Here is a 72,089-nt window from a genome sequence, read left to right on the forward strand (position 1 = left end):
TGTAATTCTTGCATAGAAAATTAGAATGCTTCCACAACTCAGTCACGAGAAAGCGTTCATTTTTTGGAGTTTCGTCGGGCAGAACATGAACATCTTCCTTAATGAACTTCTGCACACTTAAAGTCGTCAAGTAGAAGAACATCTTCTGCTGCCAGCGCTTGAAGTCAATCCCGGAAAATTTTACAGGTTTTTCTGCCGGTGCCAATGCCGGTGTTATTCGGCTTGTCGATGCATTGGCAGTTACCATAGGAACAGTCTGGTTCCCATTGTCATTCGTCATTTCTGTAAAAGATTGACACAAACAAACGTTAAAATCACGTAGATTTTAATCTTTACTGGAGTAGAAAACCACACAGGTTTTAGTCTCCAGAAACAGTGAATAGAACACAAATACAGAAAATATTAAATTCTTTAAGCTTGCTGTTTAGCTGTATTTGTAAAATAATTATGGAGAAGATAAAATAATATAAATATAAAAGAAACAAAATTTAATCCGAGCCCACTGAATTCACAGTGTTTCCTTAAGGAATTTAATCCCCTCCTAGTACCCAAGGTTGTGGATTATTTTTTCCCAGGATAAAACGAATAACATATTGGTGTAGCGATACTTCAAACACCAATGTTCTAGCGAACACAAAGATCGGTAGCAAATCACACTTACTGATGCTTTGTTTGTAGTTAAAACAATGCAGAAGAAAAAATGAGAAGTCAGAAATTCGTATGGAAAATCTGAGAGAATGGACTGGTATTTATAGCCAATGTTGAGCTCAAACTGAAGAGGTGCAACTCTTAAAATCCGAAGAGGTGCCAACTGTTTCTTCAAATCTGAAGAGGTGCAAACTGTTCTCTTCAGATTTAAAAACTGTTCTTCAAATCTGAAAAGGTGCAAACTGTTTTGTAAATATCTTTTACAAAAAGCGAAGGGCATATACTATTACGTTTGGATTTAATATTAATCTTTTGTTTACAAAAAATCGGATATTTAATAACAATTCTGTTAATATTTACTATTAACAAATAAATTTGGTCCAAAAAATTAATCAATCAATCATTTGACCAAATCCGAATCCGAAGCCGAAGCCGTAGCCGTAGCCGGAACCGAAGCCGAGCCGAGTGAGCGAGCGACGACGACGGCGCGAGGCTTGCCTTCTTCTTAACTCTTTAAGAGCTAGAAGAAGTTCAATTGTATATATACCCATCAAAATCTTTTTCTCTTCCAATATGGGACAATATCCCTTTGTCAAGGAGGGAAACTCAAATATTTTCAATTTCTCTCTATTTCCCATTCACCCTCTTTTAAGCTACATTTAAGCTTAAAAAACCCAACAATCCCCCACATGAATGGGGAATGGCTAAATCACGGAAATATGCATGAAAAACTGTGTGTTTCGCAAGCAAGGATTAATTGTATCAGGATAAGTAGGTTTCCCTTTGAACTTTCCGTAGTGAACTTATGTCGGATTCGGTCAATCGGTAGATTTGATATCTTTGAACCGTCGAACTTTGGTGTATACCTAGACAACCATAAGTCACACAACCAACCCTTAACCGTATTTGGCTCTCATTGTTGTGTTCGTTTCAGCCATGAACACCGCCTGGTTTAATAAGTGCGTAGAGAATTGGCCTTACAAAATTCTCCTTGAAGCGGCTAACACTTCACACTTACATAGGTAATTCCTAAACGTGTCATCCCGTAGATACACTATTTGATATACCCCGTATCAAATTTAGAAATCATTAAAAAGCCTTAATGCTTTATCCTTGGTACTGAACATTATCTTATCACGAGAATGGACCAAACTTTTAGTTGATAATGTTGAACCGTCATTAATGACTTTGTTTGATCTCCTTGAACCTAGATCTTGGGATCTCCAGTCTTCTAGGTAGAGTTACCGCCACAATGGCTTGTTCTCGGCCATAGTCCCATTCCCCTCGATGATTTCTCAACTACCTCTCTAGTTAGGCCTTTTGTAAGTGGATCCGATACATTATCGCTTGACTTTACATAGTCAATCATGATAATTCCTCTAGAGAGTAATTGCCTAACCGTTTTATGTCTTCGTCGTATATGACGAGATTTACCGTTATACATCACGCTCCCAGCCCTTCCAATTGCAGCTTGACTATCGCAATGTATGCATATTGGTGCCAACGGTTTGGGCCAAAATGGAATGTCTTCCAAGAAATTCCGGAGCCATTCAGCTTCTTCACCGGCTTTATCTAAGGCTATGAATTCAGTCTCCATTGTAGAGCGGGCAATACAAGTTTGTTTGGACGACTTCCAAGATACCGCTCCTCCACCAATAGTGAATATATATCCACTTGTGGACTTAGAATCAGTTGAACCGGTGATCCAATTTGCATCACAATATCCCTCAATCATCGCAGGATATTTACTGTAGTGCAAAGCAAAGTCCTGGGTATGTTCTAAATATCTCAAAACTCGTTTCATTGCCATCCAATGAGATTGACCTGGATTGCTCGTGTATCGACTTAATTTGTTTATAGCACAAGCTATATCTAGTCGTGTACAATTCATGATATACATTAAACATCCCAACACACGAGCATAATCCAATTGTGATATGCTTTGGCCTTTGTTCTTTGCTAATGCAAGATTCACGTCAATTGGAGTCTTTACAACTTTAAACCCTAAGTGCATGAATTTTTCAAGTACTGTCTTAATATAATGAGATTGTGACAATGCTAGACCTTGAGGAATCTTACTGATCTTAATCCGAAGTGGGGTTAGTAACTGAGGTTTTGAGAAGTGGGGTTGGCGTTGGTTCAATGCAATGGCAAACAACACCTTGTGAAGGAGTGAAAAGAGAAGCAATAGCTAAAGCAATAAAGAGAGTAATGGTGAGTGAAGAAGCAGAGGGATTCAGAAACAGAGCTAAAGCATATAAGGAAATGGCAAGACAAGCAGTTGAAGAATGAAGAAGGTGGTTCGTCTTACTCTGGTTTGAGTAATTTACCGCATGATATAAGTACGTATAGTTCTACATGTGATTAGATGTTTAATCTATTCCTAAGTAGTCCACTCAGAAGTCTACATCAGAAATATTTGTAGTTTTTCTCCCCATATGCTTATTTAAACATTACTTTATGTCTTTTCAATTAATCATGACATCGTACGTGGATGAACGTAATTAAAAGCAATTGTCTTGATTAGTGAACGTGATACAGAATCATCAAAATAAAGAGTCCCTAACAAAAATGTGATTATTTTTGACTCAAAATTCGAAAGAAAATAAAAATTCTACCCATAACATTTATGTCAGCTTTTGGTCTGAATACATATCAAACGAATAGCTTTGTAGATGATCCTTCTAGAAGAGGGGGATTCTAACAACCTTTCTAGTTATTTCGTTCTCTATTTCTATTTAATAGGATCCTAAGAAAAATGATTTTGTTTCCACCGAGCTAAAATAATATGTTGATATCTCTAAAGGATAGGTGCAGAGACTCAATGGAAGCTATTCTAACAAATGGAGTTAAATGCGTTGGTAGAGGAATCTTTACATCGAAGCTTCAGAAAGAAAAAGAATGAAGTGAAGGATAAATGTATATACATACGTATTGAATACTATATCAAATGATTAATGATGACCTGAATCCGTATGAATCAAAATATGTGGAAAAAATATTGGTGACCAAAATATATATAATGCCATTTTAAAAGGCGTTATACCTTAACAGCTATTTGCCCAGTTAAGTATAACGCCCTTATTTAAGGCGCTATATATATAACGCCCTAACATACCGCGCTATATATATTATGCGGCCCACCAATAATTCTTCTGGGCTTAACTGACATAACAATAATTCAACTGGGTATAACGCCCATATTTAAGGTGCTATACCTCAAATAATTGTACCCCGGACTGGTTTTTGCCTTATTTAAAGAGATTAAGGATTTTGTAAAAATTTATCATAAATATTCTCAAGTCTTCTGAAATATTTCTTCGTTAAGTTACTTTGCATTTTGTCATAATGTCTAAAGAGCGAAGAATTAAGGTTTCATTATATTTGGGGGGGGGTGAGGGAGGTGAGGTTATGGTGGCGAATAACTTAGTAAGCTATAGTTTATCTCCACAACGTCATTTTAAGTTATCACTTACAATGGAGTACGATACATTGGTATTGTTGTTATGTAAAAAAATGAGTGTGAGCAAACGTTCGGTGAATATTAAAGTAACCGGAAGATATCTGTATTCTGTCACTCCGCAAGGGGTTGCTTGTTACGCTGAGTTTAACATCGAAGACGATGAAATATTGAGAGATTTTTTGAGGACTCCGGATGAATACCGGGAATTTTTGTGATAAAAATGTTGGAAATGTACGTCAAGGCTGAAGACGTTCGCAATAAATGAGGTTGCGCAAAGTAGGGATATCCCTCAGTCATCGGGTGGTTATTTTGGAACAGTTTTAGCCAAACAGGTTCCGGGTGAAAGAGTTTGGCCTGATCTAAACTTATCTCCACAGACGAATGAGGAGCGAGTAAATAATTTCTCCCATAGTTTACATAATCCATAAGCCGAGTGGTAAACTTCAATTTTCCTTTGTGTTATGATGTTTATTTTTGATGTATTGAATTTATATTAACACTCATATATTCCACAGGGGGGTACCGACCAGATATGAATTTTACAAGTTATGAACCAACGCCCAGTTGGAATATGCCTAGTTTTGGTGTGTTGGATCATAGTGGTCCATCCGGGAGTCATCACCAACAGGATAATGTTCATCATGGGATATCAACACATTATGATTTGTAAGTGAAGTGATAAAGCTATATGTAAAGTTTGGATCAATTTGAGTAACTCATTATTTTGTTGGTTGTATAGTGAAAACGAGCAACTTGAAGGTTCTGTCCTTACTCAATTTCCCGAAGATGACATATATAATCGGGATGTGGCAGATGCGCAGAGTGAGGAAGAGAATAGTGATTATGACAACAATGCCAATGAGTTTGGAGATGACACACCTTTCCCTGATGAGGGTGATGAGGAGGAGGAAGAGAATGCTGAACCTGATTTGACGAGGGAGCATGCTCCACCTCCCGTTAGACCAAGAGTGTACGAGTCCCACGTGGCGTTTCATTCAAGAGAAATTCCCTTCCTTGATCATTTGCCAAGTATGCCGGATGTGGATGCCCTCACAAGGGATATTGACGAAATTCGGACAGGAATGTGGGGTGAATCTAGAGCAACGGTGCTGTCAAAGGGCATGCTTTTTTCTTATAAAACGCGCCTAAGCAGGGCAGTGCGAATATACATCGTAAAAGAGTGTTGTGAGATCTCGGTAGTAGAGTCTTCTCCGGATGTATACAAGGTTATTTACTGTAGATGGTTTACGGGTTATAATTGGATGCTGCGTGCGAGGAAGAAGAAAATAAATATGTGGGTTGTGGGTAAATACATTAGCACCCACAATTATGAAATGGACACATTTAGTGGAAATTATTTTAACTTAAATATTGACTTGATCTCTCTTGTCTTGATTCCACATATTGAAGCGTCCATAAGGTACAAGATCAAAGAGTGTATAACACATGTCCACCAGGAATATGGGTGTTCTATTACTAAAAGAAAGGCATTTCACGGGCGCAAACGTGCATTTGAAATTATTTATGGTAGCTGGGATAAGTCCTATGCATCTCTACTCAGGTACATTGTCGCATTGCAACACTTTAACCCCGGAACTGTTATTGAATGGAAGCTTGAGCAGAGTCCGAAAATACCAGAATATATATTTAGATATGTATTCTAGGCATTTAAACCAGCAATTGATGATTTTGTGCATTGCCGGCCGATAATATCCATAGACGACACTCATGTTTATGGAAAGTATGATATTAAGTTGTTGATCGTCGTTGCAATAGATGCTAATGGAAGTATATTTCCCCTAGCTTTTGCTATTTGTGCCAATGAAAGCCAAGAGACGTGGACACTATTTTTGAACCACTTGAAGGAGCACGTTGTTAGACAACGTTTTGGTATTTGTCTAATATCTGATCGGCATTATGGCATTTTAAGTTTTGTACAGAATTTGCCTGCATGGCAGGAACCGTATGCCTACCACAGTTACTGTGTGAGGCACCTGAAGGCCAATTTCCAGAAGGAACATCCCAACAAGGATTTGCATGATTTAATGTGGATGGCTGCAACATATTACCAAGAGTGTAAATTCAGGAGGCGCATGGAATCGATCAGGCAGGAAGACCAAGGAGCCTATCGTTGGTTGATGCGACATGATCTTGACAAGTGGATTTCGCATGCGGATGGTGGCAGAAGATGGGTAATTCTGACTACAAATGTGTCAGAATCTTTCAACGGGTTATTGAAGTCTGCACGTGGATTGCCTGTAACTGCCATGGTGCGGATGTCATTCAAGCAGATGGCGGAGAGATTTGTTGAAAGGTCTAGAGGTGCATCGTCATTGATGAAAAGGGGTGTTGAATATATGCCAATACCAATGAAAAGATTTGAGAAATACATGAGGCGAGTACATTGGCATTCATATTTACAGTATTGCAACGAGCGAAATATTTTTGAAGTTCGCACCGCTATCCATCAAAACAGGGGGAATAATACATACACCGTAAATGAAGCCAGAAGGTTATTCTCTTGTGTGAAATGGTCGATCTACCACATGCCGTGCTCATATGTCATGAAGTGCTTTCAACATACAGGTTTCGCGGCAACGAGCTACGTTGATAAAGAATATAGTGTTGCTGCATACTTAAACACCTATAGTGGACAGTTGCATCCAGTGGGCGCTGAGCATTATTGGCCGCCGGAACTATTTAAAATGGTGTATAACAAGGAGTATTTGCATCAACTACAAGTGGAAAAAAGAACGCGTATACAAAACCAAATGGATATTGGTGATACCGTTTATGCGCACAAATGTGGCATATGCTCGCAAACAGGACACAACCGTCGTAAATGTTCTTCAACTGATTTGGGTAGTGGTAGTAATTCAGCTCCAGTGGAAGTTCATGCAATGTGCCCAATTGTCAAGGATACTCGTAGTGTTGTATTTTAATAATTTGTTGTAATAAGTGTATGTAAATGTTCATCTTGCAGAATGTATGAAATAAAATTATATTTCCATTGGTGTTAAGTCTTATTGATATTTAGCATTAATACTTCGTACAATAATTTAACATACACCCCAAGAAAAAAAACAATTCTCATTCGCCATTATTGTCGATATCTGGCACTATTTCATTGTCACTGTCTTCATCTTCTCTGTCAACATCGTGTACGTACCCATCGGGATCGAGGGCATCGTAATCTAGGCCCCAGTTGACACACATTTCTCGCATTTCATCGCTATCATCAAGAAGACCACTTGCTTGATTTCTACAACAATATAAAACTCCTACGTCCTGGTAGAAAATAGAATAATCATTGTCTCTATGCATTTTATCATTTTCTAATAAATTCTAGTACTCAGCCTTCGTTCCTCCCAGGAAGTTAAGATCATTCATTGCATGATGAACAGCTAGTGCATTTTCCATCTCTAGAATCTCCTTCATCAAATGTCGAATCACTTCTGGTTCACCTTCGTGTGTGTTTGTTTGGAAGGTTGCAGACAGTGCTTGTGGCACAACAAGCCCATGCCAGCGACATAGTACTTCGTAATCACACCGTTTTGAGTAATGGGGAACCCATTGTAGATTTTCGCCCCAAATTTGCATAACTTCAGGCTTTGTAGAATGCGCTTCGCCCTCAATAATGTGCCCTGCAATTTTGAGATAAGTGTGTATATTGATAGGCTTATTTTTCAAGGTACGCAGAACACCATACCACTTGTCATCAACCAAGTCAGTGTTGCAACATAGCATATTTTTTCCAAGATAGGAATCGATAGTGTTAAGACGTGTTCCATGGGGATCTATTGAATTACCTCCACCCTTTTGTCTCTTTTTGAAGCACTTGTTAAATGTTAGTGGCATTTTTTTAAATGGATGTTGTAATGTTTATTCAAAAGGTCTTTGAAATACATATGACTTGGTTCAGTTTAAGAAGTCGTTTTATAATCGAAAGAATCATTATCACGCGAAACATAACGCGGTAAAATACCATGTTATGTGTATTGTCTTGTCGACCTGAAAAAGTTGAAGGGGAAGGGGCGATTATTTATGTAAGTATAGCGCCTTAGGTAAGGGCGTTATACTATACCGTCTTAACTTAGCACGCTATACCTTCCCGCCCGTTTGCGTTCAAATATAGCGCCTTAAATAAGGGCGCTATACTTAACTGGGCAAACGGCCGTTAAGGTATAACGCCTTTTAAAAGGGCGTTATATATATATTATGGTCACCAGTTTTTTTTCCCCACACATTTTGGTTCTTTGAGTCTAAAAGAACCACATTTTGGTTCCGGACTCCAAAATAAATGGCAAATAAACTTATACTCCCTCCGTTTCAATTTAGATGAGGTAGTTTGACTAGGCACGTAGTTTAAGAAAAAAAAGACTTTTGAAACATGTGGTCTTAAAAGCTTAAGAGATAAGTAAAAGTTTTGTGGGGCCATGATATTTTTGTGGTTATAAAAGCTTCTTATTAAGGGGAAAATATGTAAAATGAATAGTTTAAAGTTTAATTATTTCTGAATTTATAAGTGTCATTTATTTTGGAACAGATTGAAAAGGAAAGTACCCCATCTAATTTGAAACGGAAGGAGTATTAAAATACAAGCTAGTATTAAAATACAGAGGTAATATTCCTACATAGTTTAAAAAGACGAGCTTCAAAGCTATCGGTAAAGCATTCTCAAAATATGAGACAAGCACAATACATGTATTTTAGGGTCAAAATATTTTAGGGTCTGACGTACATCCGGAATTCAATAAGATTTATACACATTTCTAAGTACGAAAAATGCAAGTATCTTATGAAAATTTTATAGAATTTGGATAGAAACAATCCTATTAGGAGTATATGTTAAATGTATTGTTATATGACTAAACTATTGGCAGACAACCTGACCATAATGTCATATAGTGGACAAATTTATACAGTAGAGAATATTTTACATATTTATGTCAATACGAGAAATGTATGATTTCAGTCTTAGTTCTTTGTTTCTACCATGAAAAAATATATCTGCAAAAACTTGTAACATTTTACTAGCATTTAATTTATGTCCATATACGTGCTGTTTATTTTCATGGTGGGTATATGGATCGATACAATCTATGGGCTACTTTGAATTTTGTTAATGGATTAAAATGATAAAAAGAGATTTTTACATTTTTACATTGTAAGTCACTAATAAAAAAGTATTTGTATTAATATTAGTACTATTTTTGGCTTATTTCAATAACAGCAGATTTTATAACAAATATAGCATATTTAAATAAAATACAATTTTCCTTTAATAGTATGTAACTCACGTAACTCTTCCACAAGATTAGAGATTACATGTATTATCTTATTCCTCTTTCTCTCCCATTTATCATGAACTATATCACATTTCTTTCCCGTGGCTAAAAAGGCTTGAAGCACGTTAAAGAGAAACTAATATGATAAAATATAGAATTAACATACTAGAATATCACTGTAATTTATATATTATTAAATATTATTATTATATTGTGTATATAGTATACTAGAATATTGTTGTAATTTATACACTATTAAATATCCTCATTATATCGTGTATATATATTTATACATAATTATATACTACTACCGTGTATATATGTATTCCATGTATGTATATAATTATTCACTAACATTAACATTAATATACAATCAATATATACAATGGCCGAAGAATTTGTGAATGATTATAATATACTATACTATATTATATTGTGTATATCATAAATACGTCGTACCATTAAGATACTATGAATATAAACTATTCATCATGTATTCAAAAATTATATAACACAATGGATTATTAAATTTGATATATTACAAGTATAATAAATAGAGTTAAAAGCAGTTACGTAAACGAGAAATGAGAGCGTCTTGTGGTAATGCATTAAATGGGGGAAAGAAAGTTGTGGGGTGGATTCCGAAGATTTGAGAAGTGCTATTAATTAGTAATCCCTATTTTAATGGGATTGTGTTAGAAATGTAGTTAATTAGCTGTCATGTTTGTTATCTACTTATTACCGTTAGAATTTTGCAAAATGTTCTTAATTATTGTCTAATTGTTTGTCTTTCCCCCACCCTCCCCCCTCCCCCCACCCTCCCCACAAAAAAAAAAAAGAAGGGCCCGACAAGAACTAGGAAATGGCATTTCTAAGCTTCTATGCTATTCTTACCCATTTGTGGTTTAGCCCCAAACTTTGACCCCCTTTCATACCTAACCAATCCATTTACAAGCTCTTAAAAGCCCAGAGCATTCTTTCCCCCTTGAGCCCAAACGATGTTAGTTCCTAACTCTATTGGGCCTAATTTCATACATCTGTAGTCCACAAACCTCATAGTTTTAGCGTCAAAATGGCACGGCGTAGTTATTTTTACGGATGGCTATTCAAAATTAGCCACCATCACTAACGTCATTGATTTCTAGCTATTTTAACTTAAAATATATAGGTAATTAACATTTTTGCCCTTCTTCTTTTAAACGTCCTTTTTTTTACATTGCTTTTTCGCTTTCTTCCTGATTTTCTCTTGAGAACACTATGGATTTTTGCAACTCTTGTAGGTCAAATTTTCATCCAACTTCGTCTGGGTAAGTGTGGTTTTTACAGTACTATTGTTGAATTTCATTCTAATTGTTACTTCATTTGTTTTAATTTTGATATCGTTAATGTGAGCGTTTAAATTTTTGTGGCATTTTTAACATCGAAAGATTTTTTTTTTCTTTTTCCTGTTAAGTTGTTCAACTTATTTTTGATAAGTTTGTCACTATGTTCTTAGTTTTACTGGAAGTCTGATCTGTGAAGGCTTGTTATCCAGTATTTTATATTGGATGAGTATATTATACTGGAGTTCTTATTTCTGATAACTTGTTTTTAATGATAATTTGCAAATATTTTTTTTATATGCTGTATTTGATTATGATTTTTTATTCGACTCCAGTATTTTTTTTGGAGTTTTATTGTTTCTAATAAATTTGATTCCAGTATATTATACTGAAAGTCTGATCGTTGAAGGCTTGTTGTCCAGTATTTTATACTAGATGAGTATTATAATATTCTGGAGTTCTGTTTTATTTTTGATAACTGTTTTAATAATAGTTTGCATTTTTTTTATATACGATATTTGATTATGTTTTTTCATTCTACTCCAGTATTTGTTTCTGGAGTTTTATTGTTTCTAATACCTTTGGTTCCAGTATATATATTATACTGAAAGTCTGACCTTTGAAGGTTTGTTGTCCAATATTTTATACTGGATGAGTATTATAATATACTGACGTTCTTTTTATTTATAATAACTTATTTTTAATGATAATTTGCATCGATTTTTTTATATGCTGTATGTGATTATTTTTTTTCATTCTACTCCAATATTGTTTGCTGGAATTTTATTGTTTCTAATAAATTTGGTTCCAGTATATTATACTGCAAGTCTAGTCTTATAAGTTTTGTTGTCCAGTATTTTATACTGGATGAGTATTATAATATACTGGAGTTTTTTTTATATATTAAATTTTGATCATGTTTATTAATCTAATTTACAATATGCTTGTTTTCATGATTTTGCAGAAATGAAATCTTAAAGTAGGATATTGAAGGTGCGTATTCCTAAAACGTTCAAATTTTTATCTTTAAATTATATGTAATGTTGCTTATATTTTGTGTATTTTAATTTTCGGAAGGAGATAGATTATATGAGTTTAAGATTGGTTTTCCTGCTGATTGTTACTGGAAAGGTGATAAAAACTTTAAGCTAACGGTTTCATCCTTTTTGTCTGGAACTCATGTGGATATATTGAAGAAAGGTGTATTTGGGATTTTTTTTGAGTTGGATGAAGTTGGTCATTTTTGGGAAGTTGACTCATTGTATGTTGCAGTCTCAACTGTTCTATAAGAATAAAAGTAAAATAATTTTTAAAAGTTTTTGGTCACGGGGTAGTATTTACATATGAAGATTACAATACTATTACTGGACTTAAGGTTAAGGCAACTGATTATAGCTTTATTGATGTTAGATAGAACCGTTTGAAGGAACGATATTTTTCTGAAGTGAAAAGGGGTTTGAAGGTAGAGAATTTATTTTATTTTATACAAAAGCGGTCTCGATTACGTGATGGTACATCAGTTGAAGTTTCTGTTGATGTTGAGGTCTGTGATGAAGATGCGGTGAAGCTTGCTCACATTTACCTATTGGAAGCCGTTTTGTTGGGTAAATTTGAAGGTCGGAATATGAGCGACCGTTCTGTGAAAATCATTGACGACGAAGAGCTTTGTGTTTCTTATCCATGGAATAGTTTGTGTTTCGATGAGCTTATTGAAAATTTGTCGCACAGTCTGACAATTGATTCGGTTAAAAAAAAAATAGGCAGGCTCTCATCTTATAAAATGCTTGGATTCCCATTTTGTTCAATGTATGGATGATAGAAGTATTTAATGATTTTCATCAATTTTCAAGATATGATGATCGTGGGCTAATATTTAGGATTTGAAGTTTTGGTTTTCAAAATCTCCCAAAAACTAGATTAATTCTATAAACAAACACATTAGAATTTTTTTTTAAAAAAACACTTCCACAACTTATGGAGAAACGCCTACTTAATCTCTTAGTTAGTTTGACTTAAATATGAAGTTGAACAAGCAAAGACGTCTCAATAACACTAGCGGTCTAAAGTCAAATTTTAATAATGGGTCTTTAATAATTGTATTAGTAAGAAAATTGAAGTTAATAAGATGTTAGTCATGTTTTATAATGGTTACCTTAGATCTTATTGAAAAAAATATTTTTTACCAATATAAAAATTTGAGTAACTTAATTTTAAATTTTAAAATAATTTTATTGTTAAAAAATAGACAGTCTTCTTTCTACTTTTATAAGAAGTTTGTACTTCTTTTTCTTATAAACTTTTTTCTAAGCAAAAATAAGATAGGAAATGTAAAACTAAAAATATTTTGGGTCCTAAAATCTAGGGAACCTAAAGCAAAGACTTTAATAGTCTCCTCCTCCACTCCTTGAGTCACCTCTATGAACCAGTGTAGTTGCAAATCAACCTTTAATACCTTAATTGGGGGACTATGCAGAAATAAGGCCTTATACGTGTTCTGTAACAAATAAAGTATGGAGTACAAAGAATAAACTTCTCATCACTTGTGTTTCCCAGGGAAAGTGATTAACAATAAAATTGGAAAGGCAATGTGGAGGTCATGAATCAAATATATTCTTCCTTCCGTCTAATTTTATGTGAATCGATTTGATATACGAGATTCAAACTATCTAATTTTTATGTGAATTTGGAAATAAAATTTTAAATTTTTGGATAAAATGTACATATTTAAAAATTATATAAAAATTATTTTAAATCACAATATTATCAGTTTAAAACATTAAAACGGTATATAAAAAGGAACAATAAAAAAAATTATTTGAGTTTTTCAAATAGTAATTATGTCACATAAAATGGGACAGATTGAGTAACACTAAAATAAGCTAATGAATATCTCAATTATTTAGTACTTTAGTTGGACATAAAATGTTTACCTTCGATAATGGATGGCTGATAAGGCCATAGGGAGGCAGTGTGTTTAATGTGTGGTGATGACAACACACTATATGATTTGGAGTGTTGTAATTTTTTGACGGAAAATTTGTTCATATATTCCCAAAAGATGAATTAATCATCTTTATTATCATTTCACCAATTTCCTATTTTATTTATGAATCTGAGTTATCACCAAATGTTATTGTTAGCGCTTAATTGCATGTATAAGCTTACCAAATTCTAAAATCGTTTCAAATACTTGAATATGATCAAATTTAAATGTTTCTTTCTTAATACTCTGTACATCGTTTTGAGAAAGGACTGCGATTAATGTTATATTCAACATACCTAACAATAATCAGAAAATTCCCGAAATATTTTATAAAACATATATTTCGTACCCTCCTTCACAATTTAGGATAGCTCGTTTTATGCCCGGATTAGACACAAAGCACAGTGGAGTAGCTTTAAACAACGGCGATTAACATAGTGCTTGGGAAAAGCAAGTTTTAAAAAAAGTGATTAATTAACATAAGCAAATTTGAAGTAATTAAAAAAGAAGAATCGAATGGTTGGAAAACTTTAATTTTCTTAAAGATGTTTGCTTATGAGAAGACACTTCTTATTGTTTCCCACTATTTGATTTTTAGGTTTGGTACTTGGCCATATAAAAGCAAGATTCGTCATCAATATTTGTTAGAAAGTAGTATCCTAAAGCCACGTATGCTAGTCATGTTTACAATGATATAAATACGCTCAAGCAAGCTCTGGAAAAAGCTATCAATAATAGGAACTTAGGAAGCATGCATTCTGATGAGTATAATATTTTATTCTCATTTCGTTAAAATAATTATACCAATAGAAGCCGTGAATAGGACCAAACTACTACCATTGATAAGGTTGTGGCATTAAACATCCTTCAGCTGTATATTATAATATTTCTAGCTAGTAACTTAGTGTTATTATTAGTTATTTTGGATATAGTTATTCTATCTTCTACCAAATAAAAAATACATAAATTGACTCATAGCTTATGCTTATTTTATTTATGTGGGATTATAAAATGATAGCCAAGCACCATACTTAACTACTTGGTTTGCTGAATTTTAAATAAAGTAACTAAAAACTATCAAATATTGTATTAGCTATGTTAGTTTTAATACATAAATAACTCAATTACCAAACGACTCCTAATAGCCTCAAAACAAATTTGCCTCCATTTCTTTTCCGTCATTTGAGGAGAATTCTCATAGACCAAGGGTGTGTTTGGTAGGAAGGAAATATTTTTTAATTTTTTCATGTTTGGTTGACTTAAATATTTTGGAAAATATTTTCTCCATCAATTCATTCATTTTCCTCCAATTAGAGGAAAATATTTTTCATATTAATAGAAAAAAAAAATATTTTTCAAAACTCTTTTCCAATCTTCCTCCCATTCCAATCCCCACCAACCCTCACCACCCCACCCCACACCCTCACCCAATCCCAACCCACCCTACCCTAAATAGAAATATTATTAGTAGTACTTTCTTTTCATGTTACAGATAGAATATTTTTTTTTATTTCAACAAATGAGTATTTTCTTTTCACGTTATAAAAAAGTTTTTTTTATTTTAACAAAAAAAATACTTTCTTGTCATGATGTAGAAAAAAATATTTTCTTTCATTTAAACAAAATGATGTAGTAAAAAAATTTTTCTTTTTAATTTCAACAAAATGAGTACTTTATTTTAATGTTGTAAAAATAGTACTATTTTTTCAACCAAAAAAAGAGTATTTTTTTTTTAGTTATGGAACACAAATTTCAACGTTGTTTTTGAATTAAAAAGTAAAACAACACATTAGTTCCTTTGGTTTTATATGAATTTTTAAAAGAAAGTACAAGAAACATAGGGACTGAGGAAGGGGGTGAGGAGAGTGACATAAAAAAATATATTTTCCCAACAAAAAAATTAAATACTCTCTAACTAAATACTAGAAAATATTTTTGAGTGACATAAAAATTATTTTTCAAAAAAGAAAATTATACTCTCTAACCAAATACTAAAAAAAAATTCCGAAAAAAAGCTTTTACTCATCAACCAAACAAAAAAATGTAAGTGATAAAACCACTCATTTTTCATTAAAACATTTTACTTTGTATCAAACACACCCCAATTAAACAGTCCTTTTCCACAAAAAGAGGCATGATATTTGTTTGTTATCTAGTCTATGGCAAAAGATTTGATTTTTCAAGTTGGAGTCAAGCACATAATTATAGCAACAAGGCATGGAAATTGAAAATTGGTAAAGCTTATCCACTCGTCACAAAACCACATGCTAATGGATTGAGAATATTACGCAAAAGCTGCAATTTGAAGTTAATTGATGAGTAAACATGCTAATTAACGACCAGAGCTGCAAATAGGCGTTAAGTGCGGAGCGGTATGTTGTCATTTCACGAACAACCTTTCACTTTCTTCCTCCTTTCCTTTTTGACTATGAAATGAAATTATAATAAGCATGGATTATCGCGCTTTAAGTCTTTAATTTCATTATTACTTTAGCTTCAATTCTTTATCTCTTTCATTCCCTTTTTGTGCTTCAATACATTCTAATTTTTAAAACGGGTAAGAAATATTCTAACTGAAGAATAGTACTAAGCAGATTATTCGAATTTGTGATACAACAGTTAGAGAATAAGGAGGGAAGGATTGATATAAATATAGGTGAGAAACTATGAATAACAATAAAATTTCTTAAATTAAGGCTTCATGTTTCACATGTTCCTAGCTAGCGACTCATACATAAACATAATTTGCTAATTTCTAGCTCGTATCCTCTAGAGTCTGTTTTCATTCATAACACGGTTCGAGTTATGAATTATTAATCATCGGATTCTTCCATCAGGTATATGTACAATCTCTTTTTTGCTAATATATATATATATATATATATATATATATATATATATGTGTGTGTGTGTATACACGTATTCTATTTTTAATTGCATGAGAAAAAACTAACTTACTAGCTTAAATGTAGAAGAAAAAATATATTAACTTCCTTTGTTTCTTTTGCCTTAAAACTACAATATGAAGAAATCTTCAAACAAAGGTAGATCTAAAATCATTTCCCAAATACTTTTGAAAATGCTATCATTATTATGGGTAAAATTATAAAATACGTACTTTATTTATTTTTTCTTAATGGAGTGCAAAGTTAAAAATGGATAACTAAAATTCAACGGAGAGAGTATAAATCAATGATTGCAGAATATTAGCCTGTTTGGCCAAGAAGCAGAAAAAAATAGCTTTTCTCAAAAAATATTTTTTTGATGAGCACTTTTGAGAAAAATATACTTAGAAATAATTTTTAAAAGTTTGGCCAAATACTAATTGATGCTCAGAAGTATTTTTTAAATTAATTAGCCAAACACAAATTATTTCTTGCCAAAAATATTTTTGAAAAAAATATTTCTCAAAATAAACAGATTTTTACTGTTTGACCAAACATTGCTATATATATATATATCTGCACTCGTTACTATTATATATAGCAATGGTGCAACCTTGATAATATGAAAAAAAAATCTGAAGTTACTCAACTACACCCACCCCTATCTCTAAATATGTGGAGACACACTTCCCAGTCATAAATTTGCACCTCACTGGTTAGGAGAGTAGTAGTCGAACTTCTGAAGTTTGTTCTGACCATATTTATGGTTATGGAGATTCACTATTCACTACATATATGAACAAGGAAAATGATGTAATTCTAACCAACAAAGCAGAAATCATGTTCAATTTCGAACAAGTACATTATCTAGCCCCACATTGAATTATTGTTGTGGTAATTACTATTGACTTTCACCTGCAGAGAAAATTTATGTTTCAGCTGAGGTGCTTGTGCATTTTGGGTACTATAATAAAAATGAATTTATGTTAGAATATTTGAAGTTCTAACAGAACAGAGACAGTAACTATGTATCAATATCATGTAAGGGAAATTTTTAACTATGTGTCAACATCAAACTTTGTTGGTATTCCTATGTGAAAAATTGTTAAATTATCATGCATTATTGTCGCAATAGATAGAGGAGATGTAATGTTATAAGGTTTTATTGTATATACAGTGAATTTTATAAGGGCATCAAAAGGATGTAAATTATACTACAACAATTATTAATTACCAAACTAACAAAACACATCTTAAATTATGATGGAGAGATAAAATTCACTTAATCTATCATTGCACGAACGTGATTTTTAGCTTAATGACATTAGTGAATGTAGCGATTAGTGTACCTTGATTTAAAATAGTTCCCTTGTTTAAATTATGCTCTTTCAATAATAAAATTGTTGTCTTTTTCTCTTTCCCAGAGTTTAAAGAAAAGGTGACATTTGACCAAAACATTTATTGTACGATTGTGAAATGAGAAAAATTACAAGTTGCGGTACTTCAGATGTAAATATACACACGTTTTATGGAAAGGTGAATTAGTTTTTGTTAAGAAACAGTCAGATTTACCAAAATGAAAAATGATGAGAATATTATACGGTAAATGAAGTAGAGATTTTCATTTCCCCCCAGCCTATTTTAATATATTTGAAAATCTAACAAAAGGATTAGCATTTCATGAGGATTATTACCGTTAAAGAAATAAATTATGGTCCATGTTTTGCTTATTTAATATCCTTACATCCTTTTGTTATTGTGACCAGACTTTTAATTACAGGATGACCCAATACAGGTTACGTATTTAATACCTTATTTAAACCCAACGGTAATTATAATTTAGGCGCCCAACAACAAGGTTATTATGGATTTCCAAACACACTTAACAAATTCTAATTCTTCTCCTACTCTGTTAATTCTCGAAAAAAGAATTATCTAATGAATTTCCAAATTAGACCTAGAATTACCATCAATGTATTACTACTAGTCATTTCCAGCAAAAATGTGAATCGATTTTTGTTATCTTTTTCCCCTCACTTCTCCGATACTTCCTCCGTATTAAATTATTTATCGTGTTTCTCTTTTTTACACGCCCTTAATAAAATATTAATTAGATGAAAATTTTGACTATTTCATCTTTATTTATGTTTTATTGGTATTTGAACAATCATAATATCCTTTCTTAATTGAGGTATTTGTAGTTTTTGAGAACAATTACTATTAAAAATAAAATAATAAAATTAATGAATAAAAATATTGTCTTAAAATTTTAAAATAGTAAATAATTTGAGTTAGAATCATGATAAATAATTTGAGACGGACGGAGAGCACTTAATTACAGAATTAAAAGGAAAGAAAAGCTAACCTTCCAAGTCCCTCCTTATTTAAGCGCCATAATATTCTGGTATATCTTGCCGGCTCGCCAAACAACAACGAAATCCCCTCCCCCTATCCCCCTACTTACTACTACTTCCCAATAACTCCATTTTCAATTTTATATAGCTTTCCAAATTCCAACACTCAATCTCACATCATTCTCTTATTATTTCAAATTCAATTTTTTAAAAAAGAAAAAGGAAGAAAGGAAAAGCTCCAAAAAAAGTAGAGAAATCTCAGTCATAGAAAAGACTCATAGTACAGAAACCTAGTTACTCGTGTCGTCGTGGTCTTTTTCTCAAATCGCTCCGCAATTTCTCTGTCTCCTTCTCTCTTTCCATGTGAAGAAATCACCGAAACAGAAATCTGAAAAAACAGAGACTCGATAATGAAGGCAAATAGTGCTAAGCTTATAGTTTTTCACCCTTCTCTTCACAAACAAGGATCAGGAACAGGAATCACTGCTTCTCCTCGCATTTGGTTTCTCGTTTTCCTTTCCTTTTTCACTTTCGCTTTTGCACTTACTTTCTTCACCGCTAAGGAAACATTACCCAGTTCCAAAACCAGCTCCGTTACATCCGCCGTTAACTCTCCGTTACCGGCAGCTGTATTCGACGCGCTCCTTCATTATGCTTCTGTCAACTCTTCTACCGTCTCTTCTCGCATGTCACCGGTGGAGCTGAACACAATTGCAGATGTTCTCCGCCGATGCAAAAAACCTTGTAATTTCCTCGTTTTTGGACTCACACACGAAACCCTTCTCTGGCATTCACTCAACCACAACGGGCGCACTGTTTTTGTCGACGAAAGTGCTTATTTGGTCTCTAAATTAGAAGAAAAACACCCGGGGATCGAAGCTTACGATGTTCAGTTCACGACAAAAGTGAGTGAATTGCACGATTTGTTGGATTACACAAAAGATCAGCTCAAAGGCGAGTGTAGGCCCGTACAGAATCTTTTATTTTCTGATTGCAAATTGGGCATAAATGACTTGCCAAATCACATATACGATGTGGCGTGGGACGTGATTTTAATAGATGGGCCACGTGGGTTTTCCTCGTCGGCGCCGGGAAGGATGACGGCGATATACACCGCCGGTGTATTAGCTCGGAGCAAGAAAGGTAGTGTAAGTAAAACGCACGTGTTTGTTCACGAAATTGATAGAGAAGTTGAGAGAATTTGCAGTGAAGAGTTTTTATGCGGTGAGAATTTGGTTGAAACGAAGGAATTGTTGGGGCATTTTATTGTGGACAAAATGGAGGCTAATAGGTTTGAATTTTGTTCAAATTTTGATCCTTCTTCATCTCCTTCAAAATCATCATCTTCTTCAAGTGTTTGAGAGAACAAAAATCTCAAAGAAGATATTATTTTCTTTTTTTATTATATCACGTTTATAGATATGACTTATAAGTAATGTGTAATATTTCATAGGTTCCAAGTGTGAAATATTTTAGAACCTAAAGCATTGGTGAACCCAAGTATTGCTTTGCAAATTTTAGCTGTCTTCTTCTTAATATTTGTAATACTATGAATTTAACGAACTTTGTGGAATTTTTGCTGGAAATGACACTAGCTATTTTCTTGTTGAACGAAATTTTTATGGAAATTTTGGCTATTAGCTAGTAATCCCAATTTCTCTAATGAGTGACACAACTCAAAATTATTTTCTTGTTTTAGCCAAAAGATTGCTTCAACTTGTTCATAACGTAATTTCTTGTTATTTACCCTTTTGTAGCTCATGTGTAAGATTTTGTTACCTTTTATTTTAGAATTTTTTTACCAAGTCTTATATGTTTGATGTTTGGATTACGCATCGTAATGTCAGTTGTTTAGGGTTTTTATTGTTAATCCCAAAAAGGGATTTGGGATTGTTCCCCAATATTCAGATAAATTTTATCTACATTTCGGAACGGATTTCATTTAAAGTTTTTAATATTAATTATTAATGGTGTCCAAATCAAATGAAACACATAATTAGGACATGAACAGTGTTGTTAGTGCCTTTTTTACGAAGTTGATTCAGTCATAAACACCTCTCCTTTCAAAGTTGACCAAATATTTTAAAGAGATAACATATGCAAAATTATGAGATTTTTAGATTAAAAATTTAAAACAGTGTAATCCAAAAATCTAATTTTGAATTTAGGTATGGCTTGAAATGAAACCAGGAGTGGACACTTGTGTTTGAACTTTGGATGACGCGTCGGTGATTGAATTTCGAATATTTGAACTGAGTTTTAATTGCTCTAAATTCTTAAAAGATGACCACGCGCATGGAGCAAACGTTATTCTAACCCAAATCAGATTGTGCGATGCGTGTGGATAATGAAGTCTAAGAGTGCGTGAGATAATAAAAGTGTCAGCGGAATTCACGTGGGCGTCAGTCCAGAATAACAGTGGGCCTACAGCAGGCCCACGGGCTAATTCTTCTTTTATAGCGGATCACGTGCGTCACGTGACAAAAGTCTTAAACGCTAAACGGGCTTTACTGCCGTAAACGTGTCGGTGAGGTAAAGCACTGCAGTCTGACCCTTAAAATGGATTACCACGTCATTTCATCAACAACAAAGAATCTGCACGGAGAAGATTCGGCCCCTTCTTCATTTGTATTGGGCCTGTGATAATCCATAATTTGTTCTATTTCCTAACTTGTTGGCCCACCTAATAATTAACCCAACGGTCCACATATCACATTTGCTATTACTACAATTATGGAAGTTACACAATTGTCCGGTCAGCCAAAATCATTATATTTGATAGCCAATGTACAAATATTATATACTGATTATGTATCAAAGATATTTATTTTTTATATATTATATGTTAATATAAAAAAATATTTATTTTTCTAGCTATTTTTTTTAGAACGGTTGTACAATGCAGTTTTTCCTACAATTTTGCAGATACAATAAACAGGGGAGCAAGGAAGACCACTTAGAGAGTAGTGAAGAAGAAGTTATTTATGCTTCCATTATTGATACTGTAGTTCGAAATATGACTTTCTTTGTTAATGTGTTGTCCCCCTCTGGTATAGTACATTACAATTATGGACCAAAAGAATTGGAACCAATTGTTTTAGAATTTAGGCTTGGAATGCGACGGTGGGAAGCAGGGGTTCGAAAACCGACTAAACTAACCGAATCGTATCGAACTGAATCGATTTTTAGATTTCTTTTTAAGAAACTGTAAATTTTATATAAATCTATAACCGCACCGATAATTAGAGTAGGTATATTATTTTATAAAAATAAATCGAACCGTACCGAATAAATTTTACATGTGAAAAATATATTTATCTAGTAAGTTTAAAAATAATAACGCATTAAATTTTTCTTTGGGCCTTGGAATTATGAAAACTATTACAAGCCAACAAGTAACAGCTTGTTTGGATGATTGTTACGTATCGTTTCATAATATATCGTATCGTACTGTATTGTATTGTACTATATCGTTTGATAAATACAATGTTTGGATAAATTGTGTTGTTTGCCATCGTTTCATGATATCACGCCAGCAATATGAAGAATAAACTTGCAATATTATAAAGAAAAAATATGATACATGGTAAAATTATTATATAAAAAGGTAGGGTAAATGATAAAATAAAATTATTTAATAATAATGAAGGGTGAGATTGATAGAAAAAGACAAGGTAATGACGCGACCACACCAAATCGGTCGATACATAAAGTAGCACATTTCGTCGTTATGTAACGACGAATTTAACTATACGATACAATAAAATTTAAGTAACAATCAAAACAAACATCGTATTTAAAGTAATAATATGATACAATACAATGGGTAACAACCATCCAAACAAGATATAATTAAACTCAAAATACTAATTCCTAAAACCTATTATGCTACATCTACTTAAACTAAGTTATTTCAAATATCTTTATTAGCAAGACACAAAGTATTCTAGCGATAATGGTAGCAAACTACAATGTATTGAATATATTTCATTTCATATAATTTAGATTTATCTTTTTGAATATTTAATCTTCTATAGACTTTATTCTTGAGTCCCAGCTTGGTTAATATCTTTTCACTCGTGTGATTTATATTTTCTTTGCCTTTACTTGGTTTCTTTTACGTTGTTGTAGAATAGTTGATGGATCTATAATCTAGCCATCCTTCATTTTTTTTAATTCATCACCCTTTAAACAGTAAAAATATCTAGAGAGTTTTTCTAAGTCCTATAAAAGAACGTATGTTATTGCATTCTACTTCTACTGGTGAATTTTACATGATATTTTAAAAAATACCGAAAATTAACCGAACCGTACCGATACCGAAGAGAAACTGACATGATTGGGACGGTTTTAAAAAGTCTTATTTTGGTTATATATAATAGAATAACTGAAAAATTAATATGGTACAAATTTTATAAAATAACCGGCAGAACCGAACTGTTGACACCCCTGGCCGAACCCCAAAGAGTCCACAATGACAAAGGAGTGATGTTTTATAAGGTAGAAAATTAATCAAGCAAGGCTGTGACATCAAACCCCAAGAACGATGGGTGGCGATTCCACATATGCCCATAAATTCATTAATATTCATACACCTTGCTTATTTAACTACTTGCTGAAACATAATTGTTTAATAGGTGTAACCACTTGAAATATTGAATAACTCCAGATAGGATATTGATAATCATTACTCTACCATGTTTTTGTTAGTAATATGTATTCGAAATTATATATTAAAAAACATTAGCAACGTAAAACAAGAAATGTAGAAGAAACAGAAAATTAATTCGAGCCCACTGAATTCATAGTATTTTCTTAAGAAACTTAATCCCATCCTAGTATCCGAGGTTTAAGATTATTTTCTCCCCAAGAACTATGTTAGTAGTTGTTAATCTTAAGATTAACAAATAAATTTGGTCCAAAAAATTAATCTATCAATCATTTGACTGAATCCGAATCTGAGCTGAGAAACAACGACGACGCGAGACTTACCTTCTTCTCTAACTCTTTAGAAGCTAGAAGAAGTGCAATTGTATATATACCCATCAAAACTCTTTTCCTCCTCCAATATGGGACAATGTCCCTTTGTCAAAGATAGAAAATAAAATATTTTATTTTCCCCTCAATTTTTCATTCACTCTATTTTAAGCTATTACAAGCTTAAACCCAACAATTTATTTTTCCTCTACCATGGTTATTGTGCACATTTTACACTAATGAGAAGGTCAGGTCTAATCGAAGTCTTATTGTGCACATTTTACACTAATGAGATTGTCAGATCTAATCGAAGTCACATTCACATGGAATGCGAGGTTAGTTTTCACTGAGCTGGTCCCTGAGTTTTTTCATCCACATTTAGACCGTCAAGCCTTTGAGTTGCTTAAGCAGGTTTTCATTAAGATTGCAATAGTGTGAGGCATCCGAAGTTGTTGCCCCGTGGCTAAAACGGTTCAAAACTGGTGCCCCATTCTATGTTGTTCCAAATGACACTTGCCACAAATGAGACTTGCTCAGTTGTTGGTAAATTATCTCTACCCACGATCGTTAGTGTTAGAATATAGTAGATATATCATATATCTAATATCATATTTGACGATTTGAACATATTTTTATGAACGCTATTTCATATAAAATATATATGCCATTTAATATTCTTTTATCATTATTATTAATTGCTTGATTAATTTGATAAGGTCATTGATTAAATTTTGAGACTTGATATTGTGATGGAGATCATGATAATGAGAGTGAAATTTCTTCTTATAATTTAATCTACATTTGTTCTTGATCATATGATTATTAATTTGGATATTAGTAATCCGGTTAGATCAATATTTATGTGACCGTCTTTATTGGATAAAGATTAGCTGATCTCATTAACTATATCAGACAGATAGATGATGCATATAGAAATATGATCATTGAACCGACTCGTTGGACGATTCCTAATGGTTAGAATTACCATAAACTATCAATAGGATATTCTCTTGAAAAATATGATGTAAGAGTTTCTTTTGACCTGAGATCGTCATAATAATTGACAAGTTATTTATTGTACTTTGATACTAGACACCTATGGCCCTAGGGAGATAGTTGAAAGGATATTGGGTATGATTAAATACTTGTAGAATTAGTGATTGATCGAGATGGAATCTGTCAACTCTTGGTAATAAGTTTAAGCTCCATGTTGTCATGAATTATAAACGACCAAATTAAGACCTTGGCCAGAGCGATTGAATGAAAGAAGAAAAGAGTTTCTTAGGTCATTCAACGGTCGATTATATTTGAGATGAACACATAATTGGTCGCCTATTAGGATTTGACAGTTAAACCATATCCTAGGATGACTCACAACTATAAGGACAAAAGAAAATACTACATTATTCTTCTACGGTTTTTTGAGATAAATTTTATACTTCATGCTATCCGGTCGTTAAGGAGTATTGCTAGACGCCACCCTTGATTAGTATATTGATCTGATTAATTTACTTTCGGCTTAATATTGAACCTATGAGGTCGCACACTACCGACTTAATTTACTTTATTATTTGATAATTAAATTAAAGAATTTAATTAGTCAAATAAATTTAGTTATTAATCCGGATGAAATATTATTATATTTTTTTTAGCACAGAAAATTTAATTAATATTATAAGCAAATTGGATTTTACTATTTAGAATAATATATTGAATTATATGATTATATCTCTTGGTGAATTATTATCTAAGATAAGTATATATGTTGGACGTGGCTTTCATCTAATTCCCATTAGGAATGGGGTTTGCATTTTTATAAGAAAATTGTACAAGTCCAATTTTAAGAACTTTGGGCTCAACTCACCGTCATTGGCCTTTTCCTTAACCGAAAAGTAACGGCGTACATAAGTCGGGTTGATTCGAATTTTTCAATTATCAAATCAAACCAATTATTTCGGATTTTTAAATCTATAAACCAAACCAAACCAACAAAAATCGAATTTTTTAATCTCGGTTTTTCGGATTTTTTCCGGCAAAATCTTCATAGCATAAAATTTATAATTTATGCTCTAATATTTCTTAGGTCCTAGTAGGATAAAACTATATAAGATGTTACCCAATAAAATAATACAAAATAATGTGAGAAGAGTCATGATTATACTAAAATACCCAACAAATTGCATAAAATAAATATTGCTAATTAATAAGCCATAATAAAAATAAACATATTCTAAAAGTACTAAATCATGTTAAAATAAGTATGACTAATAAGAACTGAGTATTAATTACGTGACTAAATGATATTCAAAGTAAGTAATGCATTTTTCACTACCTAAAGTAATGAAAACTAAGAAAATAAATATCCAATACTATTATCATTCCTAGTGTTGAATTGAATTTTTTTTTTTAGTATTTTTATTGATTTGATTTTGCTTTGGACTTCATTTGAGTCACTAACTTTTATGGGCTATAAAACATATTTGATCATTCAAAAGTTCTAAGTCCAAACTTGAAATAATACATTAAAAGAGAGTACTATGAAAAAGTTTAAAACTTATTTATAGATTACATTACAATAATTATTTTTATGTATAAAATATTTTTAAAACTTGTATATATGTAATGCCGGATTGGTTTGGTGTCGGTTTGAATTTTTTAGGTAAAACTTAACCAAACCAATTATGGTCGGATTTTTTTTCCTAATACCAAACCAAGTCAAAGCAAACCATAGTCGGATTTTTTTTTCTCGATTTGACTCGAATTATCGATTTGGTGTGATTTGTCGATTTTATTTGTTCAACCCTGCCTAAAAGGAAAGAAGGCTATGGTTAATGATATATATGGATATCATTCAACCAAAAGCAGTAAAGATTGTCTTCAAAAAAAGCCAAAAGCCGAGAAACGGTTTTGAAAAGAAAATAGTTTCTTGTCGATTACTACTACACTGAAGGTTTTTGAGAAAAAATTTTAGCACGGTATTTTATTTAATTTGTTCGTGTGTTTCATTGATCAAAGGGTTGATAGTAAGGATCGGTCTCGGTGTGAATATGCATAGAGTCTTCGCACTATCGAAGAAAATTCTAAAACGTGGCTCTCTTCACCAGGTACGTCTTAGATCCGATCTTTGACATGTAAATAAATTTTAAACACGAAAAGATCTGCCTAGGATTGTTATTGTCTTCCGCTGCGTGTTATGAACATCTATATGCAATCCTTCAGTTAGATTTTAGGTTCGAGTCACGCTGGAGGAGAAGTGTGAAAACACTATAGATCCTCCAAATAAATCGGCGAGGGAAAACAAAAATGAAACTGGCTAGTAGAGGTATGGTTTAAAATGACATTGACTTGTAGTTGGCGAAAATTAAAAAGATTGAGTTTGAAAACTCAATTTTTACAAACTTGGTATAAATACCAGCTTAAAGAATCAGTCACACAGCTCTTGAAACCTACATAATTGGAGTCATATTCCTTTGTATTTTGGAGCATTACACCAAATATCACTTGTTTTTCACTTTCTAAACAGCTTTTTTAAAGAATCTGCTCCACATAATACGACTTTTCGTATGTAGTGAAGGAGCTTTACACAATAATGCCGCCTACTTCGTGTGGCTTGCAATGAAGTCCAACTACCTTGAGTACAAATAATTGTCACTTGCCATGTAACAATCACAAACTAGATATATAAACGATCATTTGGGAGTGCGCTGTGCTTTGAAAAATAAGCAAAGTGATTAAGCAAGAAATAATTAATACTTCTCTAAATAGTTGGTGAAAATGTTCTCAGTTTGTGGAGATTTGAGAAAGATTCTTTATATTTTTGCATAAGCTCAAAGCATTTAGAACTAGTTAATTTTATTTAGATTCCATTTCAAAAGACAAATTGTTAATAAGAAAAAATGTAGTGTTTATTGTTTGAGGTTAACTCAGAAGTTTACACAAAAATACGTCTACTAATTTACCAAATGGAACAATGAATGAAGTGCTTGGTTAAGAGGAGTGAGGACGGATTAGTGGTAAACACCTCTACCACCGTCTAACTGGTTGATGGTTCAAAGAAAATTATGAGAAAGAAAGTATTGTGAAAATTCTTAGAAGTGCACTTTCTTGCAAATACTATTGAAAAAAAGTATACCTAATTAGGGTACATAAACAATATATTTAGTGTCCACCAACAAGCACTTACCATAGCACGCCAAAATCATGTGGTTGTATCTCTTCTAACCGAAAAACGCACAAGGTCCCCTGATTATTTTTTTAAATGGGTTTTCATTAAGTTTCTAGTACCCGCTTGAGACCCTAATTAATGCGCAGTCGAGTTCAGGGGCGGACCCACGTAGGGACAAGAGGGTTTAAATGAATCCGCTTCGTTAAAAAATAACACTGTATATATAAGTATATTTTATATTTCTAAGAACGTTTTATGTATAAAAATTATTTTGACCCCGCTTAAAACATTGATGACGAATAGCCTGTTGGCAAAGTGGGTTCAAATTTTCCTCAAGGTATTGAGTTCGAAACCAGTCAGAATTATCCCATTCCCAAACTAACAACCCCAATTTCGAAACCCTTCTCTATTTCTCATATTTCATAAAAAATGCTTGTTGTCTCTCTCTCTCTCTCTCTCTCTTGAATCTTTTAGTTCAATTTCAAGGTCATATTGCTTCCTTCCATAACTGTCTCCTGCCATTAGCCTCTCACCATCAGGTTTCTCTCTGATTTCTAATTTTTTTTCTTGTACATATAAATTAGGTCTATCTTTCAATTATCATTAAGTGATTTAGGGATGACTAATTGACTATAACACATTGGATTCAGATTAATTTTATTTTCTAAGTGCATGAGTGTATTATGTATATGTGTTTGGCTAACTGCATTATATAGGTGTTCCTTTCAATTAACTCAATTATTCCATGATATAAATAATCTGCTTTAAAATACTTGCCCATCACTAAAATTTATATTGCTGATTTTTTTATTTGTTCTCTTTGTTGCTTCAAGAAAAATTATGATGAAAACAATAACTCTTGTAAAGACATTTTGAACTTTCAAAGTTGTGGTCCAAAACTATTTAATGATGATTAAAATCTCATCTAACTGTTTTATAATATAATGATATGTAAAATAAAATAAAATTAAATTATTGGTGAAGAATGAATAAATATTAGTTTAAATTTAAGTTTAATTAAATTATTCTTTTAATTCGAATTCTAATTTGGTAATCCAGTTTATGTTACAATGAAGAGATTTTATCCTCCGGTATCTTTCAAGTTGCCACAATCAAGTTCATCCTCTCTAATTGTTACTCCCGTAGAAGAAAATTTGAACCAATTAGTAGAACAACCTTAATCCTCTAAAAAATAAAGACAAAGAATAGATCTTGATTCTTTAAAGACTAATCCAAAGGAGAGATTGCCCATTAGAGACTTTCATCCAAATGAGCATGATGGGATTAGAAGAGAATACCTCCGAAGAGGTCCTTGCCAACCCCGATATCATAAGTTTCCTCAAAGAGATTTTTCGGGCTTAAAGCGTCGTTTCAATCCTAAATGGTTTAAAGGATATCATAATTGGTTGGAGTATAGTGTGATTGACGATGCAACTTACTGTTTGTATTGTTACTTATTTCAAGATGAAGGCATTCATCAAGGTGGAGGTGATGTATTTTCAAGTTTAAGATTTAAGAGCTGGCACAAAAAGAACATATTAGATATGCATGGGTCGAGCAGTATTCATAATCAGGCAAAAAGAAAATGTGAAGATCTATTAAAACAAAAACAGTCAATTCAAACTTCATTTGATAGGCAATCCACTCAAACCAAGCTCGAATACAAAATTCGCTTGAAGGCTTCAATTGAGGTGGTGAGACTCCTATTGAATCAAGGATTGGCATTCCGTAGACATCGTGAAGATGAATCATCATTAAACAAGGGTAACTTTCTTGAGATTCTTTCATGGTATGCAGAGAGGTGCGATAAAATTCGTGATCTTGTGTTGAAAAAGGCTCCAAAGAATGATCAGTTGACTTCTCATAAAATTCAGAAAGACATTATCATTGCATGTAAAATTGAAACAGTTAAAGCAATTATGGACGATCTAAATGGATACTTTTTTGCATTGCTAGTTGATGAATCATGTGATGTATCACGCAAAGAGTAATTAGCTATTGTCATGCGATATGTTAATAGATGCGGATCTGTGGTGGAGCATTTTAGTGGGATCGTTCATGTTCGTAATACTACTGCTTTGTGTTTAAAGAAAGCAATTATTGATTACCTTGCTCAACATTCTTTGAGTTTATCTTATGTGCGTGGACAGTGCTATGATGGATCAAGCAACATGCAAGGAGATTTACATGGCCTCAAAACTTTGATTTAACAAGAAAGTAAATCTGCTTATTCCATTCATTGTTTTGTACACCAACTTCAATTGACTCTTGTTGCGGTATTCAAAAAGTGTCTTGAAGTGGGAGAACTTGTATTGTTGGTTTCTAATGTATTGAATATAGTGGGAGGTTCTTTTAAACGTATGGATGATCTTCAAAAATCTCAAGCAGAAAAAGTTCAAGAGGCATTAGACATGGGTGAACTTGAAACTGGTAGGGGTTTGAATCAAGAACTTGGTCTTGCTAGAGCTGCAGATACTCGTTGGGGTTCGCACTACAAATCTTTTAAGAACTTTATTTCTATATTTGGCTCAATTATTGATGTTCTTGATACTATCGTTGTTGATGACCGGACTTTAGAAGAAAGAGCTAAGGCAAAGGGATATCTTAGCACTTGTCAAATATTTGAGGTTGCTTTCATGTTGCACCTAATGAGAGATGTTTTGGGGATCACAAATGAGCTTAATACATCCTTATAAAAAAGGAGCAAGATATTGCAAATGCTATTCTACTTGTTGAAGTGGCAAATAGACGGTTGCAAAAGTTAAGAGAAGAAGAATGGGATTCACTTATTGATAAGGTATCTGCCTTTTGTGTCAAGTATAATATTTTGATACCAAACTTTGATGACTTCTATGTTAACTCTGGAAGATCTCGACGTAAAGTTGCTGATTATACTATTTTACATCACTATCGTGTTGATATATTTTTTAAGATTATTGATTGGCAAGTTCAAGAACTCAATGCTCGTTTTAATGAGGTGACAACGAACTTGCTTGTTGGAGTAGCTTGCTTAAATCCAGTTGACTCATTTTCCAGTTTTGACATAAATAAGATATTGAGGATGGCTGAATTATATCCTGATGATTTTGATGAGAATATAATGGTTACACTCAAGAATCAGCTTGAAACTTATATTGTTGATATTCGTGATGTTGATGAAAGGTTCTCAAATCTACAAGGACTTGCCGATCTTTCTGAAACACAAGTTAAGACAAAGAAGCATTTGAATTATCCATTTGTGTTTCGCCTTGTGAAATTTGCTTTGCTTCTACCGATTGCCACTGCTACCGTTGAAAGAACTTTTTCGGCGATGAAGTTGATCAAGAGTGAATTGCGAAACCGAATGAATGACGAATTCATGAGCGGTTGTTTGGTACCTTATGTAGAAAGAAAAATATTTAACACCATTTCTGATGAGACTATTATGAATACGTTTCAGGAAATGAAAACTCGTAGAGGACAGTTGTAATAATATATTTTATTAATATATTTTTTTGTTGACCTCTTTATATATTTGCTTCTTCGTATTTTGAACCCACTTGATAAAAATCCTGGGTCCGCCACTGGTCGAGTTCCCTATCAGAATGATTTTTATTCTCTTGGCTCGAACTCTAGACTTCTAGTTAAGGGTGGAGTACCATATACATTTTATTACCACCTGTGGTTGTAAGGTCCATTCCCTTAGCATTAAGGTACAACTGCTACGTTAATAACATATTATTTTCCTTATTCAGTTTTCAAAAGAGATTTACATATTGAGTTTTCAGAAAAAGAAAAAGACACTAAAACAAAGGCTTCAATACAACTTGGTATGTTTTGACAAAGCAGAGTACGAAATCAAATGTCTTTCTGTTCTAGCTGGTCTATTGGGACGAAATTTCGGAATTTTACAAGGTATCACACTGTAAGTCTTCTGTAATGGACACAATTTAATTTGCCCCCGAAATATTAGACACTCCACTATTGATCTCTGATTAGGAAGACCAAAAATGCAATTTTTCTCAACATTAAGTATTCCCTTCTTGATCAACTCCCTACATAATGGCCCAACTTTTGTAAAATAGTTATTTGACAAAGTAAAATTTACCAAATTTGTTAGTGAACAGACCACCTCAGGAACTTGTCCATAAAGTAAATTTCCAGCAAAATTCAATTGCTCCACACTTTCCAAACACCCTAAAGAACATGGCAATGGACCAGTTAACATGTTATATCCAACGTCAATCACAGTTGCTTTTTTTAGAAGTCCTAGTTCATAGGGAATACAACCAGTGAGCAAGTTGTTCAAGAACAAAATTTCCAACAAATTTGTAGCCTGTCCAATGCTACGTGGAATTGGACCAATGAATTTGTTGTTGGCTAAGGTTAAATAAAGAGCAGAGGTAGATCCAAGGTTGTCAGGAAGTTTTTGTACGAAGTTATTGTTGTTAAGAAAAAATGCATCAAGATTCTGTGTGAAAATCTGAGGTGGGATTATTCCAGTGAAGAGATTATAACGAATATCTAAGAAAGTTAGAGTCTTGATATTGAGAATTGACAAAGGGAATGTACCGATGAATTTGTTGTTACTAAGATCGAGCTCGTAGAGATATGGAAGTTGAGTAATTTTCGAAGAAATTATGCCCGAGAAATTGTTGCTATTGGCATGGAATATTGCTAAATCAGGGAGTTGATCGATAAATCCATCTAAAGTGGGAGCAGTGAGTTGAAATCCATTGAAATCTATAGAAGCAAGAGAAATTGCTGAGGTATTATAAGGTGGATTATCACAGTAAAATCCTTTGTAGTTGCAGATATCAGGGCCTGTCCAAGATTGAGTGACACCTAAAGGATCAAGAGTGATTGTGCTTTTGAAATTTTGAATTATTGGGAATATTAAAGCAAGTCTTTGGTCTAAGAAGGTTAAATTTGGTGCTGGTAAAGGTGGTAGTAATTGGCTACTGCAATTTCTCAAAATTGAAAAAATTATGAAGAAATAAAGGATCATCATGAAACTGAAAAAATGTTTTTGGTCTAAGAATGTGATGAGAAGAAATTGTTGATGATCATTTTCTTTTATAGCATAAAGATTCATGATATCCTTTTGGTAGGTGAAGTCTTGAAAAGATAGAGGCTCATAATTTCACATTGTAGTGGGAAATTGGAAGCTTTGAATTGAGAGTTCCATTTATTCTTCAATTCTCCGAGACTTAAAATGGTTTTCCTTGAGAGCTTTTGGAATTAATAAAAATAAAAATAAAAATAAAACGAGAATATTCAATTGAGCAGAGATTGGATTGTGTATATTTCATTCGATATATAAAAAAGTAGTTAGAACTTTATTGGAAAATGGAAAGTAAAGAAGAGATTCAGAAAATTATTGTGAATGGTGGCTAAATGGGGTTTAAAAATGTTCAAAGTGGCGCACCTCTCTGGCCATAAACCAAAAGCAATCGTGATTAGGTAGATGAATGTGGATTTCCATTGCAAAAATCAGTGAGAAGTCAAATGCCACGCTTATGTTAGATCTAGTAGCTTTTATCATACACTGCAAAAGTTTGCCAAATTACAATTACCGTAGCTATAATCTAGTACAACTATTGAGTAAACATGAAAAGGAGCAATAGGAAGAAGGATTTATCTCTTATTTGGTTGTTGCAAGCTATGAAAAATAGCTTATTAGCCAATTCATATTTATCAGAAGAGAAAAGAAGCTCGTTCATTATTTAAAGGAGCACAAATTCTTAACTTAAGCATTTCTTTATTTGAACTAAAATTTTCTGATACTTGGGATATTAAATCAACTAAACTTTTTTTATTAAATCCAAGTTGCATGGAATATGCTTCCAGCCAATTTAAGTTTGTTCATCGGTTTAGTTATTTTTATAAATTAATCACTTATGACATAATATCCCATGTACACGCATACAAAAATTAATAAATTTTGTCTCTAGTTACTTTTATCAATAACTGGTACACGTTGGGTATTTTAAAAATTGGCATTTTAAGTTAATAAGCTAGCTTTGAGCAAGCCAGTATATACAATATAATTGAATATTCATTATCATTGCCAAAAACTATACCAGAAAATAGTTTTCATAGCAAATATGGAAAAACTATGAGTTCGATAATTGATATTGTAACCACAAAATGAGAAAAGGGTAAAGAATTTTCAAGTGTTGATAAACTATCACAAAAATTTGTTATATATAAAACGTTGAACGCCATTTTTTACCTTTCAATCAAATATTATTTCTACAATACTTTCGTTCAATGAATCAATTACCAGAACAACCGAAGGAAGAACCATTATAGTGAATCCAAAATCTTTTTTTTTAAGAAGGTAGTGGACCTGAACTCCTAAACATTAGTAACATTTACATATCTGTCACACTCTTTTTTTACCCCCCAAAAGATAAAGGTGTGTTGTGTGGATGCTGGGTTAAAGAGTTTTTCCAATTAAAGTGACAATTTTTGAAATAGGGATTATTTTGTTATTCAGAGTCGCCACTTGAAATTGATTTTTGGTGTTCCAAGCTATATTTTATTTGAATCCCTAGTCAAAGGAAGGTTTGACTTTTTTATTATTGGTCTGCGAAAATAAAGTCCGGATAAGGAATTCTGTTGACCGGGGAGAAGATGTAAGGCATTCCCCGAGTCCCGTGGTTCTACCACGGTCGCTTTATTGACTACATTTGGCTTGAATTAATTTTAGACAAACTGTGTTTTATTGGATTTCCATGTTTCACCTATCCGCTTTTAATTATTAAAGAAAGATTTGAATTATATTAAATTGTCCTAACCGCACCACACAGGCGAATGTGCGACCGAGACGAATTTTATTAATTTTGTCATAACTGTGCTACGCTAGCGAATCCGCAATCATGACAAGGGTTATTAGTACGTTATTACTTTTGGAAAAAATTACTACATTCGAAGAAATTATATTTTTTATTTTTTATTTTTTAAAATTTATTGAAAGTTACTATCACGCTACGCAAGTGAATTCGCGATTATAGGAATTAATAAAATTAAAAATTAACTAAAACTATTGGATATGGGATGAGATTATTGAGTTAATTTAATAAAAATAATATCACGCTATGCAAATGAGTCCGTGAAGTTAAAGCGCGCCTACTAATTGCCTAGCGTTTAAATTAATTATTAAGAAGACTAAGTTGTAAAGTTATTTTAATAAAAGAAAATTCTGTTTTTTATTAAGATTATAAAAATATGAAAAGTTGGGCTAACTTGTTATTTTAAAGAGTGGACAACTATTGATTTAAAAGGGAATGAGCCAACTATTTAAGTATCAAAACTGCTAGCCCTTTTTAAACAAGCTTGGGCATTGGGCCAGCCGTTACTTATTAAAAAAATGGACAGATTTGTTATTAGTGAAAATTGGCCAATAGGTTAGTTTATTTGAACCTTTATTCTTGTTAGCCCAATCTTATTAAATACTAAATTAATACATTCTGCCCACTTTCAAACTCTTCATCAAGTCTTTAACAATTTTTCTTTTTCTACAACATGATCAAGATTCTCATAAAATACTACTTAAAGGTTAACAGAGAAATGCTAAGAGGCAATAAATAAATAAATAAATGAATAAATAAAGCAAAAAAAGTCATGGATTTAACATTATGATCCAAAACTTGATTTCAAGATTGAAACCTCAACATTCATCTATATAGTAAATTTCCTTGCATATGCTTCAAGTAATCTAAACATGCTCAAATCCTCATCGATTTCTATTAACAAATATGCATTACATAGTTTAAAGGTTACCTGGGTCGCAGAAAATAAATATAGCAGTGAAGAATAAGAGCTCAGCAACAGAAAGCAACAGAGAACAACAATAAAATCAACATAAATCCAGCAGCAAATTGTGTTTAAACAACCCGAAAACTTTAGAGAAGAAACCGAGAACTAACTCTAAAGAAGACTTCTACTTTTCTAAAAGTTTGCACTATAAGATTCACTCACAAAGCGTATAAATTTTCAGCTTACTAAAGTATTCAGCTGCTGATTTTTTGTTCAAAGATATGTGTGTTCAAGCAACTCTCAAGATCTTTTTGTTTCTAAGTGATAAAGGGTGTGTCTATTATAGGAGAAGAAACCAGGCATTCATGATTAAAAATCAGTCTTTTTTGACAGATTTTTCCACAAAAGCTGCTCTAAAATTCAAAGGGTAAGACTTTCTTGTTCAATCTTATCCAAAAGAGAGTATTTCTATCAAAATCTGCTCTTCACTATTCAAAGACAGACTTTTGTTCAAAAACTGTCCAAAAGTCCATATTTTCTTACCAAACAAATGACTTTTGAGTTTTATACTCAAAAAATTTCCGAAGCAGTAATAAGCAATCAAGCAAGTACCCTATACTTTCAAGTATTCCTTCACTACCTCACTTTTATCAATATAACACTATTCTACTACTTCAACAAATGCAAAAACAGAAAATTTAGCATTTCAAACTTTAAAAACTAATGTTAAAATAATTAATAAGAGACAAAAATAAAATCTGAAAAAATAAAATAAAAAAATCAGCCATGAAAACAAAGAGAAAAAAAGAATAAGTATTTTTACCATTTCACAATTCAAGTGGCCGAAATAATGGTGGTATACCAAGTGAGGGCATTCGGAGAGGTCGCCGGAATTTGGCCGGATTTTTGGTCGCCGGATTTTCGGGGCGGAATTAATATCAATAGGTAGGTATTGAGGAGCTTTATCCATTGATGTAGGTATTGTGGGGGTGGTAGTGGCTCGAGCTTCAAGAATTTGGGCAAAAAAGTGACGGCTAAAGTTTCCTAGATCTAAAATTCAAAGGAATTGGTTTGGAGATATGGAAAGAGGAGGTTGTGGAGATTACATAGTGTGAATTTGGGGGTGTTTGGAGGTGGTTCGCCGCCAGTGGGTGATTTCCGGTGGCGGCGGCGGGGCGCAGAGAAGAGAGAGAGAGAGAAGAGGGAGGAAGAAGAAAGGAATTATGGGGGAAATGGGGGCAAAATTTCAGCATTTCTAAGTCTTAAATACCTAGTTGAGAGATTGATTGTGGACCATTAGATGAGGGAGAGATGAATGGATGAGATTTAATCTTGATTCACTTATGAAACTATGCCATTTTGGACAAAGTCTTGGCCAGCCATTTTGGACTGGGTATGGTCGAATTGGGCTCAAATTTTGGGCCGATTTTGACTTAATTTTAATTAAAATACACTAGCCCAATCCCTTTTTTCTCTAATGAAATTATAGTCTTATTTAGTTCTAAAGAAAATGTACAAGTAGAAAGAAAATCTTTTTGGTATATATAATTTAAAGATGCAAACTAAAATATACAAATAAAAGGTAAAAAATATTTTTGGTACTTTTTAATTAAGGAATATACATAAAAATGCGCAAATAAATTCAAAGAAAAGCAAACAATATCTAAAATCATCCAATTGTTATTATTATTATTATTATTATTATTATTATTATTATTATTATTATTATTATTATTATTATTATTATTATTATTATTATTATTATTATTATTATTATTATTATTATTATTATTATTATTATTATTATTATTATTATTACTATTTTGTTTTGGGAAGAGCGTGCAAAAATTAGGTATTCACAGCTGCCCCTCTTTGCTCGAGAACATGAACAGTTTCCGTGCAAAGATAGTGAATGCCATGATTAACTCTTGCTTGCCTATGACTTTAATGAAATCATTTTTGAAAAATGTGACCGAATCTTTCTTCCGAGCTTGCCTACCTATCCTTGGCTATAAAGGAATCATTTCCGTGTAGCTCTGGAAAATTTGGTAGCTGGGACTACCAGACACTGGATTTAAGACTACTGCTGCTGCTGTTGTTGCTGTTGTTACTGTTACTTGCTGCTTACATCAAAAGAAAAAGAGAAGATAACTACATATGCCTGCAAGCTAAGAGTTACAAAATTCCTATCTATGTGTCTTGCAGAGTCAAATCTTGATTCTTGACCTGCTCTCTTGTGTTGACCTTAGATTGGATCTTGATGCTCTTTGAAGAAAGGATTATGGCTCATTCTCGATTGCTTGCTTTCCGGATTAGAATTCGAGAAAATAAAACTTGAGAAGGTGGGCTGCTGACACATTATCCAAGCTAACTCCAACTATCTTGTGATTGAAAGACTTTTTTCTTCTGATGAGAAAACTGAAACTGCAAGCTTTAATCGTTACTTGTGCTATGCGGCGGGGCCTACAAAGCCATCAAAGACAAACAAAATGAACAAAATTTTTCTGTCCTAGTTTGCACTAGGAAAATTTTGTGAGTTATTAGAGAAAGCTATAAACTATCTAATTTACTGAAATAAAGATAAATACAGTAGTATAAACTAGCTATGTGAGGATATGTAACCACGAGCTAGTACCCAAGGTTACCAAAAGGAGTGTTACCAGGGGTTGGCACCCTGTATTACTGAAGAAAATGTAACCAGGGGTTGGTGCCCTGCATTATTAGAAAATAACGTAACCAGGGGTTGGTACCTTGTATTAATGGAAAGGAACATAACCAGGGGTTGGTACCCTGTATTACCGAAAAGGAAATGTAACTAGGGGTTGGTACCCTGTATTATTGAAAGGAATGTAACCAGAGGTTGACACCCTGTATTAGTGAAAGGAGTGCAACCAGGGGTTGGTACCCTGTATTACTGAAAGGAGTGTAACCAGGGGTTGGTACCCTATATTATTGAAAAACATATAACCAGGGGTTGGCACCCTGTATTACTGAAAGGAGTGTAACCAGGGGTTGGCACCCTGTATTATTGGAAAAGAAATATAACTAGGGGTTAGTACCCTGTATTACTGAAAAGAGGCGTAACCAGGGGTTGGTACCCTGTATTACTGGATGGAAATATAACCAGAGGTTGGTACCCTATATTACTGAAGAGGAATGTAACTAGGGGTTAGTACCCTGTATTACCAGAAGGAATGTAATGAGGGGTTGGTACCCTGTATTACTGAGAAGGAATGTAACGAGGGGTTGGTAACTTGTATTACTGAAAGGGAAGTGTAACCAGGGGTTGGTACCCTATATTACTGAAAAGAAAGTGTAACGAGGGATTGGTACTCTGTATTACTGAAAGAAGTGTAACCAGGGGTTGACACCCTATATTACTGAAAGGAAATATAACTAGGGGTTGGTACTCTGTATTACTGAAAGGAGGCGTAACCAGGGGTTGATACCCTATATTACTGGAAAGAAATATAACCAGGGGTTGGTACTATGTATTACTAAAGATGAATGTAACCAGGGGTTGGTACCCTGTATTACCAGAAGGAATGTAACCAGGGGTTGGTACCCTGTGTTACTGAGAAGGAATGTAACCAGGGGTTGGTACCCTGTATTACTGAAATGAGTGTAACCAGGGGTTGGTACCATGTATTACTGAAATGAGTGTAACCAGGGGTTGGCACCCTGTATTACTGAAAAGAAAATGTGACTAGGGGTTGGTACCCTATATTACTGATAAAATATTGAATCCCTTGGACGAAAAGGTTCTATCTGGGTTAAACTACGAAAAGCAAGCCTGGGCGAAGAGTGCTTCTACCTGGAAATATGAGATGAATCCCCCTAGGCAAAAAGGTTCTACTTGGGTTAAGCTACGAAAAGCAAGCTTGGGCGAAGAGTATTTCTACCCGGAAATATGAGTTGGACCCCCCTAGGCGAAAGGGTTCTACCTGGGTTAAGCTATGAAAGCAAGCTGGGCGAAGAGTACTTCTACCCAGAAATATGAGCTGGATCCCCCTAAGCGAAATGGTTCTACCTGAGTTAAGCTAAGTAAAACAACCCGAGCGAAAAGAACTTCTACTCGGAACTATGAGATGGATCCCCCAAGGCGAAATTGTTCTACCTGGGTTAAGCTACAAAAAATAGCCTGAGCGAAAAGTATTTCTACCCGGAAATCTGAGCTAGATCCCCCTAGGGGAAAAAACTTCTACCTGGGTTAAGCTACGTAAAACAACTTGAGCGAAGAGTACTTCTACTCGGAACTATGAGCTGGATCCCCCTAGGCGCAAAGTTTCTACCTGGGTTAAGCTACGTAAAACATACTGAACGAAGATTACTTCTATCCGAAACTATGAGCTGGATCCCTCTAGGCAAAAAGGTACTACCTGGGTTAAGCTACGTAAAACATCCTGAGCAAAAAGTACTTCTACCTTGAACTTTGAGCTGGATTCTCTTAGGCGAAAAGGTTCTACCTGGGTTAAGCTACGTAAAACAACCCGAGCGAAGAGTACTTCTACCCAAAACTATGAGCTGGATCTCCCTAGAGAAAAGGTTCTACCTGGGTTAAGCTACGTAAAACATCCTGAGCGAAGAGTTGGTTACACTGCTGGTAGACTTTGTTGTTGCTTTCAAGAGACTTTTGCTCTATGTACCAACCCTGATTGTATTTGTGGCTCTATCAGCCTTATTGTAACGACTCGACTGGTCGTTTTGAGTATCACAACCCCGTTTCCCCATTTACTTCTCAATTTGGGCTTTACAGTTGTTGTGTGACTTGCCGGGTAATTAGTTCGGGTTCGGTGAGGTTTTGGAATGAATTTGAAAAATGCTGGAAAAATGCGATTCTGCGATCGCAGAACCATTATGCGATCGTAGAAGTAGTTATGCGATTGCAAAATGGTCGCAGACCTGTCCAGTGAAGCCCATTTTTGGGCATCAATTTTGCGGTGCATTTTGCCACCCTCATACCCATCCTGCGGTCCATTATGCGACCGCAGGCCTGTTTTCGGATAGGTAATTTTTTTATTTTCATAATCCGACCCTAGTTTGATAAATAGGCTTTGGGACTTATTTTGGGGAAATTATCTGATAATTTTAGAGAGAAGTGAGAGTGTTCTAGATAGAGGAAGTATATGAAGTGTCTTGTTCATCAAATTCTTGTCCAAGCTTTGAAATCTAACAAGAAATCCCTCAAGTTCTTCATCAAAGAGGTAAGGTTCTCACCCCTAGTCTTCAATTTCGAGTTTGGGTAATGATGGGTGATTAAGAATATGATTCTTGGGTGTAAGAGTATTATTTATACGTATCAATAAGGTTAATGGAAAGAGTGTTGAGTTCAAATGGGTAAAGATTGGGTTGAAAATGGTAGAAATCTTCAAAAACTTCAATTGAAGATTTGAGGGTCGAGTTGATGTTGGAATTTGGTGAAATTTGTATGGTTGGACTCGTGGTTGGATGGGAGTTAATATTTGTAACTTTTGCCGGGTTTCGAGACGTGGGCCGCACAGGCTATGTTTGAGTGTAATTTTAGATTTTTTGAAAAAATTAGTATTTTGATATGGAATAAATTCCTATGATTTGGGTTGACTGAATAAAATTAATTATGACTAGATTCAAGCCGTTCAGAAGTTGTTACGCGCAGAATGGAATTTCTGGAGCATTGTTTAGCTTGTTCGACATTGGGTTCGGCTTGTTCGAGGTAAGTAACTCTTCTAATCTTGGATCTGAGGGTATGAACCCTGAATATACGTATTATGTGAATTGATACATCACATCATCATTTTTGGGCTGATTTTCATGACATTGTGAGCCCGAGAGACTGGAGATATTGATGACTGAGTGAGGCAAAGGGCCTGATTGTGAGAATAATTATGGGATCGGGTTGTACGCCGCAGCAGGCGAGATTGGCTTATTATAGCACGTGAGTTGTCCGTGCAGCACGTGAGTTGTCCGTGCAACACGTGAGTTGTCCGTGCGGATCCAGATATTATTATAGCACGTGAGTTATCTGTGCAATACGTGAGTTATCCATGCGGATCCAGATATTATTATAGCACGTGAGTTTTCCATGCAGCATGTGCGTTGTCCATGCAGATTATAGCGCTTGGGCTGAAGGAGCCCCTCCGGAGTCTTTACACACCCCCAGTGAGCACAGGTACCTACTGAGTGCGAGTGCCGAGTGCGAGTGCAGAGCGACTGGGAGGACTGAGTGAAATGATACCTGAGAGTATGCATATCATTTTATCACTGAGTTGCATCGCATTGACATGCACACATGACATACATGCATAAAGATGTATTTTACTCATGCTGTACAATATCACATCATTCATGATTTCTCACATATGTTGACAGATGGGCATAGTGATGCATTTGTTTTACACGGGTTATCTGGAAAGAAAATGAAACATCTCATTTATTATTGAAAGTATTTTGGGAAAATAATTGTTTTCATTCTTATTCATATTTTTGGCAACTTCGGTAAACGATTTGGGTTTTCACTGATGTACTCAAGGAAGAAATATTTTTAGAAATCATGATTTAGCTGAGCATTTTATTTCTAAGTTACTTCTTGTATTATTTGCTTTACGTTGTTATGGACTGTGGTGGACTATTAGTTTTGTACCCGACCTTGGTAAAATCTCGTCACTACTTTCAACCTAAGGTTAGATTTATTACTTACTCAGTACATGGGATCGGTTGTATTGATACTACACTTCTGCATATTGCGTACAGATGTTGGTTGTTGTTATTGTTGTGCTCGATGGTTGCCGGATTTGAAGATGTACCTGCGTTCCTATTGTAGCTGCCTCTTGTTCATGGTAGCCTTAGATTATAAAAATTCTGTTTATGTACTTTTCAAACAGAAGATGTATTTACTTCATATCAGCTTTGTAAATTCTATTCTTAGAAGCTCATGATTTGTACTACCAGTTCTTGGGAAATGTATAAGATTAAGATCTTTATTTACTTAAATTGCTTAAATAATTATTATTGGAATTGAATAGTTGAAAGTTGGCTTACCTAGCGGGTTGGGTTAGGTGCCATCACTACTAGTTTGATTTTAGGCCGTGACAAGGTGGTATCATAACACTAGGTTCATAGGTTCTACAAATCATGAGCAAGTGTCTAGTAGAGTCTTGCGGATCGGTATGATGACGTCCATACTTATCTTCGAGAGGCTACAAGTCATTTAGGATAATTTCCCATCTTTCTTTCTTTATCATGCGGAATTGATTCATCTTGAAATATAACTCTTTGAATTCCTTCCACGCTTTCGTATGCGCACATGAACGCTTGTTATCAGCTGTGTATCGCTGGCTTGTGATTTCACGGATGATGTGCGAGATGTGTATTCTATGTTTTGGTGATGAGCTAGTCTGGAGGACTTGAGGCCATGGTTAGACCGCAGTTTAATCTCGGTAGCTTCAGTTATAACTTGTACATTTAGACTCATATGTCTGGTAATGTCCCTACAGGTGAAATTTGTGGATCGATGAGCGGTGGAATAGCCTTGTGATGAGTACGATGTAACTGCGGGATGTGTTAAGACGCATTGAATGCGACAAGAAGTGTTTCCGTAAAATGTAAAGGAAAGGCCATTGGGTGCTTGATTTTCGTTTTGATGTGACGTACAATCTCGAGTATGAATATTTTGAAGGATCTTTTACATTGTTAAATTTTGGGACAAATTAAATTCTCATGTCTGGTTAATGAGTTTGGACTTAGATAGACTAAGTGATTGCATAGTAATTGTGAATGCGAAAAGATATAACAAGATGCCAATTTGAGGCTAAGGAGGTGGGTTATCTCCTGGAGAGTAATCTACATAGGTATGTTCCTTATATATGAGTGGAGATTTTCTTTTCTGCCAGCAGGGCGTATGTGTGGAGATTTAAATTTGAATCTGGCTGAGAAAGTTGACTTGAGTATCAAGAGAATGATTGCGAGCTTAGCGGATGATTTGGGGTATTTTTATGGTTGGCAATGCATGAGTTTGAGAAGAAGTTTCGTTGAACTGACTGTGGCATTATGGCAGTTTAGAGTATTGGTATTGTGAGTTATGGAATATTTTAATCTATGGCTTTGAGCCAAGTGGGGGAGCCTACTATTGATAATTCAATTTTATAGTTATATGTAATGGTTTAGTTTTGGGCTGAGGCATATTGGTGGGTTAGTTATGACTTGCAGAAGTTGAGATCGAGAATGACTCGAATAAGGAAATTCCTAGATACGGGTTATATTGCACTTATGAGTATATGAAAATTGTGGGATGAGTGAGTTGTTATTTGTGAATGATGTTGTGTGCACGGAGTATGAATTTGATAGGTGGTATTAAAGTAGAGTTACTTCTTGGAGTGTTGTTGTGCTAATGGGGCACATGTCTTTTGGCCCATTTGGCCAGTGTAATGTGGATTTGAACAATTGGGGTGACTCTCGAGAAAGTTCTAATGAATTCGAGATTTAATATGTAACAATTGAGATTTTTTTGGCGGATTTATTTATGGCTAAAAGCTGAGATTTAAGTTGGATGGTGTCGAGACTTGTGGAATTTTTGTATATCATTATGAATTTTATATTTCGGTATCAGGAAGGTGAATGAAATGGCCTTAGACTCAAATAAGATATTTTCAGAGTGGGTGTTTCGGTTGTGGTATTTATAGGGGTAATTATGATGTGGTGAGACTCTACAGATGTTTTGGTAGCAATATTCTTGGGTTTGGTGACCTACGTGGTTTGGTCGAGTTAGAGGAATTTAGTTCTAATAGATTGGTTATGTGCAAATGGATTTCAAAGTGTTCTTGATGGTTTCTACCATGGATTGAACCAAATATTTTCTACTGGTGTGGAAAACGTATTGTGTATTGTGATTTCCTCCTGGAAGGAAGCAAGAGGAAGGTTTCTAACTAACCAGGTATGTAATTTGCTGGTGACTCAGAGTTGATAATGGGATTCTTGTGCTTGTCACATGATGGCATAATAGATGTGGTGTGTTGTGCGGGATTAGGATTTACATGTACAAGGTGACAGTTCAGTCTTGAAAAGAAGGTAACGAATGTTGGACATCATGACCAGCTTCAAATATTTCGATGAATGTTATAACAACTCGGTAATTCCTGATAAGGGTGCGCATTTCAGAATGGCACAATGTGTTTTGACTTACGGATGTTCATTGGTATTGCGGTACTCACCTGGTTGATAGACTGCTGATATTCAAATTATTGCTATGTGGCACGGAAGAATTTTGGAAGTATTCCTAGTGAGAGGATCGTGTATGAAAGATGTGTTGGTTATTCGAGTGCTGGAGTTGGGATCAATTACGGTGATTCATGTGTCCTATGAATTTGGAGACTGGGAGTTCTCATAAGCATATTGTTTCAGGGTTGCGACCTGTTTGAGGCGAGAATTTTATTTAAACTCAGTGGAGGCACTAGTTGCGTTAATTATTTATGATAGCTACGCACTATGAGTGCACATATATGTGAGGTTGAGCCTATGTGCGGGTATCGGGGAAAGTATTCCTACTCGAAAGAATGATTAGGATATAATATGCTAGAGTTGACTGTTAAGCGTAAAGTTATAATGTTTCTTATGTTCTTACCTTTGTTGAAAACTATCTGGGCTACATTTGAGGTTACAAAGAGGCTAATTCCTCTGAATAAACGGGGTAGTTACTATTTCAGCGTTAAATTTCCGATTTGAAGTGTGATAGCAGACTTTGCACATGCTTACACTATGGCATGTTATTTATACCAGTCCAGGAGCATGAGAATCTTATTTCATTATCATATATACAAGTGTACTTGTTTAATTGCTCATGTATGATATGCTGGGACTGGAGGCCTGTGACCATGCCGGGTGATTCATATTATTGGCACGTGAATTGTCCGTGTCGTGTGTGGGAATTCTATTTCTATAATAATTTATCTGATCTATTAACTTTCTTCCTCTACAATTGTGCACATGCTCCTACGGTTATCCTCTTCACGAAATTTGAGGAGTTGGTTGTAACATTGCGATTGTAGTGGTGCTTGTTGAACTTGCAATACGGTTCTCTTCCTTAAGACATCTCCCATATTTGGGTACACAGATTGCGCAATTGTGGATTGAGTTATATTGATTTGGTGTGTCTGTGGGATAGTTGTGTTTAATAATATAAGGTCATTGGACATAGAATGGGTACTATCGGGCTTGATTATGGTATATTCAGGAGGATAATATTGAAAGTCGGCTTAGGAGAGGATTATGGTTATAGTTGGGGCGAGAGAGCTCCATGACTTGTTGATTTGATAAAGGGTCATGATATTTCCGTGTGTTTCTTTTATTATTAACAGCGTACGAAGGTGTTGGGATGAGGTTTTGTTCGATATGGGGTTTAATGCTAGTACTTGGTTGGTTTGAAGTAGTTATTGTGATCAGGAATGGTGCGACGAGCGGGCGAATTATCTAATATTCTGAGTAAATTATATCCGTGATTATAGTTATGGCTCGATGTAGCTTGTTCAGACTCATACAACGTGTAAATATAAGATACGTGTCTTGAAAAGAAATTCTGAAGGTTGGGAATTGAATTCCAAGGTTTTTGGGCTAAGGTTAAATTAAGGATTTTCAGTTGTATTGTGTTGTCAGGCCTATATGGAATAGGGTGACGTGAGATCACCCCCGGGTATGTGCGTGGTAAGGTGGAATAGAGATTTGAAGGTTAAGAACAACTCTTGGCACGTTCGAGGAAGAACGTATATTTAAGTGGGGAGAATGTAACGACCCGACCGGTTATTTTGAGTATCACAACCCCGTTTCCCTATTTACTGCTCAATTTGGGCTTTACAATTGTTATGTGACTTTCCGGGGTAATTGGTTCGGGTCCGGTGAGGTTTTGGAATGAATTGGAACACTTAGTTCTAAGATTTAAAGCTTAAGTTAAAATAGTGATCGGATATTGACTTATGTGTAAATGACCCCAGAATGGAGTTTTGATGATTACCAATAGCTCCGTATGGTGATTTTGGACTTAGGAGCGTGTTCGTAAAATTATTTGGAAGTCCGTAGTGGAATTAGGCTTGAAATGGCGAAAGTTGAATTTTTGGAAAGTTTGACCGGGGGGTTGACTTTTTGATATCGGGATCGGAATCCGATTCCGAAAATTGGAATAGGTCCGTTATATCATTTATGACTTGTGTGCAAAATTTGAGGTCAATCGAACTTGATTCGATAGATTTCGGGATCGAATGTAGAAGTTGGAAATTTCATAACAGACTAAAGTCAAGTGAGTTCGCATAAGACTTAACTTCAGATGAGCATAACTCTCATGATACAAAGTGTTATATGGTGTTTTACCTATAAAATGAAGGATATTTGAGTCTAATTTCTAACACTTCAAATCGTTCATCATTTGGACATTCCTACAAGAAGTTATGACCAAATTACCAAAGGCTGAAAAAATGCGATTCTGCGATCACAGAACCATTATGTGATCACAGAAGTAGTTATGCGACCGTAAAATGGTCGCAGACCTGTCTAGTGAAGCCCATTTTTGGGCATCGATTTTACGGTGCATTTTGCGACCCACATACCCATTCTGCGGTCCATTATGTGACCGCAGACCTGTTTTCGGAGGAGTAATTTTTCTATTTTCATAACCCGATCCCATTTTGATAAATAGGCTTTGGGGCTTATTTTTGGGGCAATTATCTGATGATTTTAGAGAGAAGTGAGAGTGTTCTAGATAGAGGAAGTAGATGAAGTGTCTTGTTCATCAAATTCTTGTCCAAGCCTTGAAATCCAACAAGAAATCCCTCAAGTTCTTCATCAAAGAGGTAAGGTTCTCACCCCTAGTCTTCAATTTCGATTTTGGGTAATGATGGGTGATTAAGAGTATGATTCCTGGGTGTAAGAGTATTATTTATATGTATCAATAAGGTTTATGGAAAGAGTGTTGAGTTCAAATGGGTAAAGATTGGGTTGAAAATGGTAGAAATCTTCAAAGACCTCAATTGAAGATTTGAGGGTCGAGTTGATGTCGGAATTTGGTGAAATTTGTATGGTTGGACTCGTGGTTGGGGATGGACGTTAATATTTTGTAACTTTTGTCATGTTCCGAGACGTGGGCCCCACAGGCGATATTTGAGTGTAATTTTGGATTTTGTGGAAAAATTAGTATTTTGATATGGAATAAATTCCTATGATTTGGGTTGACTGAATCAAATTAATTGTGACTAGATTTGAGCCATTCAGAATTTGTTACGCGCAGAATGGAATTTCTGGAGCATTGTTTAGCTTGCTCAGCATTGGATTCAGCTTGTTCGAGGTAAGTAACCCTTCTAATCTTGGAGCTGAGGGTATGAACCCTAAATATACGTATTATGTGAATTGTTTGGAGGTGACGCACATGCTAGGTGACGGGCGTGTGGGCGTGCATCATAGAAATTTTGACGTAATTGTTTCATGGAATTTTGTAGTCAAATAATCTTGGCATTTTCCATGCAGTTTTATGTGTTAAAGAAATTGAGCTGAGAATCATATTAAAAATAATGTTGAGGCTATGTGCCAGTATTATTGAGACCCACAGAGGTCATATTGCTGTTAAATTAATTGTTTAAAATGAAATTTCATACTCAGTCATGTTCATTCATTTCATATCATCTCTCTGTCTCTGTTGCTATTTATTGATACATCATATCTTTATTTTGGGCTGATTTTTATGATATTGTGAGCCTGAGAGACTGGAGAGATTAATGACTGAGTGAGGCCGATGGCTTGATTATGAGGATAACTATGATATCGAGCTGCACGCCGCATTATGCCAGATTGGCTTATTATAGCACGTGAGTTGTCCGTGCAGCACGTGAGTTGTCCGTGCAGATCCAGATATTATTATAGCACGTGAGTTGTCCGTACGGATCTAGATATTATTATAGCACGTGAGTTGTCCGTGCGGATCCAGATATTATTATAGCACGTGAGTTGTCCGTGCAGATTATAGCGCTTGGGCTGAAAGAGCCCCTCCAGAGTCTGTACACACCCCAATGAGGGCAGGTACCTACTGAGTGCGAGTGCTGAGTGCCGAGTGCGAGTGCTGAGCGACTGGGAAGACTGAGTGAAATGATACTCTGAGGGTATGCATATGATTTTATCACTGAGTTGCATCACATTGACATGCACACATGACATATATGCATAGAGATATTTTTTCCTCATGGTATACATTATCACATCATTCATGATTTCTCACACATGTTGACAGATGGGCATAGTGATGCATTTGTTTTACACGGGTTATCTGAAAAGAAAATGAAATATCTCATTTATTATTGAAAGGATTTTGGAAAAATAATTATTTTCAAACTTATTCATATTTTTGGCAATTTCGGTAAACGATTTGGGTTTTCACTGATGTACTTGAAAGGAAGAAATATTTTTAGAAATCATGATTTAGCTGAGCATTTTATTTCTAAGTTACTTCTTGTATTATTTGCTTTACGTTGTTATGGACTGTGGTGGACTATTGGTTTTGTACCCGACCTTGGTAAAATCTCGTCACTACTTTCAACCTAAGGTTAGGTTTGTTACTTACTCAGTACATGGGGTCGGTTGTACTGATACTACACTTCTGCATATTGCGTGCAGATGTTGGCTGTTGTTGTTGTTGTGCTCGATGGTTGCCGGATTTGAAGATGTACCTGCGTTCCTATTGTAGCTGCCTCTTGTTCATGGTAGCCTTAGATTATAAAAACTCTGTTTATGTACTTTTCAAACAGAAGATGTATTTACTTCATATCAGCTTTGTAAATTCTATTCTTAGAAGCTTATGATTTGTACTATCAGTTCTTGGAAAATGTATAAGATTAAGATCTTTATTTACTTAAATTGCTTAAATAATTGTTATTGGAATTGAATATTTGAAAGTTGACTTACCTATCGGGTTGGATTAGGTGCCATCACGACTAGTTGAATTTTGGGTCATGACACTTATCCCAACTGGAGATCTTTGCTTAGGTGACCTTTTCTGATATCTTGAATGGCTTCTTGCTTTTCGAGCAATTTGTTTGTCATAGAGAATCGAAACTGGGTATGCGCCTTTTGCATGATGTGCATACTTCATAGTCTCTGTTCAGTACTACAGGGAACCCGTAATCAATCTTGCTGTCTTTTCTTTGCTTGTTTTTTGACAAGTAGGCAGACAAAAATATATTTCGGGGGAACCTTTGTACTACACAAATCCTCAAGACATGTCGACTGTAACAGCTGTGTGTGCATGTTACTTCTCCAATAATGTTATCTTGAATGTTCTGGCCAGAATTTGCTTTGTGCAACTGAAAAGCTGGTAGCAGATTTTGAAATCCTTTCTTACTTGTTTTGACAAGTACTGATTCAAAGCAAAGGATATAATCATGCGAACAAAATATTATTTACAAGAGATGCCTTCATCATGAAAGAAAGAAGCAAGAGCATTTTTTATATATATATATATATGTAAAGAAGGAAGAGGCTTTGTTTTTTTTTGAATGAGGTAACTAGCCATAATGATCATGACATGCATTTTGGACTCAACGACCTGATCTATCAAATTGTTCTAATCAATCATTTCATTATTCCTTTGGGCCTTGAAGTCGGGCTTGTTTATGTTAATTCTTTGCATCAGTTTCACGACTTACTTTCGACTAGTGGTTCCCCAAGATTTTTTCACCAACAAATCTCTCTCATTTATTTATCTCTACTTCCCATCATCTTACAGTGCCTGTGAGGGTTTTCACTAGTAAGACTCTCTCATTTGTTTTCTCATTTTTTGTTTGATTCCTTGAGTGAGAACCATGACCATGTTCTCCATATGACAACCATTGCTCATTGCATATTTCCCTTGGCATTCTCAAAACTAATAAGGAGGTCTTATTTGGAAGGATTTTGGATATGGTTAGAAAGAAATGACGGCATGAAGGCTCAAAGTAGACTCAATATGATGGGTTTTACACTTACAAATCTTGGAATCGTCTCTTTCAAAAAATAAAAACAAACTCATGCCCCAGTTTTAGATACTGGATTTTATTTTTTGGAATTCTTATTTGGTTGGACCAACCGTGTAAGGCTGCCTGCGTATCCCTTTTTAAGGAATCAGGTCAAACGTAGTTCAAATATCTGACCTAAATATTTTTTTTATCTTTCTTTCTTTTTCTTTTCTTTTTTCTCTTTTTTTTCTTTTTCTTTTTTTTTTCAAAACAAATTGCCCCAGCTTTTATTTTCCGGGGGCATGGACCTTTGACTGTTCTTTTCTTATTCTTTTTTCACTTGAACTTTCTAAGAGTTGCCCCAGTTTGTACTCTTGGGGCATGGACTTTTTCTTTTATTTTTTTTTACTTTTGACTCTAAACTTCATTCCAAAAGAGGGTGGTTAAAGAAAATAACACAAGCTCAAAAGGGGTAACGAAGGGTATAAAGTATTTGGATAGCAGAAAAAGGGTCTCCCAGCCTCGTGAACGCCAAACATAGTATCCTTTCGTGATCACAACGTTGATGAACATGTCTGTCTTCTTGGTGTGTCGTGGTCAAAAGATACTTTCCATCAATTAATGCCAAATTTTAAACCAAACTTCAATTAATTCTTCCTCAAACCCGATCTTCATAATGATTTGAAGGTAAAGATCATTAACCTTACGGGTATGACTATTCTAGTTCCACATAAATTTGAACCGAGCTTAATTCCAAAGTGTTTCGACTGTGTATTCATCCTTAAAAGTGTCTTGTTCTCAGTTAACTAGTTCAAGACTAAATCAGTTTTCTAGGATCTGGCCAAAAATTTCGCATGCATGTCATGTCACTAGAACTAGTGTGAAAAGAACTATGCACAAAATGGACATAAATTGACTGACTATTTTTTTATTGAATAAAGGATAACGGGGTCTGATAACATAAAAAGAAGAAGAAAGGACGACAAAATAAGCTACTCTGTCTCCTTAATAGATAAAAGCTGAGTGACTTTCCAGTTACTAAGTGACATCTTAGCCACGGACTTGCACATCAGCATTACTACGGCATTCAACCATTTTTATTGCTATGGATTCAACACTCAAATTTTTACGTTTGATCAAACCGCTCCCCATATTGGCTATTAGATTTTAGGACTTACAACATATGAACTTTCACAGTAACTAATTTTCCAAAGGACTTAGACGAATTCTCATGTCTCCCTATCATTACAGATCATCCAAGCAGAACATGTCCTATTGCTCAAAACTGGTAGAAGTCAGCCAACATTTGCCTCCATTTTTATCAACAACTTGTCTACTTGACTTTTCGTGACCTTAGTTGGATCAAAAATAGTGGTTCTCGTTCCTTCAGTTGAGAAGATGATATAGTGATCCTGGATTATTTTCGTGATTCCCCATTGCAAACCAACAAACCAACCAGATTTAACTAGCTTTTATTTCAAAATAACAAGCATGTTAGGATGCACACACTCTTCCTCTTCTTTTTTTTTTTCAAAATCATTCGATCGAACCTGATGTGGGTTGCCTACGTATCATATGAGAACATGAATCAGATCTTGCGTAGTTCGGAGAAGATCAGGAATAAAGATAATAAACTAACTCTTTTTTTTTGGATTTTGAATTTGTTTTTTTAAATTTCCGAAAGAAGGACTTATAAAGATGAAAGAAAATATTTTTGGATTTCGATTTGATTTTTTTTAGAATTGTTGAAAAGAAAGACTTCTAAAGAAGAAAGAAAATATATTTTTTTTGAATTTCAATTTTTTGTTTTTCGGATAAAGACTTCTAAAGAAGAAAAAAAAATATTTTTGGATTTTGATTTCATTTTCTTTACGAATGAAAGACTTCTAAAAAGAAAGAAAATATTTTTTGTTTTATTATTTTTTTATTTTGGATTTTTTAAGGAAAGACTTCTAAAGAAGGAATTAAAGAAAACTATTTTTTGGATTTTTGAAAACTAGGGCCGAAACCGATGAGGTTTGCCTATTTATCTCACATCCGGTGAGAATCAGACCGTAGTTCGGTCAAAATAAATAAAAAAACATTTTGAAAATTTTGATTTTACACATTAGAACTCTTCAAAACTTTTTAAAAAAAATTGAGAACTTTATGAAAATGTGGAGGAAATATTTTCTTTCTCTCTCATCTATTCAATCAATATATCCTAAAGTCGGTCAATATTTGAGTAAAGCCTACCAAATAATATTACATATTGCTCAGAAAAATGGACATGCTGGTTTGAAAAATTGGCACCTGTCCTAGACGGGCCTGGCCCATGTGCCGAGTCCCGCTAAGTCCAATGTACATAATGCAAATAAAGCGTAGCCTACTAGGGATATTCATTGCTTGTGGCTTGTTCTTCTAAGTTTTCAAATCCTAAAGGAAATAGTATCTAGACCTAGCTTACCCGGGCGGACAACCCGAGCCGAGGAGCGTCAAGCGTCACCAGTAGTAGAACAATACTGGCTAGCTAATGGCTCTCCCGCCTAAACATGTATGACTAAATCCTTCACCGAAAGCTGGTAGGCTAACTCGCTTTATCTCAAGACAGAAATTTTGTGATGCTGTTAGGCAAACACAACATAACTAAATATCAGAAGACTCAGAGGGGTGCGAGAGAGGATACAATTTATATGTACAGTTCAACAATATCAAAGCGGTAAAAAGTGGACAAGTAGCACATTAGGCCCAAATAATCACAATATATACAAAAATTAATATAGCCAAATAAAGTTAATATACAAGCTGGAATTCTTGAGAGCACTCCAGCGGAGTCGCTAGAGCTATCACACCCCCTTTTTAATCCCCAAAAGATAAATGTGTGTTGTGTGGATTGTGGGTTAAAGAGTTTTTCAATTAAAGTGACAATTTTGAAATAGGGATTATTTTGTTATTCAGAGTCACCACTTGAAATTGATTTTTGATGTTCCAAGTCACCTTTTATTTGAATCCCTAGTCAAAGGAAGGTTTGACTCTTTTATTATTGGTCTGCGAAAATAAAGTGCGGATAAGGAATTCTGTTGACCGGGGAGAAGGTGTAAGCCATTCCCCGAGTCCCGTGGTTCTACCACGGTCGCTTTATTGACTATATTTGGCTTGAATTAATTTTGGACAAACTGTGTTTTATTGGATTTCCGTGTTTCACCTATACGCTTTTAATTATTAAAGAAAGATTTGAATAATATTAAATTGTCCTAACCGCACCACGCAGGCGAATGTGCGACCCGAATAAATTTTATTAATTTTATCATAACCGCGCTCCGCTAGCGAATCCGCAATCATGACAAGGGTTATTAGTACGTTATTACTTTCAGAAAATATTACTACATTCGAAGAAATTATATTTTTTATTTTTAAATTTTTGAAATTTATTGAAAGTTACTATCATGCTACGCAAGCGAATCCACGGTTATGGGAATTAATAAAATTAAAAATTAACTAAAACTATTGGATATGGGATGAGATTATTGAATTAATTTAATGAAAATAATATCACGCTACGCAAGCGAGTCCGTGAAGTTAAAGTGCGCCTACTAATTGCCTAGCATTTAAATTAATTATTAAGGAGACTAAGTTGTAAAGTTATTTTAATAAAAGAAAATTTTGATTTTTATTGAGATTATTTGACTAAAATAAAAATATGAAAACTTGGGCTAACTTGTTATTTTAAAGAGTGGACAACCATTGATTTAAAAGGGAATGGGCCAACTATTTGAGTATCAAAACTGCTGGCCCTTTTTGAACATGCTTTTTCATTGGGCCAACCCTTGCTTATTAAAAAAATGGGCCAAATTTGTTATCAGTGAAAATGGGCCAACAGGTTAGGTCATTTGACCCTTTATTCTTGTTAGCCTAATCTTATTAAATACTAAACTAATACATTCTGCCCACTTTCAAACTCTTCATCAAGTCTTTAACAATTTTTTTTCCTATAACATGATCAAGATTCTCCTTAAAACTACTTAAAGGTTAATAGAGAAATGCTTAGAGGCAATAAATAAATAAAGCAAAAAAAAGTCATGGATTTAACATCATGATCCAAAGCTTTATTTCAAGATTGAAACCTCAACATTCATCTATATAGTAAATTTCCTTGCATATTCTTCAAGTAATCTAAACATGCTCAAATCCTCATCAATTGCAATTAAAAAATCTGCATTACATAGTTTAAAGGTTACCTGGGTCGCAGAAAATAAATATAGAAGTGAAGAATAAGAGCTCACCAATAGAAAGCAACAGAGAACAACAACAAAATAAACAGAAATTCAGCAGCAAATTGTGTTTAAACAGCCCAAAAACTTTAGAGAAGAAACCCAGAACTAATTGTAACGACCCGACTTGTCATTTTAAGAATTAACGCCCCGTTCAATGACTTAAGGTCTTGAGCAGCTTTGTATTATGTGTATTGACTTGCGTGCATGGTTGAATTCAGTTACCGGATGATTCGGGGTGATTTGGGACACTCGATCCCTAAAACGGAAGTTTAAGTCTTAGGATTTTGACCATAGTCGAAAATGTGTGAAGACGACTCTGGAATGGAGTTCTGTCTATTCTGTTAGCTCCGTTGGGTGATTTTGGACTTAGAAGCGTGTCCGAAAAATTATTTGGAGGTCCGTAGTGGAACTAAGCTTGAAATGGCGAAAGTCAAATTTTTGGAAAGTTTGACCGGGGGGTTGACTTTTTGATATCAGGGTCGGAATCCGATTTTGGAAATTTGAATAGTTTCGTTATGTCAATTATGACTTGTGTGCAAAATTTGAAGTCATTCCGAATTGATTTGATGTGTTTCGGCACAAAATATAGAATTTAAAAGTTCAAAGTTCATAGATTTTGATTTGAGGTGTGATTCGTCATTTTGATGTTGTTCGATGTGATTTGAGGCCTCGAGCAGGTCCGTGTTATGTTATGGGACTGGATGGTGTGATTGTACCGGGTCCCGAGGGGCTCGGGTGAGTTTCGGGGTGGTTTCAGACCATTTCTAGGCCATTTATAGCTGCTGGTCTTTGGCTACAGCAGTGTGCTATGCGATCGCTTGGAATTGGCCGCGATCGCGAAGCACAAAATGGGGGAAAATGACCAGTGAATCGCGATCGCGGAAGGCCTTTCGCGATCGCGTAGAGGAAATTTTCTGCTGCACTGACTCGACTTTGGAAGCTTATGTATCGCAATCTATAAGGTATTTGGAGATGATCCAAAATCAAAAGTTGTAGTCCTTTGTGTCTAGTTTTCAGAAATGTAAAATATTTGTAATTTGGAGGTGTGTACGAAAAGTTATGGTGGATACACTACAGACTGTCCGGGAAGAGTTTGGAAATCTCTGTTGCATAGGGCTGATTTTGAAAGCTTATATCTCGAAATCTATAAGGAACTGAGATATGAGAAAGAAATTAAAGTTATAGCCCTTGGAAACTAGTTTTCATAAAGTTAAACCATTCATCATTTGGAGTTTTGTACAAAAAGTTATGACCATTATACTAGAGGCTGTCTAGAAGAGCTGAGAAGTTTGTTCTTCGCGATCGCGATTGGTTTTCCGCGATCATGAAGAGCAATTTTGGGGCTGAAAAATTTTGTGCTTCACGATCGCGAACAGTAAATACCCGGGCAGTAGCTATATTTCGAGGTTTCAACCATTTTTAACATATCTGGAGCTATGAAGCTCAGATTGAAGCGATTGTTGAGGCGATTTTCACCATATGGATTGGGGTAAGTGTTTTATATCCTAAAGTGATTATACTTCATGGTTCTATGGTTATATTCATCATTTATTTTGGATTTAAATAGAAGAAATTAAGTTTTTTGCAAAATCTTCCAAAAACGAAAATTTAAGATTTGGAGGTCAAGTTGTTATCGGAATTTGATAAAATTGGTATGGTTGAACTCGTCTCGGAATGGGTGTTCGGATTTCATGAAAATTATGTCGGGTTCCGAGGGGCGAGCCCCGTTTTGACTTTTTGGAATAAATTTTTAATTCGACATATTATTATCCGTAATTGTTTTTGATGAATTTTAATGGAGTTATGCAATTAATTTGGATAGATTTGAACGGTCCGGAGGTCAATTCAAGCAAGAAGGCGATTTTAGAATATCGACCTAACTTTAAAAAGGTAAGTGTCTTGCTTAACCTCGAGTGGGGGAATTACCCCTTAGGCATTGAGTCTTATGTGCCATTTGTGAAATGTGAAAAGCCGTGTACGCGAGGTGACGAGTACGTACTCGGGCTTATACGTGCAAAATTCATTGACTTAAAGTCTTAGGCATTATTGTGTAGTAAATTGGGAAATGGTGAAAAATTATTAAATCATCTGTTTGCCATGCCTAAATCTTTATTGTTGAATTTGTTTTTATATGATAATTTGATGTGATTGTTACTTGAAATATTTATGAAATTTTGTGAGTATTGTTGGTTTAATATTTCTTGGAAATTAATTCCAATATGAATTTTCTTATGCAAATAATTAATTTAAGCGAGCTTAAGAATAAATATTAATATAATTATCTAAATTTGCATTAATGAAGGTTTTGCTTTATGCTGAGTAATTTCTATCTCTATTGATTGTTTTTGGGTGTTATATACATTGTGTGGAGCCTTGGGCTTATTGTTGTGAAATTAATTGATTTTTGTTATATCTTTGGAATTTGGTTGTGGCCATTGGGCAAATTGTGATATGGATTAATTTTATTATGTTGCCGTGTTAATTTCCCGTGTAAATTATTGTGTTGTGTGAGTTATTATTTTGGGGAGATAAGGGTGGCATTTCACCGTTGATATTATGTGGGTATAAGGGTGGCATTTCACTGTTGTTGTGTTTGTTGGAATATTGTCTGGGCGGAGCGATAAGGGTGGCTATAGGAGCGATAAGGGTGGAAATAGGAGCGATAAGAGTGGCTATTGATATTGTCTGGGCGGAGTGATAAGGGTGGCTATAGGAGTGATAAGGGTGGCAATAGGAGCGATAAGGGTGGCTATTGTCAGGGACGATATGTGATGATGTGGGGTTGTGGTGTTGATAATTTTCATGTGATGTTGTGATTTTCTTATGTTTAATTTTATACCTTGTGCAATTTGTCTTGTTGTTGGTAAATTGATAACAATATGATTTATGTTGAAATTGAGAGTCCGTGGCTATTGCCAGGCGGATTATAAATTGAAATGTGGGCACGAGGTGTCGTGAGTAAATAATGAGGATATTTGGCACGTGAATTGTCCGTGCAGTTGTGATATGAAATGATGATGATAATTGGCACGTGAATTGTCCGTGCAGTTGTGATATGATTTAATTATGGGCACGGGGTGTCGTGGAAATATGAAAATGGGCTGAGACCGGTGTTTACGAAAAATATAAAAATGGACTGAGACCCGTGTTTACGAAAAATATGAAAATGGGCTGAGACCCATATTGTTTTATGATTATGAAATGAGGCGTCACATGGTGACTTTTTAATTGAAAGAATTATATTCAAAATATTTATTTGGAAGGATTTTTATTCAAAAGAAATCAGTCTTTTTTGACAGATTTTTTCACAAAAGCTGCTCTAAAATTCAAAGGGTAAGACTTTCTTGTTCAATCTTGTCCAAAAGAGAGTATTTCAACCAAAATCTGCTCTTCACTATTCAAAGACAGACTTTTATTCAAAAACTGTCCAAAAGTCCATTTTTTTTTACCAAACAAATGACTTTTGAGTTTCGTACTCAAATAATCTCTGAAGTAGTAAATAAGCAATCAAGCAAGTACCTTATACTTTCAAGTATTCCTTCACTATATGTGATGACCCAAAATATTATTTTTAAATTTAATAAGTAATTCTATATTTTAGACCTCGAAAAGCACTATTTATCATTCTTCGACTTGCGTACGCAGTCTGTAAAATTTTCCGGAAAGTTTTTATGTGAAAAATGGATTAAAATGTGAAATAGAGCTTTAAAAACTCAACTAAGTTGACTTTGGTCAACATTATAAGCAAATGGACATGAATCAATGTTTTGACAATTCCGGTGGGTCCGTATCGTGATTTGGGACTTGGGCGTATGCCCGGAATCGAATTCCGAGGTCCCTAGCTCGAGATATGGAATTTTGAAGAAAAATTAAAAGCTTGAAAGCTTAATGATTTTTAAGAAATTACTGATATTGAATTTATTGACCTCGGGTCCGTATTTTTGTTCCGGAGCCCGACATAGGTCCACTATAATATTTATGACTTGTCTGTCGAATTTGGTGAGAAACAGAGTTGATTTGACGTGATTCGGACGTCCGGTTGTAAAAATAAAGGTTTTAAAGTTTTCTTGAAAATTTCCTTTGATTTGGTGTCCGATTCGTAGTTGTAGGTGTTAGTTTGGCAATTTGATCGCGCAAGCAAATTTGTATGATATTTTAGGACTTGGGTGCATTTTTGGTTTGGAGCCCCGAGGGCTCGGGTGAGTTTCGGATGGGCTACGGGATAATTTCGGACTTAGAAAATCTGGTTTTCTGCAGACTTTAGGTTTATGGTGTGTTCTTCTTCGCATTCGCGAAGGTACTCTCGCGAACACGAAGAGCAAATTGGGACTGGCACATTTTGTACTTCGCGTTCGCGACAGAGTGACCGCGTTCGCGAGGGCTTGAGGTTCAAAGATTTGGGTTCGCGAAGGGAAAGAGGCTGGCCAGGATAATTGCCTTCGTGTTCGCGAAGGCCAAGCTAGGCAAGCTTCGCGTTCGCGAAGTGTAAAATGGGACATCACACATTTGTGCTTCGCGAACGGGAGGCACTGACCGCGTTCGCGAAGGGTAAAATTCCAAGAAACAGAACTTAAGTTCTAGAAAATGGTATTCGTTCCATTTTCAACCCTTTTCCATTTTTGAGCTCGGGTAAGGCAATTTTGGGCCATTTTCACGGGAAAACATTGGGGGTAAGTGTTCCTTATTCTATATTAATTATATTTCATGATTTCATACTCATTTATATCATGAATACATGAATTTATGGAAGAAAAATCAGATTTTTATAAAATTTTCCAACAATGAAAATTTAAGATTTGAAGGTCCATTTTACATCGGAATTGGATAATTTTTATATGGTTGGACTCGTCTCCGAATCAGTGTTCGGATTTCGTAAGTTTTTCCGGGATTTCATAAGTTTATATTAATTTTTGCATTTATTGGGGAAATTTCTTCTCAACAGAATTAATTATAATGAATATATTGGAGGATCGGGTTGCACATCGCAACAGACTTATGAAAAGTCCATATTGGAGGATCGAGTTGCACGCCGCAACAGACTTATGAAAAATCCATATTGGAGGATCGGGTTGCACGCCGCAACAGACTTATGAAAAGTCTATATTGGAGGATCGGGTTGCACGGCGCAACAGACTTATTTAAAAGTCGACATACATATATATATATTGGGGGATCGGGTTGCACGCCACAACAAATTTGATTAAAGGAATATATTGTGAGAGCGGGTTGCACGCTGCAACAGAATTGAATGTGAATATATTGTGAGAACGGGTTGCACGCTGCAACAGAATTGATGGAAATGATAATTGGTTATGACTTTTGAGTTAGCTTCAATTATTATAAATGAGTTGCCTGATTTATTTCTATTATTGTTGTTGTTACTAATATTGCGTACAGGTTATGTTACTGACCCGCCTTAGCCTCGTCACTATTTCATCGAGGTTAGGCTCAGCACTTACCAGTACATGGGGTCGGTTGTACTAATACTACACTCTGCACTTCTTATGCAGATTTCGAAGTTGGTCCTAGCGGCGTGCCATAGACTTGCTCGAATTTCAGCTATTCAGAGGAGACTTGAGGTATAATTGCATGGCGTCTGCAGTTCTGAAGTCCCCGTTTATTTTACTTTAGCTGTGTGTTTATTTCCAGACAACTTTATTTTATTCAGACATTTATTTGTATTATTCTAGAAGCTCATGCACTTGTGACACCAATTCTGGGATGGTGTTTAGACACCGTTGTTTATATGGAGTATTTCACTATATTTCAAACTTTGCTTTCGCTTTTGGTTCCTTGATTATTAATAATGTAAAGATTGTTTAAAAATTGGTTAATATTATTCTAACATTGGCTTTCCTAGCAAGTGAAATGTTAGGCACCATCACGGTCCGAAGGTGGGAATTTCGGGTCGTGATAGTTGGTATCAGAGCACTAGGTTACATAGGTCTCACGAGTCACGAGCAAGCTTAGTAGAGTCTAAAGGATCGGTACAGAGACGTCTGTATTTATCTCTTAGAGGCTATGAAGTTTAGGAATAATATCATTTCTTTCTTATTCTGTCGTGCGATTTTATTCTATCATCGATGATTGAACCATTCTACTCTTATTCTCTCGCAGATGGTGAGAACACGTAATACCTCTACTGATGGACAAGGACCAGAACCCTTGGTGGCAACTATGGCCAGGGGTAGAGGTCGAGGTCGTGCTAGAGACCGAGGCATAGGCCGAGGTAGAGCTCAGTCCAGAGCTTGAGCAGATGCACCTGTTGTAGAACCTCAAGTGGACCTTCAGGAGGAGGTTCCAGTTCAGAATGTACCAGTTGGACCAGTTTAGGTTCCGGAAGGATTCATAGCCACTCCAGTACTTCAGCACGCTCTAGTCCGTTTGGTAAGTCTTATGGAGGGCGTGGCCCAGAATGGTACATTTCCAGTGGCACCAGCTGTCTCACAGGCTGGGGGAGGAGCACAAACTCCCACTACTCCCGCTCCGGAGCAGATGGCTCCCCAGAATCAGGCTCCAACAGCCCCGCCAGTTGGGGTAGTTCAGCCAGTTGTTACGGCACAGATCGGTGATAGGCTCGCCATGTCTTTTGAGGCCTTATTGAGACTGGATAAGTTTACCAAGCTCTTTCCAGTTCACTTCAGTGGTATACCTTCTGAGGACACCACATGATTATCTTGAACGTTGCCATGAGGTGCTACGGAACATGGGTATAGTTGAGACCAATGGAGTTGATTTTGCTGTATTTCAAATGACAGGTTCCACCAAGAGATGGTGGAGAGATTATACATTGACCAGACCAGTTGGATCACCTGCACTTACATGGGAGCAGTTCTCTCAGCTATTTCTGGAAAAGTTCCTCCCTATCACACTGAGAGACGAATTCCGCAAGCAATTTGAGCGTCTACAGCAGGGCAGTATGACTGTTACTCAGTATGAGTCCCGTTTTGTAGATTTGGCCCGTCATGCTCTCCTTTTACTACTTACGAAGGGAGAGAGAGTGAGGAGGTTTATTGATGGACTCACTCACCCTATCAGACTTCAGATGGACATGGAGACCGGAAATGATATTTCTTTTTAGGCGGCTGTTAATGTCACAAGGAGGATCGAGATGGTTCTTGCACATGAGAGAGGGCAGAGGTTCGATAAGAGGCCTCGTCAGTTCGGTGGTTTCAGTGGTGCCTCGTCTGGAGGCAGGGGTAATTTTGGTATAAGACCATTTTATTCAGCACTTCATGTATCTCCCGGTGCTTCAGGGAGTCACGGTACTATTATTCCTTACTCTGGGCAGCCAGTATTCAGTGCGCATTCAGCTCCTATCAGTGCACCACCACTTTAGAGTTACTACAGTGGTTATCCGGCCCATCTGGGTCAGCTTCAGCTTCAGTAGCCACGGCATCAGGATGGGTGTTATGAGTGTGGGAACATTGGTCACATCAGGAGGTATTGCCCTAGATTGGCGAGTAACAGATCTCAGCAAGATTCTTGTGCCATCATACCAGCACCGGTTGCTTCACTGGTTACTTCACCGCCTGCTCAGCCAGCTAGAGGTAGGGGTCAGGTAGCTAGAGGTGGAGGTCAGGCTATTAGAGGTGGAGGTCATGCCATTAGAGGTGGAGGTCAGACCGTTAGAGGTGGAGGCCAGTCAGTCATAGGCCGTCCCAGAGACGCAGTTCAGAGTGGTGGGGCCCAACCCCGATTTTATGCTTTTCCAGCTAGGCCTGAGGCCGAGTCATCTGATGCTGTGATCACATGTATTATTCCAGTTTTCCATAGAGATGCTTCAGTTTTATTTGATCCAGGTTCTACTGATTCCTATGTGTCCTCCTATTTTGCTTTATATTTGGTTGTGCCTTGTGATTCTCTGAGTGCTTCTGTGTGTGTGTATCTACACCAGTAGGAGATTCTGTTGTAGTAGATCATGTCTATCGTTCGTGTGTGGTTACTATTGGTAATCTTGAGACTAGTGTGGATCTTCTACTTCTTAATATGGTAGATTTTGATGTCATCTTGGGTATGGATTGGCTGTCCCCTTATCATGCTATATTGGATTGTCATGCCAAGACAGTAACCCTAGCTATGCCGGGGTTATCTCGGTTAGAGTGGAAAGGAACTCCTGGCCATTTTGCTAGCAAGGTTATTTATTATATGAAAGCTCGGCGTATGGTAGAGAAAGGGTGTCTAGCCTATTTGGCTTATATTCACGATCCTAGTGTGGATGTCCCGTTTATGGACTCAGTACCAGTTGTTCGTAAATTTCCAGAAGTATTTTCAGTAGATTTGTCGGGGATGCCACCCGACAGAGATATTGACTTCTGTATTGATTTGGCTCTGAGCACTCAGCCCATTTCTATTCCACCATACCGTATGGCCCCGCCAGAGTTGAAAGAATTGAAAGAGAAGTTACAAGACTTTCTTGATCAGGGATTCATTAAACCTAGTGTCTTGCCCTGGGGTGTACCAGTATTATTTGTAAAGAAGAAAGATGGCTCTATGCGGATGTGTATAGACTATCGGCAGTTGAACAAGGCCACTATCAAAAACAAATATCCACTGCTAAGAATTGATGACTTATTTGATCAGCTTCAGGGTGCCAAGGTATTTTCGAAGATCGATTTGAGGTCTGGTTACCATCAGTTGAAGATTAGAGCATCTGATGTCCCTAAAACAGCTTTTCGGACTCGGTATGGGCATTACGAATTCATAGTGATGTCGTTTGGGTTGACAAATGCCCCATCAACATTTATGGATTTGATGAATCGGGTGTTCAAGCCTTATTTGGATTCTTTTGTGGTTGTATTCATTGATGATATCTTGATTTACTCCAACAGTCGAGAGGAACATGAGCAGCATCCTCGAAGTGTGCTTCACACCTTGAAGAATAATCAGTTATATGCCAAGTTTTCAAAATATGAGTTTTGGTTAGACTCAGTTGCCTTTTTGGGGCATGTTGTATCGGTAGAAGGCATAAAGGTGGATCCTAAGAAGATTGAGGTTGTTCAGAATCGGCCTAGACCTACTTCAGTTACAAAGATCCGGAGTTTCCTGGGTTTGGCAGGTTATTATCGTCGGTTCATGGAAGGGTTTTCATCTATAGCAAGCACATTGACCAGACTAACCCAGAAGGGTGTCCCATTCAGATGGTCAGATGAGTGTGAGTTGAGCTTTCAGAAGCTCAAGACCGCTTTGACTACGGCGCCAGTGTTTGTATTACCCACAGGTTCAGGATCGTATACACTATATTGCAACGCATCTCACATTGCGCTTGGTGCAGTATTAATGCAAGATGGCAAGGTAATTGCATATGCGTCGCGGCAGTTGAAAGTTCACGAGAAGAATTATCTTGTTCATGACTTAGAATTGGCAGCCATTGTTCATGTGCTGAAGATTTGGAGGCATTACCTCTACGGTGTCTCGTGTGAGGTATTTACTGATCATCGCAACCTTCAGTATCTATTCAAACAAAAAGAACTTAATTTGAGGCAGAGAAGATAGTTGGAGTTGTTGAAAGACTATGATATCACCATTTTGTATCAACCCGGAAAGGCCAATGTGGTGGCCGATGCTTTGAGTAGAAAGGCTGTGAGTATGGGCAGTCTTGCATATATTCTGGTTGGTGAGAGGCCATTAGCTACAGATGTTCATACTTTGGCTAATCAGTTCATGAGGTTAGATGTTTCAGAACCCAGCCGAGTTCTAGCTTGCACAGTCGCTCGGTCTTTTTTATATGTTCGCATTAGAGGGAGGCGGTATAATGATCCTCACTTACTTGTCCTTAAGGACACGGTGCGGCACGGTGATGCCAAACAGGTTGCTGTGGGGAATATGGGGTTCTGCGAATGCAAGGTCGTATTTGTGTGCCTAGTATGGATGGGCTTCGTGAATTAATTCTTGAAAAAGCACACAGTTCCAGGTATTCTATTCATCCAGGTTCCGCCAAACTGTATCAAGATTTGCAACAACATTATTGGTGGAGGGGAATGAAAAAGGATATAGTTGCACATGTAGCTCGGTGTCTGAATTGTCAGCAAGTTAAGTATGAGCATCAGAGACCTGGTGGTTTGCTTTAGAAGTTAGAAATTCCTGAGTGGAAGTGGGAGCGTATCACTATGGATTTTGTTGTTGGGCTCCCACGGACCCAGAGAAAATTTGACGTAGTTTGGGTCATTGTGGACATGTTGACCAAGTCAGCACATTTCATTCCAGTGACAGTTACCTATTCTTCAGAGAGGTTAGCTAAAATTTACATTCGTGAGATTTTCTGCCTTCACGGTGTATCCGTGTCTATTATTTCAGATTGAGGTACACAGTTTACCTCATATTTTTGGAGGGTTGTACAGTGTGAGTTAGGCACGCGGGTGGAGTTGAGTATAACATTTCATCCACAGACAGACGGACAGTCAGAGCGCACTGTTCAGATATTGGAAGATATGCTCCGCGCTTGTGCTATAGACTTTGGGGGTTCATGGGATCATTTCTTGCCACTTGCGGAGTTTACTTATAATAATAGCTACCAGTCGAGCATTCAGATGGCTCCATATGAGGCATTATACGGAAGGCGATGCCGATCGCCAGTTGGTTGGTTTGAACCGGGAGAGGCTCGGTTGTTGGGTACCGATTTGGTACAGGATGCCTTGGATAAGGTCAAGATTATTCAGGATCGACTTCGCACAGCTCAGTCTAGGCAAAAGAGTTATGTCAACCGTAAAGTTCGTGATATTGCATTCATGGTTGGAGAAAGAATATTGCTCCGGGTTTCACCTATGAAAGGTGTAATGAGGTTCAGAAAGAAGGGCAAGTTGAACCCTAGATATATCAGACCCTTTGAAATTCTTGAAAGGGTGGGTGAAGTAGCCTACAAGCTTGCATTACCACCTAGTTTATCAGCGGTTCATCCGATGTTCCATGTGTCTATGCTCCAGAAATATCATGGTGATCCGTCCCATGTGTTAGATTTCAGCTCAGTCCAATTGGACAAAGATTTGACTTACGAGGAGGAGCCGGTGGCTATTCTAGCCCGGCAGGTCCGACAGTTGAGGTCTAAGAGTTATCCTTCAGTTCGGGTGCAATGGAGAGGTCAGCCGGTAGAGGCATCTACCTGGGAGTCCGAGTCGGACATGTAGAGTAAATATTCACACCTTTTCTCCAGCTCAGGTACTTTTTCTAACTCCATTCGAGGACGAACGTTTGTTTTAGAGGTGGAGAATGTGATGACCCAAAATATCATATTTAAATTTAATAAGTAATTCTATGTTTTAAGACCTCGAAAAGCACCATTTATCATTCCTCGACTTGCGTGCGTAGTCTGTAAAATTTTTCGGAAAGTTTTTATGTGAAAAATGGATTAAAATGTGAAATAGAGCTTTAAAAAACTCAACTGAGTTGACTTTAGTCAACATTTTGAGCAAACGGACTCGGATCAGTGTTTTGACAATTCCGATAGGTCCGTATCATGATTTGAGACTTGGGAGTATGCCCGGAATCGAATTCTGAGGTCCCTAGTCCGAGATATGGAATTTTGATGAAAAATTAAAAGCTTGAAAGCTTAATGATTTTTTAAGAATTTACTGATGTTGGATTTATTGACAGCGAGTCCATATTTTAGTTTTGGAGCCTGGTATAGGTCCACTATAATATTTATGACTTGTCTGGCGAATTTGGTGAGAAACGGAGTTGATTTGACGTGATTCAGACGTCCGGTTGTAAAAATATAAGTTTTAAAGTTTTCTTGAAATTTTCCTTTGATTTGGTGTTCGATTCGTAGTTCTAGGTGTTAGTTTGGCGATTTGATCACGCGAGCAAGTTCGTATGATATTTTAGGACTTGTGTGCATGTTTGGTTTGGAGCCTCGAGGGCTCGGGTGAGTTTCAGATGGGCTACGGGATGATTTCGGACTTAGAAAATCTGGTTTTCTGTAGACTTCAGGCTATTGGTGTGTTCTTCTTCGCATTCGCAAAGGTACTCTCGCGAACACGAAGAGCAAATTGGGGCTGGCACGTTTAGTGCTTTGCGTTCGCGACAGAGTGACTGCGTTCGCGAAGGCTTGAGGTTCAAAGCTTCGCGTTCGCGATAGAAGCCTCGCGTTCGCAAAGGTAAAGAGGCTGGCCAGGATAATTGCCTTCGCGTTGCGAAGGGCATCTCGCGTTCGCGAAGGACAAGATAGGCAAGCTTCGCGTTCGCGAAGTAGCCCTCGCATTCGCGAAGTGTAAAATGGGACATCATAAATTTGTGCTTCACGAACGGGAGTCACTGACCGCATTCGCGAAGGGTAAAATTCCCAGAAACAGAACTTAAGTTCTAGAAAATGGGATTTGTCCCATTTTAAACCCTTTTCCATTTTTGAGCTCGGGTAGGGCGATTTTTGGGCGATTTTCACGGAAAAATATTGGGGTAAGTGTTTCATATCCTATATTAATTATATTTCATGATTTCATACTCATTTATATCATGAATCCGTGAATTTATTGAGGAAAAATTAGTTTTTTATAAAATCTTCCAAAAACAAAAATTTAAGATTTGAAGGTCCATTTTACATTGGAATTGGATAATTTTTGTATGATTGGACTCATCTGGCAATGGGTGTTCGGATTTCATAAGTTTTTCCGGGATTTGAGACGTGGGTCCCACTGTCGAATATTTAAATGAATTTCGGATTTTTATCCGGAAAATTTGTAAATTCATATGGAATTAATTCCTATGATTAGTATTGAATATATCAAATTGTTTGTGAATAGATTTGAAGCTTTCAGAATCAAATTTAAAAGGAAAAGCTGTGGTTGAGTAATTGGTTAGAATTTTTAAAGGGAGGTAAGTGTCGTGGTTAACCTTGACTTGAGGGAATAGAACCCTTAGTTTAATTATTATGTGAATTGTATGTGAATGACGTATAGGCGAGGTGACGAGTGTCTATACGTCGTCAAATTAATTGTTTTCCTGCTTACTTGAAAAATCATTAATTATTTTAAATCCTAAATTAATTATTATAATAACTGTTTCTCTCCTATTCTTTGTCAAATATTAATTCTTGAATTCCTGCATTAATTGTTACATGCTATTTGAATTATGTGTTTTAATTGTTATTTGACATTTAGCATATTAAATATTAAACTGCCTATTTTCTCCCTGATTTCCATAATAATCTGCTATTTGTCATTGTTTGTTTCATAGTTAAATTATAATTATTGTATGCTTTTTATCTTATAATTTTATATTAATTGTTGCATTTATTGGGGAAATTTCTTCTCAACAGAATTAATTATAATGAATATATTGGAGGATCGGGTTGCACGCCGCAACAGACTTATGAAAAGTCCATATTGGAGGATCGAGTTGCACGCCGCAACAGACTTATGAAAAGTCCATATTGGAGGATCGAGTTGCACGCCACAACAGACTTATGAAAAGTCCATATTGGAGGATCGGGTTGCACGACGCAACAGACTTATTAAAAAGTTGACATATATATATATATATATATATATATATATATATATATATATATATATATATATATATATATTGGGGGATCGGGTTGCACGCCGCAACAGACTTGATTAAAATGAATATATTGTGAGAGAGGGTTGCACGCTGCAACAGAATTGAATGTGGATATATTGTGAGAGCAGATTGCACGCTGCAACAGAATTGATGGAAATGATAATTGGTTATGACTGCTGAGTTGGCTTCAATTATTATAAATGAGTTATCTGATTTATTTCTATTATTGTTATTGTTACTAATATTGCGTACAGGTAATCTAAGTGACCCGCTTTAGCCTCGTCACTACTTCGTCGAGGTTAGGCTCAGCACTTACCAGTACATGGGGTCGGTTGTACTGATACTACACTCTGCACTTCTTGTGCAGATTTCGGAGTTTGTCCCAGCGGCGTGCCATAGACTTGCTCGAATTTCAGCTATTTAGAGGAGACTTGAGGTATAACTGCATGGAGTCCGCAGTTCTGAAGTCGCCGTTTATTTTACTTTAGCTGTGTGTTTATTTTCAGACAACTTTATTTTATTTAGACCTTTATTTGTATTATTCTAGAAGCTCGTGCACTTGTGACAACAATTCTGGGATGGTATTTAGACACCGTTGTTTTTATGGATTATTTCACTATATTTCAAACTTTGCTTCCGCTTTTGGTTCCTTGATTATTAATAATGTAAAGATTATTTAAAAATTGGTTAATATTATTCTAACGTTGGCTTGCCTAGCAAGTGAAATGGTAAGCTCCATCACGGTTCGAAGGTGGGAATTTCATGTCGTGAAAGTTGGTATCAGAGCACTAGGTTACATAGGTCTCGCGAGTCACGAGCAAGCTTAGTAGAGTCTGAAGGATCGATACGGAGACGTCTGTACTTATCTATCAGAGGCTATGAAGTTTAGGAGCAATTTCATTTCTTTCTTATTCTGTCGTGCGATTTTATTCTATCATCGATGATTGAACCATTACTCTTATTCTCTCACAGATGGTGAGAACACGTAATACCTCTACCGATGGACAGGGACCAGAACCCCCGGTAGCAACTATGGCCAGGGGTAGAGGTCAAGGTCGAGGTCGTGCTAGAGGCTGAGGCAGAGGTCGGGGGTAAAGCTCAGTCCAGAGCTCGAGCAGCTGCACCTGTTGTAGAACCTCAAGTGGACCTTCAGGAGAAGGTTCCAGTTCAGAATGTACCAGTTGGACCAGTTCAGGTCCCGGAAGGATTCATAGCCACTTTAGTACTTTAGGATGCTCTAGTCCATTTGTACTCAATCGCAGTTTACTTATTTATTTTATCTCAGTCTTTTTTATTCCTTGTCGATACATTATATCATTTCTGTTGGGGCTGATTTTCATGATTACTGAGAGCCTGAGAGACTGGAGAGATTTATAACTGAGTGAGGCCGAGGGCTGATATATTGATACTATAGCACGTGAGTTGTCCGTGCGGATCCAGATATTATACTATAGCAAGTGAGTTGTCCATGTGGATTATAGCATTTGGGATTAAGGTGCCCCTCCAGAGTTTGTATACACCCCCAGTGAGCGCAGGTACCTACTGAATGCGAGTGCCGAGTGTTGAGCGAGCGGGAGGACTGAGTGACTGTTGCTCTAAGAGGATACATTGATTTCATTATTGTTGTACTTCAGTTGTCATATATCACTATTTTGGAATTGTTTGAGAGATATTATCTTCTGTTTCAATCGAACTTGATATGAAATTACCGTTTGGGCCTTAATTGTTGAACTTGCAAGCTTGCCTACTTTCTTATTTTGGAAATTACTGTAATTGGACTTAGCTGTGAAGCTCGTCACTACTTTCAGTTCTTTATTTAGTATTGTTACTTGCTGAGTTGGTTGTACTCATACTACACCCTGCACCTCGTGTGCAGATCCAGTACTTTCGGTCACGGTGGTTGCTAGTTTTTCGGAGCTTTATCTATTGGAGATTATCGAGGTAGCTGCTTGACGTCCGTAGACTTTGACTCTCTTTCCGTTTAGTTTTTTTACTGTTCTATATTTTTAGACAGTGTTTTTATTAGTCAAACTTTGTTATCATTTCGATGCTCATGTACTCAGTGACACCAGGTTTTGAGAATGTTTTATGTCGGTATTAGTGAGATTTTTGTATTGAATTTAAATATTATGTTTCAAACTTAAAAGAAATCGTGGTTTATTGAGGTTGTAGGCTTGCTTAGTATCGAGATAGGCGCCATCACGACATGCAGATTTTGGGACATGACAAGTTGGTATCAGATCCTAGGTTACATAGGTCTCACGAGTCATGAGCAGGCTTAGTAGAGTTTTGCAGATCGGTACAGAGACGTCTGTATATCTTTGAGAGGCTGCCGAACCTTTAGGAAAATTTCACTTTCTTGTATTCTGTCGTCTGAATTCTATTCTATTCTGTCGTGGAGAGGATTATGAGGTTCATTGATGGTCTCACGTATCAACTACGGTTGCTTATAACTAAGGATATGGTATCTAGTGCCACTTTTGACGAGGTGGTTGACATTGTTTGGCAGATAGAGGTGGTCCGTAGCCAGGAGCGTGGTGAGAGGGAGGCCAAGAGGCCTTGAGGTTTGGGCGGTTTTGGTGGGGTACCTTCTTGGGGTCAGTCCTACCACAGCAGGGGTCACCCTTATAGGCATGCTCAGACGACTAGTCCAGCTCATCGTGGTGCATCAGCTAGTCATGGTTCTTAGAGTGCTCACTCAGGCCAGTCTTCATTCAGTGCACTACTAGCGCAGAGTTCTCACCATGCCTCGTCCGCTCAGGCTTCTATAGGTAATTCCTCGGGTTATCAGGAGCAACAGTTCCTTCATATGAGGAGTTGTTTCGAGTGCGGGGACTTTGGTCATATCAAGAGAGATTGCCGTAGGTTGTTGAGTGGGGCTCCACAGTGGAGTTCTCGGCCGATGGCACCAGCACTAGCATTTACACTGCCTGCCCAGCCAGCTCGGGGTAGGGCTCAGTCAGCTAGGGATCGCCCAAGCGGGGAAGGTCGATCAGGTGGCGGTCAGGCCCAATTTTATGCTTTTTCTGCCAGGCCAGATGTCGTTGCTTTAGATGTAATGATCACAGGTATTGTCTCAGTGTGCCACGGGGAAGCTTCTATATTATTTGACCGTAGTTCTACTTATTCGTATGTATCATCGTACTTTACTCATTATCTGGATATGCCCCGTGAGTCCTTCCTTTCACTTGTTCGTATGTCTATACCGGTTGGCGATACTATTATTGTGGACTGTGTGTATCAGTCGAGTGTGGTAACTATTGGGGGACTGAAGACGAGAGTTGATCTCTTATTGCTCAGTATGATTGACTTCGATGTAATCTTGGGTATGAATTGGTTGTCTCCATGTCATGCTATTCTGGACCGTCACGCAAAAGTCGTGACATTGGCAATGCCGGGATTGCCGAAGGTCGAATGGAGAGGTTCTCTAGATTATGTTCCCAGCATGGTAATTTCTTATTTGAAGGCCCAACGTATGGTTGGGAAGTGGTGTTTGTCATATTTGGCCTTTGTGAGAGATGTTGATGCAAATACTCCTACTATTGAATCAGTATTGGTAGTGCGAGACTTTTCGG

General features: G+C 35.8%; 4 protein-coding genes across 4 annotated transcripts; 3 read left to right on the forward strand and 1 right to left on the reverse strand.

The window, feature by feature from the left end:
* The first annotated feature begins 18,997 nt into the window (after nucleotides 1-18,997).
* On the forward strand, nucleotides 18,998-20,511 carry LOC107765144 (protein IRREGULAR XYLEM 15). Its single transcript, XM_016583751.2, has one exon. The coding sequence runs from the start codon at nucleotides 19,354-19,356 to the stop codon at nucleotides 20,302-20,304; it is 951 nt and encodes a 316-aa protein (XP_016439237.1). The 5' UTR covers nucleotides 18,998-19,353; the 3' UTR covers nucleotides 20,305-20,511.
* A 9,118-nt stretch (nucleotides 20,512-29,629) lies between these two features.
* LOC142173580 (uncharacterized) lies at nucleotides 29,630-30,076 on the forward strand. The gene has a single exon (XM_075239201.1). The coding sequence runs from the start codon at nucleotides 29,630-29,632 to the stop codon at nucleotides 30,074-30,076; it is 447 nt and encodes a 148-aa protein (XP_075095302.1).
* A 369-nt stretch (nucleotides 30,077-30,445) lies between these two features.
* Nucleotides 30,446-31,554, forward strand: LOC107765146 (uncharacterized). Its single transcript, XM_016583753.1, has 2 exons — nucleotides 30,446-30,676; nucleotides 30,787-31,554. Exons 1-2 carry the CDS (start codon nucleotides 30,446-30,448, stop codon nucleotides 31,552-31,554), a joined length of 999 nt encoding a protein of 332 aa, XP_016439239.1.
* A 327-nt stretch (nucleotides 31,555-31,881) lies between these two features.
* LOC107765143 (uncharacterized protein At4g06744-like) lies at nucleotides 31,882-33,290 on the reverse strand. Its single transcript, XM_016583750.2, has one exon. The coding sequence runs from the start codon at nucleotides 33,157-33,159 to the stop codon at nucleotides 31,882-31,884; it is 1,278 nt and encodes a 425-aa protein (XP_016439236.1). The 5' UTR covers nucleotides 33,160-33,290.
* Nucleotides 33,291-72,089: the final 38,799 nt, after the last annotated feature.

This window comes from Nicotiana tabacum, chromosome 19 (assembly GCF_000715075.1).
Source record: "Nicotiana tabacum cultivar K326 chromosome 19, ASM71507v2, whole genome shotgun sequence".
Classification (NCBI taxonomy): domain Eukaryota; kingdom Viridiplantae; phylum Streptophyta; class Magnoliopsida; order Solanales; family Solanaceae; genus Nicotiana; species Nicotiana tabacum.

Coding starts and splice junctions, on each gene's coding strand:
- LOC107765144 (XM_016583751.2), top strand. CDS start 19,354: ATGAAGGCAAATAGTGCTAAGCTTATAGTTTTTCACCCTTCTCTTCAC.
- LOC142173580 (XM_075239201.1), top strand. CDS start 29,630: ATGCATGGGTCGAGCAGTATTCATAATCAGGCAAAAAGAAAATGTGAA.
- LOC107765146 (XM_016583753.1), top strand. CDS start 30,446: ATGGATGATCTTCAAAAATCTCAAGCAGAAAAAGTTCAAGAGGCATTA. Junction 30,677..30,786: donor CTTTAGAAGAAAGAGCTAAG/GCAAAGGGATAT, acceptor CTTATAAAAAAG/GAGCAAGATATTGCAAATGC.
- LOC107765143 (XM_016583750.2), bottom strand. CDS start 33,159: ATGAATCTTTATGCTATAAAAGAAAATGATCATCAACAATTTCTTCTC.